We start from the raw sequence: 60,948 nt of genomic DNA on the forward strand, positions 1-60,948 counted from the left end.
CTCCCGAGTTCTTAGCTCAATGCACGCTCTTCTACGCATTTGCAATTAAGGTATTGTGTATTCTTCATCTCTAGCACCCGAAGTCAGGATCAAACGTGGGTCTCTGGTGCTGTGACGTAGCAATTTTTAGACTCTAGAGACACAGCATGGAAACAGGCCCTTCAGCCCACCGAGTCCACACCGACCAGTGATCACCCTGTACACTAACACTATCCTACACACGAGGGACAATTTCCAATTTTTACCAAAGCTAATTAATCTACAAACCTGCAAGTCTTTGGAGTGTGGGAGAAAACCGGAGCACCTGGAGGAAGCCCACATTGTCACAGGGAGGTAGACACAAAATGCTGGAGTAACAGCGGCTCAGGTAGCATCTCTGGAGAGAAGGAATGGGTGATGTTTCGGCTCGAGACTCTTCTTCAGACTGATGTCAGGGGAGGGGGCGGGACAAAGATAGAATGTAGTCGGAGACAGTAAGGCTAGTGGGAGAACTGGGAAGGGAGAGGGGATGGAGAGAGAGGGAAAGCAAGGGCTGTCTGAAGTTAGAGAAGTCAATGATCATACCGCTGGGGTATAAACTACCCAAGCGAAGTATGAGGTGCTGTTCCTCCAATTTGTGCTGGGCCTCACTCTGACAATGGGGGAGGCCCAGGACTGAAAGGTCAGATTGGGAATGGGAGGGGGAGTTAAAGTGCTGAGCAACCATGAGATCAGGTAGGTTAAGACGGACTGAGCGGAGGTGTTCAGTGAAACGATCGCCGAGCCTACGCTTGGTCTCGCCGATGTAGAGAAGTTGACACCTGGAACAGCGGATACAGTAGATGAGGTTGGAGGAGGTGCAAGTGAACCTCTGCCTCACCTGGAAAAACTATTTAGGTCCTTGGATGGAGTCGAGGGGGGAGGTAAAGGGACAGGTGTCACATCCCCTGCGGTTGCATGGGACAGTACCTGGGGAGGGGGTGGTTTGGGTGGGAAGGGACAAGTTGATCAGGGAGTTTCAGAGGGAACGGTCTCTGCTGAAAGCAGAAAGGGGTGGAGATAGGAAGATGTGGCCCGCAGTGGGATCCCGTTGGACGTGGCGGAAATTTTGGAGGATTATATGCTGTATGCGATGGCTGATGGGGTGGAAGGTAAAGACAAGGGGGACTCTGTCCTTGTTAGGAAAGGGGGGAGCGGGAGCAAGAGCGGAGCAGCGGGATATCAAGGAGACCCTCGTGAGAGCCTCATCTATAATGGAAGAGGGGAACTCCCGTTTCCTAAAGAATGAGGATATCTCCGATGCCCTAGTATGGAACACCTCATCCTGGGCGCAGATACGGTGTAGACAGAGGAATTGGGAGTTGGGGATAGAGTCTTTACAGGAAGCAGGATGGGAAGAAGTGTAGTCAAGATAGCTATGGGAGTCAGTAGGTTTGCAGTAGACGTCAGTCAATAATTTCCTGTGATGGAGACGGTGAGATCTAGAAATGGTAGGGAGATGTCGGAGATGGTCCCAAGTGAATTTGAGTGCAGGATGGAAATTAGTGGTGAAGTTGATGAAGTCAGTGAGATCTTCATGGGTGCAGGAGGTAGCACCAATGCAGTCGTCAATGTAGCAGAGGTAGAGTTCAGGGGTAGGACCAGTGGATACTTGGAACAGGGATTGTTCGACGTGCCCTACAAAGAGGCAGGCATAGCTGGTGCCCATGCGAATGTCCATAGCTACGCCTTGGATTTGGAGGAAGTGGGAGGAGTCGAAGGAGAAGTTGTTGAGGGTAAGGACCAGTTCTGCCAGGCGGAGGAGAGTATTGGTAGATGGAACTTTGCTGGTTCTGTGGCTGAGGAAGAAACAGAGGGTTTTAAGACCCTCCTGGTGGGGGATGGAGGTGTAGAGTGACTGGACATCCATAGTAAAGATGAGGGAGTGGGGGGCCTGGAAAATGGAAGTCATTGAGGAGACGAATGGCATGCGAGGTGTCTTGGACATAGGTAGGGAGGGATTGGACTAGGGGATAGGATGGAGTCGAGGTATGTGGAAATTAATTCGGTGAGACATGAACAGGCAGAAACATGGGTCTGCCAGGACAGTTGTTTGTGGATTTTGGGGAGAAGATAAAAACGGGCCGTGCGGGTTGTGGGATATCGAGGAGACCCTAGTGAGAGCCGCGGGGTGTCAAGGAGACCCTAGTGAGAGCCTGGGAGATATAGACATGGAGAACGTACAAACTCCATACAGCCAGCACCCACAGTCAGGATCGAACCTGGGTTTCTGGCGCTGTGAGGTAGCAACTCTACCGCTACACCACTGTATTGCCCACAACTGGCTCTAACACATATTACAGAAAACATATTTCCTTTACTCTACAGGGTGAACAAAACTTTCAAAATAAACAGAATCACATGGAAATGAAGATGCTGGTTTACAAAAAAAGACACAAAGCACTGGAGTTACTCATATTCATAGGAGCAGAATTAGGCCATTCGGCCCATCCAGACTACGCCATTCAATAGACAATAGACAATAGACAATAGGTGCAGGAGTAGGCCATTCAGCCCTTCGAGCCAGCACCGCCATTCAATGCGATCATGGCTGATCACTCTCAATCAGTACCCCGTTCCTGCCTTCTCCCCATACCCCCTCACTCCGCTATCCTTAAGAGCTCTATCCAGCTCTCTCTTGAAAGCATCCAACAAACTGGCCTCCACTGCCTTCTGAGGCAGAGAATTCCACACCTTCACCACTCTCTGACTGAAAAAGTTCTTCCTCATCTCCGTTCTAAATGGCCTACCCCTTATTCTTAAACTGTGGCCCCTTGTTCTGGACTCCCCCAACATTGGGAACATGTTTCCTGCCTCTAACGTGTCCAATCCCCTAATTATCTTATATGTTTCAATAAGATCCCCCCTCATCCTTCTAAATTCCAGTGTATACAAGCCCAATCGCTCCAGCCTTTCAACATACGACAGTCCCGCCATTCCGAGAATTAACCTAGTGAACCTACGCTGCACGCCCTCCATAGCAATTATGGCTGGTCTATCTTTCCCTGTCAATCCCATTCTCCTGCCTCCTCCCTGTCACCCCTGACATCCAGAGGGTCAGGCAGTACCTCTGGAGTACAAAAAAAGATGCAAGGTGCGAGAGTAACTAATAGGAAGAAAGGCCCTGACCTGAAACATCACATTTCCATGTTCTCCAGAGATGCTGCTGAACATGATGCCAAGACCATCACTTATCTAAAAAGGACACAAAGTGCTGGAGTATCTCGGCAGGTACGGCAGGATCTCTGGAGAACATGGATAGGTGACGATTTTGGGTCGGGACCCTTCTTCAGTTTTTGAGGCAAGGATTTCTTCCCAAAGGGAACTTTGCAGGCCGAGGTGACGAAGAAGATCTCGACATCATGGCGGAGCCCGAACTCATTGAGATGTGGGAATAGGTTTTTGGACTCCTTCCCATTGTGTCCTTTTTTGTAAACCAGCATCTGCAGTTCCTTGATTCTCCAAAAACGTATCTACCTGCATAGAACCCTTATCCCTCCATTCCCTGCATATCCATGTGCCTATACAAAACTCTTTACAATGCCGCTAACGTATCTGCTTCAACCACTGACCCCGACAGTGCATTCCAGGCACTCACCACCCTCCGTTTAAAAAAAATTGCCCTGCACATCTCCGTTAAACTTTACCCCTCTCACCTTAAAGCTCTGCCCTCTAGTATTTGAATTCTACATCCTGGGAAGAAGATTCTGACTGTCCACCCTATCTATACCTCATTAATTTCTACAGATACATCTCTCAGGTCTCCCTGCAACCTCCGGCGTTCTACAGAAAGCTGTAAATTGTAGCTCAGTGCTGCGTGAGAATGAAATGAGGTAATGACACACCAGGTGATGAATGGGTTCTGGATGATCCCATAAATCCGAGACTAACAAATGGCAGATCATTACTGCACTTTCAACCTAATGTCCATCATCTTATAATTAGAAAGAAAAACACTTTGTGTCAATTAATGAAAATTAATAACAAGCACCAAAACCATGATATTAGAAACTAATAAAGCCATATTAACGGTGAAAAATATTACGAAAGAGCGACTCCTTAATTTCTACAGATAAATCATTAATTTTAACACAAAAACATATTAACGTACAAATGTTGATACTTCATCAAAGTTTGCTATTAGAACTGTCTAACTTTACTTACTGTATGTCATTATATTTCTCTTTTTCACAATATTACATTGCTAATTCCTACCAATATGTTCACTTGCCTGTATTTTTAACCTTATTTTAGTCGTACTGTTTTAATATAATGCATAAGATATAATTTTGAAGCTTTTTTTGATTGATTGATTGAAAGATACAGCATGGAAACAAGCCCATCGGCCCAGCGAGTCCATGCTGACCATCGATCACATGTTCACATTAGTTCTATGTTATCACACTTTCTCACCTACTCCCTACCAACCAGGGAAAATTTACAGAGGGCCAGTTAACTGACAAACCCGAACATCTTTGGGATGTTGGAGGAAACCAGAATACCCGGAGGAAACCCATGCTGTCACAGGGAGAACATGCAAACTCCACACATAGACAGCACCGAGGTCAGGATCAAACCCGGGTCTCTGGTGTTGTGAGGCAGCAGCTCTACCCACTGCACCACTGTGCCGCCCAGTTACCCCACAACTTTACCCCAGTGCATTATTTAAATAGATTTGCCAACTTTGGTGAAAATGGTAAAGGTAAATATTAAATGTAATTAATATAATTTTTTAATGAATGTATATTTTCATGTGATTTTCAATAAATGTATTAATTTTTTACTTTATAATTTAAAAAAAGAAATATTTAAAAAAAATTATTTAAATCAATTTCAACTGTAACTTTATAGATATTGCGCAGAAACAGGCCCTTCAGCCCATCGGGTCCACGCTGACCAGCGATCACCTCGTACATTAGCACTATCCTGCACACTAGGGACAATTTACAGAAGCCAATTAACCTACAAATCCACACGTTTTTGGGATGTGGGAGGAAACCAGAGCACCCAAGGAAACCCACACGGTCACAGGGAGAATGTGCAAATTCCACACACAAACAGCACCCGAGGTAAGGATCGAACCCGGGTCTCTGGCACTATGAGGCAGCAGCTTTACCCGCTGCACCACTGTGCCGCCCTAATTGTGGTTACATGACTCTTATTCATCAGAGACCATAAGCCCCTATGGGTTGCACTGTACTCTTTCGGGAGGTAAGGTGTTGCCTCTCACAGTTACGTTCTGCTTTGCTGAAGCAGTGCAGAAACAAAGTGGTTGGTGTGGATGAGAGGAGACATGAAGATAGAGACATTCCCATAAACACAACAGTACTCACGGGCAACTGTCGAATCTCATTTTCCTCGATAGTTAACGCAGGAACAACCATGAAGTCGTGGAAAGCACAAGTAAAGTGAGATGGAGTTAATTTACTCCTCTCTCTGACGGGGCTTCTTTGAGACCATCTCACACTGTGATTACACTCAGTCTGGAGAAGGGTCCAGAACCCAAAACGTCACCTATCCATGTTCTACAGAGAAGCTGCTTGACCCGCTGATTTACTCCAGCACATTGTGTATTTTTCGATAAACCGGCGCCTGCAGTTCCTTGTGTGAACGTTACATTGATTGCACATCTCGATAAAAACCCGGTGCTGCTCTGCATCTGAGCAAAAGTATGTTGGCCATGTGGCATTGTGGGTTTTTTCGTAAACCAATAATTCCACCAACACGCAAAATCAGTAAGTCCCTCAGCAACAATGTTTCTGATGAAAATTTAACAAGCTTATATTGTTACAGGTTTCATAGCTTAATCAAATGACGGCGGTATTAAGAAAGTAAGTGGAATTAAAATAGAGTTTAACTATTATCTTCCTGAATGACAAAGCAGTCCTGAAAGATCATTACAATTATTTTCACTTCCATTTCCCTTGTTCTATGTCCTCAAAATATAACTCATTAACTTTTACTTTGAGATTCAGAGACCATTTTTAGGTCTTGACTGGTGACCTATTGGCCTTTTTACTATATATGTTCTATCTGTTTTAATTTGTATTAACATAGAACATTGAAAAGGAATGGGGTCTTCAGCCAACAATGTCTGTGCCAAACATGATGCAAAGATAAATTCATCTCATTTGTCTGCATGTGATCCATATCCCTCCATTCACTGCATATCCATGTGCCTGTCCAAAAGGCTCTTAAACGCCACTATCATATATGCCTCCACCACCACCCATGACAGCATGTTCCAGGCATCCACCACCCTCTGTGTAAAAAAACATACCCGGCACATCTCCTCTAAACTTTGCCCATCTTGCTTTAACACATTGCCCTCTAATCTTTGACGAGGAGAATAAGGGTTGTTGGTTGACGTTCCTGTGCTGTATTGTTCTATATTCCGAACAGGTGAATCATCTCCATGGGTCTGCAGTAATTCCTGTTCTACTCACAAACTCTGGAAAACAAAAGAAAGCAAAAAGAAAGATGAAGTGGCAATATAACAGCCTTGATTCCCAACAAATCAGGCTTCTCATAGTTCAGTTTTTGCTGAAACGGTGTTTCAAAAATATTTGCGATTCTGTCACTAGTTTTCTATCTCTTCAACTCCAATAATGAAGTATGTTTATCTTCATGGCAAAATCCACTGCATCTTTAAACTGTGCCATTTGTGTTGGGGTACCTGGAATCCTGTTGTTTGCCTTGTGAGCAACACTCTTCTCATACGAGGAAGGGACAATAGATGTGGCATCATATTCAGCATGGACATTGTGGGCCGATGGACCTGTTCCTGTGTTTACTCTGTTCTATGATCTGTATGTATGTGAATGAAGATGATGTATTTGGTCGACAGGTCCACCCATTTCGATGAGACTGTCTTGCCAAAAGATAAATTACACTGCGTAAGTATTGGGAAAGTAGCAAATTGCTGGATGCAGAGGTAGTTCTGCAAGTCCAAAGAAAGTGATAAATGTTTAGTTTAGTTTTGTTTGGAGATACAGTGTGGTACAGGCCCCTCGGCCCACCGAGGTACTCACACCATGGGGTCACAGAGAGAACGTACAAACTGCACACCCGAAGTCAGGATTGAACCTGGGTCTCTGGCACTGTGATATAGCAGCTCTACCAGCTGCACCACTGTGCCACCATGCCATGTCTTGCGTATGAGAGGAGAGATGTATCAGTAAGTGAGAGGGAGAAGGGGGTTATGAATGGCTTACAGGACACAATGTGGCTGATTCAACAAACCTGGCTGTTACAAAGCTGTTTTCTGCGCTGTTTCCCGGATAAGGTCACATGGCACCTGCTGCTAAACCTCCTTGGTAACCACACTTCCTGAGCGAAACCAACAGGTGTCTTCTACCCTTTGCTGGGGAAATATATGTGCCTCGTGACACCGACTTTTTTGAGCAACAATTAAGGAGAAGGATGCTTCGTCCCTGGTGCTGATCTTGCTCTTTGTGAAGAAGTGTGTGGAAAGGAACTGCGATTGCTGCTATATCCTAAAGATAGACACAAAGTGCTGGAGTAATTCAGCAGGTCAGGCAGCATCTCTGGAGAAAATGTATCTCTGCAGAATCTCTGTCAGGCAGAATGTCTGGAGACCCCTCTCTGAAGAAGGGTCTCGACCCGAAACGTCACCCATCCTTTTTCTCCAGAGATGCTGCCTCTTGAATGTCGCTCTGATCCCAATCACTGGCGGACAGGTCAGGAGAGGCCAGTCCCCAGCATCATTCGTAACAATGAGGTCCAATTAGCTGATATAGATTTGGCCTCCTGAATCTTGTGAGCCTACTCCATATAAAACCCAAGCATTTGAGCTGGAGGGGAGAAGGGAGAGGATAAGAGAAGAAGCAAGGGAGAAAGAGAAAAAGAGAAAGAGAAAAAGAAAAAGAAAAAAAGAGGAAGAATAAGAAAGTAAGGAGAGAGATGAAGGTAGACAAGGTAGGGAGTCTTCCTGCTAGCTATGTTCCCTGTCACAGGTTTAAGGAAAACTGAGCCACTGGGACAAACCTGAGAGCACCGGTGCCATTGCGTGGTCAAGATTGAGCTGCCGGGAAGAAGTCCTGGACAGCTAGAGTCTCTCCTGATGCTAACACTGAGTGATCGGGGCAAGACTGAAATGCCAGTGCCTCTTGCTGCCCATGGACAATGATGGACTGTGCCCACACACTGGCAAAGGCTGAACGGCCTGGATAATCCAGAGATTGTCAGCACTGCCTTTTCAGCTTCAAGCTGAGCCGCCAGGATAGCCCTGAGACCACCACTGCCACCACTCGAGGCAAGGGTGAACTGTAGGGAGAAGCCTGAGATCACCACGCCTCCATGCGGTCTTAAACTTTCTTACCACTGTAAATAAAATATATCATGTGAGTTCAACCTAACTGCGAGTGTTGGTGTGCTCACAGCCAAACCCGGCATCGTCCCCAACACCACAATATTTCCTATACATGTACCTGTCCAAATGTCTTTTAAATATTGTTAAAGCACCTGCCTCAACTACCTCCTCTGGCAACTCATTCCATATAGCCACATTCCTCTGAGTGAAGAGGTTGTGCTTCAGAGTCATATGAAATCTTTCCCCTTTCACTTCTATTTAAACTGAAGGGCAGAGTTTTAAGGCAATCCTTGACTACGTCTGGTTCCATTCAGCCACATCGTTTGAGATAAGGAGTTAGACAACTGAACATAAATGTGATCAAAATGCAACATCTGGAATAATCGACTGAGCTTGATTAGTAGGACTGGGTGTTACAATCCCCAAGGTTTGCACTACAATTGACTGGTGTTGTTCTTGGGGGTGACCACTAGATGATGTTGCTATCATTCAGACACATCTTCAGTTGTGTACCTCAACGTCACTGGGTGTTTCGGCCTTTTATCACAAGACACTCTCAGTCGAGGCAGGCCCACCGCAGGGTGATCGGACCTGGGTGTGTGCCTTATGGTTAGCCTCTTGATGGTCACGTGGCAGCCCAGACAGCATCTCTTCTTTTCAGCCACAGCCAGTGACTGCTCCGTTTGGCTGCATTGGCAAGTTCTTTGATTGCCCTCCTTTGGGCCTGCCCACTGACTCCTACTTCCCTCAGGAGCCTTGCGGTGGAACTGGCTACAAAGCCCCTGCACCCCACCTCCACTGGACGCACCCTTACACTCCAACCTCACTCCTCTGCCTCGACTGCAAGGTTGGAATATCTCAGCCTTTTCCTTTCATATGCCTCGTCCACAGCCTCCTCCCAGGGGACTGTCAGCTCAATGATGAAAACACGCCGACAGGAGTTGGACCAGAGGACGAGGTCTGGTTGCAGGTTGGTAGCTGCGATTTCAACTGGGTAGGAAAGTCTCTGGCCTAGGTCAACCCGCATTTCCCAGTCCCTGGCTGCGTTCAGTGAGCATGAGTTGAGAGGCGAGGGGTTAGTCCTCCGTTTCTCTCCTTCCCGGATGAAGAATGGTATTTGCGGGAATGTTATCTGGGCATCCAGATTGTGGCTGAACACACAGGTAGCAAGGAGAGAAAAAATATATTGAAATGGCCACCACAGTTTCCACGACACAATATAATCCATGAGGAAAACAACACACCATACAATAGTCCCAGTAGTACCATTCCACCTGTCAGTAAACAACAACTGGAGATAAATTTCCTCAGCACATTCACTTGCAGTAAGTAATATGTTTTTCAGGTTTTGCAAATTTAAAAACAACATTTATTTTGCTTTCTGCTGTCAACTGTGGCTTGGTTAGCAGGCATGCTGTGTCTGCAGTGAAAATTAGGAATTGCTGCCTCATAGAGCTAGAGACACGAGTTCAATCCTGACTATGGATGCTGTCTGCATGGAGGTTGTAAATTCTCTCTGTTATCCGTGAATTTTCTCCAGGAGCTGCAGTTTCCTCCCACACTCCAAAGACTTACAGGTTTGTAGATTAATTGGCTTCTCTAAATTGTCCCCCAAAGGCCGTAACGTGTTGGTCCAGCAAAATGGCTCTGGAGCCAAGGGTGCTAGAAAATCGGTGGTGGACCTGCAGAGGATCTTTTTCTGGGACTTGCACGCAAAGCGTCGCCACGCTCCAGCGTCATCTTGTAGAGCCTATTTGTGGAGATCAGAATTCCACGTGAATTTGTGCCAGAAACTCCTCCCAATCCCAAGCATCGCTCCCGGGACAAAGCTGTCCTCTTGCCGTTGTCCTGGCAACCATTACCTTACATTTTTCCATTCTTTGAAACATCGTCAGCAACGGCAATTGTATCAGGATGATTTGTACAGCCCAGCCCGTGAATTCATCAATTTCCCCCACGTAAAATTGACAGCAACACAAAAGAGCCCTGTACATTTACTGTTTGGCTGGAATCCCCAAAGTGCAGCCATTATTGATAGGCTGCATGGTGCCATATGGGCCTCATCTCCTTTAGGGACGGAGAGAGTGTGTACTTTGTGCATATGCAGCTGGTTGTGACTACGGGTGCAGAATCATACATGTTAATGTCTGGTCTCTGGAAAACTAAATCACTGCAACTGCAGCTTACCATTTTAGGTTGAGGTCCCTTCGACGAAATGCCTTACCTCGTGTTGCTGCCTCAAAAAGACAGCCAGCATCATCAGAGACCCACACCACCCTGGACACATTCTTATTTCACTCCTGCCAATAGGAAGAAGTACAGCAGGCTGAAAACATCCAGGTTCAGGAGCAGCTTCTTCCCAACAACCGTCAGGCTATTAAACATGACAACTTCCAAAAAGGCTCCAAAGTATGTAGACTTGGGAACATTACTTTTACATAATTTTAATCGATTTATTTGTCTGTTTGTTTTATATATATTATATATATTATATATATATATATTTTTTTGTTTTACCAAGTACTATGTTTACATATTTGTTGTGCTGCTGCGTGAGAATTTAATTGTTCTGTTTCAGGATATATGACAATAAAACACCCTTGGCTTATGAGCCAACAGCACGAGCATTCTTTACATTAATTTTGCTCCATTCCATTTTATGTTAGTGTCAATGCACACTGAGCACACAAGAGGGGCCAAAAATTATTCATCCGACTCACCTCTACCCCAAAGTCCTTTGAAATAATGTTTGAGTTGCCTTTTGGCCTCTGAGATGTCCTGCTCTTTGGTACATGGAGGGGAAGGGGAAGAACGTTTTGGTGTACTGCTAAGAAGGTATTCCTCAATATTTAGCAAGACAAAATAAAAACACAAAATGCTGGAAATACTCAGCAGGTCAGGCAGCATCTGCGGAAGAAAAACCATAGTTAACATTTTAGGTTGAGGTCTCTTCGACAAAATGTAGGGTCTTTGATTTGAACCACTAGCTCTGAATCAGTAGGAGCAGGGCCGTCTTAACGCATGGGCCTGATGGGCACTTGCCCGGGGCCCCACGAGCATAGGGGCCCCATGCTGATCTGTGTATGTTAAGTGACTTGCAATAAATAAATACTACTTTAAAAATGTAGGTTCAATAAATGCTTTTTTCGCAACATTTTCGGTCCCTAAGTGCTTCTCACAGCGATCTGTTTCGCAACAATTAGCTCCCTAAGTGCTTTGCTTTTCCATCCCTAAGTGCTTCTCACAGCGATCTGTAAGTGCTTTTCGCAACAATGTAGCACCCTAAGTCCATCGCTAAGTGCTTTTCGGTAAGTGCTTTTCGCCGGCACGACAGGGGGGGGCTGGTAGGGAAAGGGGGGTGGGGGAGAGTAACGGTAGGGGCCCCAGTACACTGCTTTGCCCGGGGGCCCATAATGCTGTAAAAACGGCCCTGAGTAGGAGAGTCCAGTACCAAGGGCACAGCTTCAGAATAAAAGTACGTATGTTCAGAGTGTAGATGAGGAGAGATTTCTTCAGTCAGAGGGTCTTGAATCTGTGGAATTCATTGCTGAGGAGGCCAAATCATCAGGTATTTTTAAAATGGAGATTGAGAGGTTCGTGATTAGAAAGGGTGTCAAAGTTACGGGGAGAAGGCAGGATAATGGGGTTGAGAGGGAAAAATATATTAGCCATGATTAAGTAAAGGAGGGTTCCGACCCAAAACGTCACCCATTATTTTTCTCCAAATGAATGACAAAACATTGCAATATTTTAAATGAATAATAAATAAAGAATGATAGGTGTTATACAATACCAGCGTTGTATTTCAGTGAGATCCACCAACTCCTCCTCCACTTTATTCCTTTCATACCTTAAATTTCCAGACGGACATTTGTTCTGTGCCTGTGAACTAGAAGAGAGAGAAGTCATGAAAATCTCACCTGCATTGAAACTAGCTCATACTCAGATTATTTTTCATTTGCCAGTAAATTGAGAGAACTGGTAATGTTGAACGAAGAACACGACCCAATTCAATTTACAGTGCTATATGAGCAACTGTTCATATCAAAACACAGACACAACAAGAATGTTAGCCCTCACAGCTTAGAAATATTGATCTGTAAGTATTGATATCATGTGACATTCCATTACCAGTTCTTCAAGTCAAAAATTCTCTTCAAGGATCCATGGAGACCTGGTCAATAATCTTTTGCGATCAGTATCTCAGCAACTCAGAGGCAGGTTTGCCATCATGCGGAGATTTCAGAAAACATTCGTCGTGTGAGAAATTGGAGATCTCAATTTTTTCACTTCTTCTCTGAAGTTCAGAGACAGTATCAAACTCCTTCATATTCATTTACTCATCAGCCGATCATCTGCACATATGCTGCTTGCTTGATCTGTCAGGGTGATTTATACTCTGATCAATGCCAAGTTGATTCAAGAGTCTTCATACAGTATGTGGACGGTGCAAACATTTGGAATTTCTGGTAATTTAGCAGCTCTCTGTGTTTTGTGTATATTAATGGCTGAGTTTGTTTAGTTTTTAGACAAAGAATTGTACATGGCCAGAAGGGAAGTCACCACTCTTGCTGACTCCAGGCAAAAGAACGGGAAAAACTATTTTGGATGCTGGACACAATTCACGCTATAATATACCAGAATATTAACAACAATGGACGTGTTTTCACAGTTTACATCTTCGGCACGGATATTGTCATCCACCCCCCACACACCTGTATTCCCCCGACCCTCTCACCCCATTCCTTTCACCTTCTCCACCCCGCCCCACAACCCAATTACCATCCACGCCCAGTGTAAAATGTAATGTTATTTGTCACAGCAGCACAGTAGCGCAGCGGTAGAGTTGCAGCCTCACAGCGCCAGTAACGCGGGTTAGATCCTGACTATGGGTGCTGTCTGTATGGAATTTGTACGTTCACCTGTGACCGCGTGGGTTTTCTCCAGGTGCTCCGGTTTCCTCCCACACTCCAAAGATATTCAGGTTTGTAGATTAATTGGCTTATGTAAAATTGTAAATTGTCCCGAGTGTTTAGGATAGTGTGAGTGTACGGGGTGATCGCTGGGTGGCGTGGATTTGATGGGCCAACGGGCTTTTTTTTCATGCTTTTTCTCTAAAGTCTAAAGTAAATTTGTAAAAATCTAGTAACCATGTTTTACTGTTTCTAAACATGCAGCTAATTACATAATTCAAACAAGTTCAAAATGTCAGTACAGCTTTCTCGCAGGTTAAAATACTAATTTGTTGGGTGGAAACAAACATTGATCTTCACTCCACACCTTCTAAACATCAGAGAGTTGTGGATGTAGCCCAGTCCGTCACACAGCCCAGAATACCCACATTTACACTTCACGCTGCCCCGGAAAAGCAGCCAACATAAACTAAATCTGTAGGAAGGAACTGCAAATGCTCGTTTGCACTGAAGATAGACGTAAAATGCTGGAGTAATTCAGCGGGTCAGGCAGCATCTTTGGAGAAAAGCCTGACCTGCTGAATTATTCCAGCATTTTGTGTCTACAATCAAAATCTTGTCCCACCCCAGTCATTTCTTCTCCACACTCCTATCCAGCAGAAGATACAGGACTCAAGAACAGTTTCTTCCCGTCGAGGAATAGATCAGGTAGATGCACCGAGTTTCTTGCCCATAGTAGGTGAATCGAGGAACGGAGGACATAGGTTTAAGTTGAAGGGGAAAAGATTTAATAGGAATCTGAGTAGTAACGTTTTCACACAAAGGGTGGTGGATGTATGGAACAAGCTGCCAAAGGAGGTAGTTGAAGCAGAGACTATCCCAAAATTTAAGTTAGACAGGATAAGACATGTTTGGAGGGATATGGACCAAATGCTAGCAGGTAGGACTAATGTATCTGGGACATGTTGGTCAGTGTGGGGAGGTTGGGCCGAAGGGCCAGTTTCCACACTGTATCACTCTATGATTCTGTTAGCCGGCTTCTGATTAGTCCTTCCTTAATCTAGTCCTTCTATAAGCTAGGTTACTGGCCGATTCACCTCTACCCCATTGCGGACACTTTGTCTAGGAACATTTTTTATTGTTTATTAAGGTGTTTACAGAGTAGTATGTTTACATATCTGTTGTGCTGCTGCAAGTAAGAATTTCAGTTCCGTTTCGGGACAAATGACAATAAAAACTCTTGACTCTTGGGGTACTACAATTCTGAGAACTATATTCTGCATTCTGTATCTTCCCCTTTGCTTGTGCTTGAGTTTTGACTTGATTGTGTTTATGTACAGTACTACAAAACAAAGGCTTTTTGCTGTACTTCGGTACACATGATAATAATAAACTCAAACCGAACCATCTATCCAAACTTTTTGCTCTACTTTCCTGAAGCTAAAAGCAAGTGACTGCAGCACCACCTAGAGAGTAAATGCCAATTTACAAGCTGGTAACAATCAGCACCAGGAACCGCTTTCCTGACCCGCTGAGTTCCTCCAGCATGGTGATAAGACTCATACAGCACGGAAACAGCTCCTTTGGCCCAACTTGTCCATGCTGACCAAGATTCCCCATCTACAGTAGTCCCACCTGCCTGTATTTGGTCTCCATAACCTAGCCCCATCCAACCTGACCGACCTCCTCCACAGGCACACTCCCACCTGCACCCTCCGCTCTGCTGCTGCCAATCTCCTATCCCCCCACATCCGGACCAAACTCAGATCCTGGGGGGACAGGGCTTTCTCCATCGCTGCTCCCACCCTATGGAACTCACTACCCCAAACCGTCAGAGACTCCTCCACACTCACCTCATTCAAAACATCACTGAAGTCTCACCTGTTCAGTACTGCCTTCAACCACTGAAGGTCACCTCACCTTCTGTCTCCTTTCTCTGTTCGTTTACTTATTTATCTATTTATTCACTTCCCTATGTTCTCTAAATTCCTGTAAAGCGTCTTTGAGTATATGAAAAGCGCTATATAAATGTAATGCATTATTATTATTATTATTATATCCCTCTAAACCTTTCCTATCCATGTACTTGTCCAAAAGTCTTTTAAGTGTCTGGAGAACATATCGAGCATGTCACCTATCCATATTCTCCAGAGATGCGGTCTGCCGCTGAATTACCTCAGCACTTTGTGACATTTAAATGTTGATGCAAAGTGCTCTGCCTAACCGCTACTCCAGCACTTTGTGTGTTTTTTCAATAAACTTGCATCTGCAATATGTTGTTTCTGCATTCTGTCTTTTAAATGCTCTTATTGTACCTGCCTCACCTACGTCCTCTGGCAGCTCATTCCTTACACCCACCGTCCTCTGAGTAACAAAGTTGCCTCTTAGGATCAAGTAGATCTTTGAGCAAAGCTGAATAAGAGACCAAAGCCCTGCAATTGAAAGGTGGATACAGGTGAGGAAGGTTTGATTGGGTTTGAGTGACAAAGGCTAGAATTGAAAAGTATGCAAAAGGGTGCCAAATAAGGAGAGAAGAGGAGTGAAATGTAAAGCCAGAGAGAAGGATGTGGGTGGGAGGGGACAGTCGGGGGAGGGAGGGAGGGAGGGAGGGAGAAGGAGGAGGAGGAGGAGGAGGAGGAGGAGGAGAAGAAAAGGGAAATGATGGGAAATGAGGAGGGGAAAGAAGCAGGGTGAGGGATGGAGGTAATGGGAGAAATGGGTGTGCACTCATTAACCAGGTGTAGAATGGTGACAAATTTCTGAAGGCAACCAAAGTTAATTACAGTATTCACAATAAGAAGAAGGGACCCGACCCGAAACATCACCTGCCCACAAGATGCTGCCTGGCCTGCTGAGTTACTCCAGCACCTTGTGTCTGTTTTTGTGCATACCAGCATCTGCAATTTGTTGTATCTCCTTCTTCATTACCCCTGCCAATCGACAGATTCAAAGGGCGAAAACGGATATATACTGTAAATAGTTGCTTGGTGGGTAGTATTTGAAAAGACACCAATTTGAAAGTGCATTAAATTGCCTGGTTCTTGCCCCAAGCTATCTTTTTGTTGATGAACTGAAGAATTATCATAACATTGTGCTGGAGTTATTAGGACATATTCCTGGGAGCAAAACGGATTTTCTATTCAATTTGTATTTCGCCAGAATAAATATCAATGCCAAAACAACTTTCACATCCTAACTGGCAAGGCCTTATCCTGCTATGGCCATGAAATAATCAGTTCTCTGTTAAATTCAACCCAACTGTATTTGGCACTGACATGGTAGCATAGTGTGTTGGTCCTAACACTCAGCGAAAAGCATCTGCAGCCCCTCCAAATGGAACAACATTCACTACCACTGCTCTCTTACTTTCCATCATTTAGCCTAATCATTATGTTACTATATATATATATATTTAGAGATACAGCATGGAAACAGGCCCTTCGACCCACTGAGTCCACACCAACCATCGATCACCCATACACTAGTTTTATCCTCCACATTAGAAACAATTTACAGAATCCAATTACCTACAAGTCTATGGATTGTGGGAGGAAACCGGGGCGGCATGGTGGTGCAACAGTGGAGTTGCTGTCTTACAGCGCCAGAGACCCGGGTTTGATGCTGTCTACGGGTGCTGTCTGTAGGAGGTTTGTACATTCTCATTGTGATCTCGTGCGTTTCCTCCAGGTTTCCTCCCACTTTCCAAAGACCTACTGTACAGGTTTAGAAACATAGAAACATAGAAAATAGGTGCAGGTGTAGACCATTCGGCCCTTCGAGCCAGCATTCAATATGATCATGGCTGATCATCCAAAATCAGTATCCCGTTCCTGCTTTTTCCCCATATCCCTTGAATCCTTTAGCCCGAAGAGCTAAATCTAACTCTCTCTTGAAAACATCCAGTGAATTGGCCTCTACTCCTTCTGTGGCAGAGAATTCCACAGATTTACAACTCTCTGGGTGAAAAAGTTTTTGTACATTTTTCCTTCATCTAGCCTGTCCAATCCTTTAAGTATTTTATATGTTTCCACAAGATCCCCTCTAATCCTTCTAAATTCCAGTGAATACAAACCCAGTCAACCCAATCTTTCATCATATGTCAGTCCCACCATCCCGGGAACTAACCTGGTGAACCTACGCTGCATTCCCTCAATAGCAAGAATGTCCTTCCTCAAATTAGGAGACCAAAACTGCATACTCCAGGTATGGTCTCACCAGGGCCTTGTACAACTGCAGTAGGACCTCCTTGCTCCTATACTCAAATCCTCTTGCTATGAAGGCCAACATGCAATTTGCTTTCTTCACTGCCTGCTGTACCTGCATGCTTACTTTAGACAATAGGTGCAGGAGGAGGCCATTCGGCCCTTCGGGCCAGCACCGCCATTCAATGTGATCATTCTCAATCAGTACCCCGTTCCTGTCTTCTCCCCATACCCCCTGACTCCGCTATCCTTAAGAGCTCTATCTTGCTTTCACTGACTGATGTACATGGATACCTAGGTCTTGTTGCATCACCCCTTCTCCGAATCTGACACCATTCAGATAATAATCTGCCTTCTTGTTCTTGCCACTAAAGTGGGTAACCTCACATTTATCCACATTGTACTGCATCTACCATTCATCTGCCCACTCACCCAACCTATCCAAGTCACCCTGCAGCCTCATAGCATCCTCCTTGCAGCTCACACTGCCACCCGGCTTTGTGTCATCCGCAAACTTGGTGATGTCACCTTTAATTCCTTCGTCTAAATTGTTAATATATATTGTAAATAACTGGGGTCCCAGCACTGAGCCTTGCTGCATCCCACTAGTCACTGCCTGCCATTCTGAAAAGGACCCATTAATTCCTACTCTTTGCTTATTGTCTGCCAACCAGTTCTCTATCCATGTCAATACCCTACCCCAAATTCTCATGTGTTCTAATTTTGCACAATAATCTCTTGTATGGGACCTTGTCAAAGGCTTTTTGAAAGTCCAGATACACCACATCCACTGGCTCTCCCTTATCCATTCTACATGTTACATCTTCAAAAAATTCCAGAAGATTAGTCAAGCATGATTTCCCCTTCATAAATCCATGCTGACTTTGACCGATCCTGTTACTGCTTTCCCAATGCGCTGCTATTACATCTTTAATAATCGACTCAAGCATCTTCCCCACTACCGATGTAAGGCTAACTGGTCTATAATTTCTTTCTCCTTCCTTTCTTTAAAAGTGGGGTTACATCAGCTTGTAAGTTTGTAGGATAATTGGCTTTGGTAAGGACCGAAGGGGCTGTTTCCACATTGTATCTCTAGAGTCTAAAGTCGCCCAGAGAAACCCCATGCAGTCACAGAGAGAACGTACAAACTCCGTACAGACAGCACCCGTAGTCAGGATCGAACTCGGGTCTCTGGGGCTGTGAGGCAGCAACTCAACCACTACGCCACTGTGCCGCCCATGGTATTTTGGGTTTTAATTGGGTCCATAAGGTTCCTCTTCAGCAGTTTTACCAAATGGTGAACTGTTCTTGCATTTACACACTCTTCAAAATCTCAAAATTTATTTCTTCAGTAATTTCACAAAAGCAAAACCCAATTATAAACTTGCCTTTCTGTCTCATAATCATCAATGAACACAGTGGTATAAAGTTTGTAGAAACGGAAATGTAGATGATGGTTTGGAAAAAAGTACACAAAATGCTGTGGGTCAGGCAATGTCTCTGGAAAACATGGATAAAGTTTGTAATACTTGGAAGATGGGTTTAATACGGATGGGTGCACACTGGTCAATGTGGACACGGTGGGCCAAATGGCCGATTCCTACACTAGTTCTATCCTACACACTAGGGACAATTTACAGAAGCCAATTAAACCACAAACCTATACGTCTTTGAAATGTGGGAGGAAACCGGAGCACCTGAACAAAACCCACGCGGTCACAGGAAGGACATACAAATTCCGTACAGACAGCACCCGAGGTCAGGATCGAACCCAGGTCCCTGGCGTTGTGAGGCAGCAACTCTACCGCTGCGCCACTGTGCCGCCCTGAAACGTCCATTCCCTGCATGCCTAACCAAAAGCCTTTGAAAAATGGAACCATCATATCTACCTCCACCACCACCCCTGGCAGCGCATTCCAGGTCTCATAAATGCCACTCTGGCAATGGAGCCAAGACATTTTAAAGGCACGGACAAGTGCAAAGATAGGAAAGGTTTACAGGGATATGGGCCAAAAGCAGGAAGGTGGGAACCAGCGCAGATCGGGCATCCGGGTCAGCATGGGCAGGATGGGCTGAAGGGCCTGTTTGCCAGCTGTATGACTGACTATGACTTTGCACTCCAGCAGCAAGTCCATGGACAACCAAAGGCGTTGGCTGACGTGTCTGGTTCCCCTGGTGACAGACAGGCCGAGGCCCCGCCTCCCTCCATCAGCTGAGAGGCGGCCCGGCCCGGCCCGGCCCTGGGAAGAGGAGGCGGCGCCGCTGCCGCTCCCTCTCCCTCTCCCTCTCGACATGGGGCTCGACGAGGTGATGCAGACGGTGGGGCCGCGGCAGCTTTACCTGCTGTGCTTGCTGACCGTCTTGCAGGTGAGAGAGAGAGACAGAGAGAGAGAGAGAGAAGGAGAGATAATGAGAGGGGGGAGGGGAAGAGAATGAGGGGAGGGGAGGGGAGAGAATTGAGGGAGAAGGAAGGAGAGGGAGAAGGAAGGAGAGAGGGAGGTGGGAGAGAGAGAAGGAAGGAGAGAGAGGGGAGGGGAGAGAAGGGGGGAAGAGAAGGGGGGGAGAGAAGGGGGGGGGGGAGAGAGAAGGGGGGGGGAGGGGAGGGAGGGAGAGAGAGGAGGGAGGGAGAGAGGGAGGGAGAGAGAAGGGGGGGGGGGGGAGGGAAGGAGAGAGGGAGAGAGAGAAAGAAAAAGGAAGGAGAGAGGAAGGGAGGGAGTAATGGGGGAGCATTAAGGCCAGTGTGTGTGACTCAGTCACTTCTCCAGGCAATGAAGGTTCCTGACCGGGAGCACAGGGGTGGAGAGACCTACCATTCCAATCTTTTAATAGTTTGTGTCAGATTAACACATGGGACAAATCACTCTTGCAAGTTTAACTTTTAATACCCCCCCCCCCCCCCCCCCCCCCCAATACTACTGGTGTGTCAGTGCTGGTGGAATTTAATAATGGATGCAGATAGACTTTTGGAAGAACTGCCAAAATTTAATCGTGTGTCTGCCAGCTAAAATGAACCACTGTTTGATTCTAATCTAAGTTTGCATTTCGTCCCATATATTTGTTTACAAGTGAAACACTGCTTTATTCTAATTTCATCCTACAGTTTGCACCTTAATCACACGTGTGAATAGTTAATTTATATACCCATTATATACCCATTTAACAGTTAACGATTAATTTAACAGTTTGTATCATGTTTGCATTCCATGTATTTCCTTAAAACGAGAAACAATTTTATTCCAATCATAGTTTGCATACTATATTACATACATAATACCTTAATTTCATATATTTCTTTAAAACGAGACACTATTTTACTCTAATTGAATAGTTTACATTCTATATATACACATATTTCATTCTATATATTACCTTAAAATGAGACATTATTTCATTTTAGTTTAATAGTTTGCATCCTGTGTACATGAGAATATTTATTTCCAAATATCTGCTTAAAATGAGACACTATTTTATTTTAATCTAATAGTTTGTTCCGTATACACATAATATTTCATTCCATATTTTTCCTTAAAATGAGACTTCTTTAATCTAATCTAATTCTAATCACTTGTTTTATAAACAAGTGAAAATATTTCATTTCATACCCATGTTATATTTGCTTAAAAATGAGACTGCTTTATTCTAATCAAGAGTTAAGAATGTTTAATTGTCATTTCTACTAACAATGGGACAATGAAATTCTTATAAAGAAAACCTAACAGCTTGCATCTAGTATACATACACAATTGAATCCTTCATTACGTATGATATTTGCGAAAAATGTTAAATGAGATGTTAAATGCATTATCCAAATCTAATAGTTGCTTCATATCTGCATATGAAAATATTTAATTCCTTATTAAAAAAAGACTGCTAGAGTAACTCAACGGGTCAGGCAGTATCTCTGGAGAACATGGACAGGCAACGTCTCAAGTCGGCACTGATGGGGGGGGGTGGGGTGGGTGGGTGGGTGGGGGGGGTGAGGGGGAGGGGGGAGGGGGGAGAGAAAGCTGCTGTCCAAAGAAGGGTCCCAACCCATGATGTTGCCTGTGATAGCTTTCTCTTCTCTTCCCCTCCACCCCTACAAGGGTCCCAACCCAAAAAGTCAATGTTCTCCGGAGATGTTGCCTGATCAACTGTTACTCCAGCACTCTGTTTTTTTTTTTGTAAACCGGCATCTGCAGTTTCTTGTTTCTACATTTCATTCCTTGTATTTGCTTAAAATTGAGATTACTTTATTTTCATCTAACAGTTTTATATATATGTATATGTGTGTGTGCATATTGTATATGTGTATATATAATATACACACATTGTCTGAAGAGGGGGCTCGACCCGAGACGTCATCCATTCCTTCGCTCCAGAGATGCTTCCTGTCCCGCTGAGTTACTCCAGCATTTTGTGCCTATCTTCGGTTTAAACCAGCTTCTGCAGTTCCTTCCTATTACACATTGTATATGTATGTGTGTATATTGATATATGTATATGTATGTATATATTTGTGTACTCACTATACATGAATACAATCATACTGTCCACAGTGCACAGATAAAGAATAAAGGGAACAACATTTAGTGCAAGATATACCATTGAAGTCCAATAAAGTCCGATTAAGGATAGTTCAAAGAAACCATGAGGTGATGGGAGGAATGTATGCATATGTACTTGTGTGTGTTGGATTAGAATTAATATTTAATTCTTTACCCATGATGTGTTTGCATTGAAACATAACCCCTGAAAACGAGTGTGTTTAGTCAACAGGTGATTGAGCAGGCACATGGGAAGATTATCTCCATTTAGCCAAGGCATTGCAAGGGAAGAGGAAGGAGGTATTGTTAGAACAGTGTGTAACTAACTGGACCATAGCGTTATGCAGAGTTCTGGTCACCGCATTCTGGAAAATAAATGATTGCAGAGACAGTTGCCAAGACTTGAAAATTATACCAATGAGGATAGGTAGGATCAATAACTTGGGATGATTGATGGAAGGATTCGAGAGGAGGAATAATGTTTTATCCGTGAGGTGATGGAGATTTCAAACACTTCCTTTGGAATTGCAGTGAGACAGAAAACCCCATCACTGTAGGCGGGTGTGCAGGTGAGGAAACAAAAGTGCAAGGACTTTTGCACTAGATTGGAAGACTGAATTAATCCTTGACAATTTTCACATCAAACAGTGGTGTGATTTTTGCTGTGCTGATCTCTCGGTTAATTTGTTGAATGTGTGTTTGACATGGGTGACTGACACTGGCTAAGCTCATTCACTTGTATCTTTCTCTAGGTCTTTGTGGCTTCTCATGCTGTTTTCATGACCATAGTTGGAGCTGCATCTCCTTTCCACTGGGACTTTGGAAACCTTCCATCTGATCAAAGCCAGGATAACACCACAGCCAACGAGAGTCAGCAGTTTCGGCACTGGCTTAGAGTGACAAATAAGAGTGAAATTCACAGACATGTTCATTTTGATCCAGGTTTCTCATCTGTTATTACAGAGGTAGGCGATAGTTCTGGCGAACAGCACATTTTTGGACTTCCCCTAACTTCACAATTTGCAACTCTGTAATCCATTTTGTCTCGCATCTTGTGTGTGTTAATTTCTGGCTTTTGTCCAACCATCTGCCTATCAAACCTCCCCTCCCCCTCACCTGTGTTCACCTAAGACCTGCCACATTTTGTCCTGCCCCTACACTCTTCAAGCTTTCTTTCCCCACCCACCTCTGCAACTAGTCTGAAGAAGGGTCCTGATCCAAGGCATCACTTATCCTTCTTCAGTCTGAAGAAGGGTCTCGACCCGAAACGTCACCCATTCCTTCTCTCCCGAGATGCTGCCTGACCAGCTGAGTTACTTCAGCACTTCCTGTCCTTTTGTGTATTTTGGGTGAGGCAGCATAGTGCCACGGCGACAGAGTTGCTACTTTACAGGGACAGAGACTGGTTTGATCCTGATTACGGGTGCTGCCTATACGGAATTCGTACGTTCTCCCCATGACTGCTTCTGTTTTCTCCGGTTTCCTCCCATGTTCCAAAAACACACGGGTTCATAGGTTAATTGGCTTCTGTAAATTGTCCCCAATGTGTAGGGTAGAACTAATGTACAGGTGATCGATGGTTGCCGTTGGACTCGAAGGATCTGTTTCAAAGCTGTATCTCTAAACTATACATTTAAAAAACCTTGATAGAGGTAAATGAGTTGTGTCGAGAGTAGATGAGGAATTGGGATAACAGAGAACTAGTGTGAATAAAAAGATAGAAAACAGGAGTAGGTGGGAGCCAGCACTGCCATTTAATATGATCATGGCTGATCATTCAGAAACAGTACCCTGTTCCTGCTTTCTCCCAATATTCCTTGATTCCGTTAGCCCTAAGAGCTATATCTCTCTCATGAATACATCTAGTGAATTGGCCTCCACTGCTTCTGTGGCAGTGAATTCCACAGATTCACAACTCTCTGGCTGAAAAAGTTTATTCCTCATCTCAGTACTAAATGGCCTACCCCTTATTCTTAAACTGTGACCCCTGGATCTGGACTCTCCCAACATGGGGAACATTTTTCCTGCATCTAGCCTGTCCAATCCCAAGAATTTTACAGTATATGTTTCTATATGATCCCGTCTCATCCTTCTAAATTCCAGTGAATATAAGTCCAGTTGATCCATTCTTTCATCGTATGTCAGTCCCGCCATCCCGGGAATTAACTTGGTGAACCTACACTGCACTTCCTCAATAGCAAGAATGTCCTTCCTTAAATTAGGTGACCAAAACTGCACATAATACTCCAGGTGCGTTCTCACCAGGGCCCTGTACAACTGCAGTAGGACCTCCTTATTCCTATACTCAAATCCTCTCGCTATGAAGGCCAACATGCCATTAGCTTTCTTCACCGCCTACAGTACCTGCTTGTTTACTTTCAGTGACTGATGTACAAGGACACCTAGGTCTCGTTGTACCTCCCCTTTTCCTAATATGAAACCATTCAGATAATAATCTGCCGCCTTGTTCTTTTCACCAAAGTAGATAGCCTCACATTTATCCACATTATATGCATCTGCCCACTCACCCAACCTATCCAAGTCACCTTGCAGCCTCATAGCATCCTCCTCGCAGCTCACACTGCCACCCAGCTTTGTGTCACCCGCAAAATGGGAAATGTCTAAATCGTTAATATATATTGTAAATAAAGAGTCCCAGCACTGAACCTTGCTGCACCCCACTAGTCACTGCCCGCCATTCTGAAAGCGACCCGTTAATTCCTACTCTTTGCTTCCTGTCTACCAACCAGTTCTCTATCCATGTCAATACCCTACCCCCAATACCATGTGCTCTAATTTTGCACACTAATCTCTTGTGTGGAACCTTGTCAAAGACATTTTGAAAGTCCAGATACACCACATCCACTGTCTCTCCTTTACCCATTCTACTTGTTACATCCTCAAATAAATTCCAGAAGATTATTCAAGCATGATTTCCCCTTCATAAATCCATGCTGACTTTGACCGATCCTGTCACTGCTTTCCAAATGCGCTGCTATTACATGAGTGATCATTAGTCAGCGTGGACTCATTGGGCCGAAGGGTCTCTTTCCCTGCTGTATCTCAAAACTAAACCAGCTTCTACAGTTCTATGTTTCTACACTTTTGTATTTATTGACTACATACGGTGAATATGAGGGATAAACTGTTTTGGTGTCTGGTTTCTAATTGTACTGAAATGAGGCATGACACAGTCTCTTAAAACAAAATGGTATTTTGTCTTCCTGCCAAAAATAATTGCTACTATTGTGAACTTTAAAATTAAGTGTTTACTTACTTGGAATTAATTGCACTGTAATTTGAACTGCATCTCACTGCTACATTTGTTTAATTTGACAGTGGTTCCTCATTGGTGATGCCTCCTACAAAATCAACATGGCCAGTTCCATGTATTTCTTTGGCGTCTTGATCGGTGTTATCACTTTTGGACAAGTTTCGGATCGATTTGGGAGAAAGAAAGTTTATTTGACAGGTATGGTGGTAAACTTTGCAGGTGACATGTTTACAAACATCTTGGTCAGCATGGGAAGTTGGGCCAAAGGGCCTGTTTCCAGGAAGTATGATTCTATCAACAGAAATGCTTCCAAAGAATATTCAGAATTCAAAAAAGCGTTTGGGCAGGTACGTGGGTGGGAAACGGTTTTTAGGGATATGGGCCTAACGTGGGCAGGTGTGACTAGTATAGAGGGGGCATCTTGGCCAGCACAAGAAAGTTGGGCCGAAGGGCCTGTTTCCGTGCAGTATGACTGATTTTATGACGATTTGTTCAAAGAAGTCTAATTAGTTAACCAATTTTCCCTAGCTCTGTAGCTAATAGTTTTCTCCATAGCTAATAATTGTTGTGCTTCCAAATGAATTGTAAATGTAATGTATTTTCTCCCAGGTCTTGCTCTGGATATATTGTTTGGCATTGTGAGTGGAATTGCTCCGACATACCAGATTTTTTTGGCATCGCGTTTCTTTGTTGGTGTCAACAATGGAGGAATGTCGTTGGTGTCCTTCGTTCTGCTCCAGGAGTATGTGCCTGTTTCTTACTGGGCAATAACTGGTAAGATACCAACGCAACTTTTAAAAAAGTGATGGAAAAGAGAGGCACATGAACGCTGTACTGATAATTCACTTCTGTTTTTCTACCAATGTTCTTGTGGAACAGGAGTGGTTTAGCAGTACTCTATGCTTCCCGTTGTTAATTAAGTTGCCCTGACTGTTACGATTTAGATTACGAAAATAAAATTGGTCTAGAGAACCTATCTATGAAGATCCTTCCTCTTTCAAGCCTTCTTCATAAAACAGGGTAATGCCAAAATAAATAGCAGGGAAACAATTTGCTGTGCTCCAGTAACCTGTTCCTTTATCTTCCCTGAGGTGCAGACACACTGTTACAAGGTATCTCTTGCCCCTGGGTTTTCAGATTTCAGAATGGTCATCCCATAAACTATGGCGTAATCCCATTCTTCCACCTACCTCATTGGGGATGTAGGACTTTTTAGACTTTAGAGATACAGCGTGGAAACAGGCCTTTTGACCCACAGAGTCCGCGTCGACCAACAATCAGCCCGTACACTAGCACTATCCTACACACTAGGGGCGTTTTATAATTTTTTTACAAAAGCCAATTAACCTTCAAACCTGTACATCTTTGGGGTGTGGGAAGAAATTGGAGCACCCGGAGAAAATCCACGTGGTCATGAGAAGAACAGGCAAACTGTACTGACAGTTCCCGTAGTCAGGGTCGACCTCTGGCTCTGTAAGGCAGCAACTCTATTGCTGCGCCACCGTGCCGCCCTAAACTACAATCAGTCTGAAAAAGGTCCTGACCCAAAACATCATCTATCCATGTCCTCCAGAGATGTTGCCTGACCCGCTGAGTTACTCCAGCAGTGGTTTGTAAATTTCCCCGGTGTGGGACGAATAAAGGGATATTTTAGATTTAGAGATAGAGCGCAGAAATAGGCCCTTCGGCCCACCGGGTCCGCGCCGCCCAGCGATCCCCGCACATTAACACTATCCTACACCCACTAGGGACAATTTTTACATTTGCCCAGCCAATTAACCTACATACCTGTACGTCTTTGGAGTGGGAGGAAACCGAAGATCTCGGAGAAAACCCACGGGGAGAACGTACAAACTCCGTACAGACGGCGCCCATAGTCAGGATCGAACCTGAGTCTCTGGCGCTGTATAAATATATATATTTTTTTGTGAACAACTACATCTTTCCCTTATTTCAATCATTTGGGTTATGTTGGGACCGGGAATTGGATTGAAGAGTGCCTGTTCTCCGTGTTCCCCTGAAATATATCAGAAAATTATCTTTTGGGATTTTGTTTTGTGTTCCCGTTATTTTCGTTGTTACAGGGCCTGCATTAAATATAGAGGGAGTACCGAAGGGAGTAATTTGCATTCGTGAAACGTTGTATGACTTGAGATTATCAGATTTATAAAATCTTTTATAGCCAATGAAAGTCCAGTGCTATCATGCTCTGACATTTACCCAATATAGTGTTCAGTCTGGAGTAAGGCAAAGTGCAACTCTGGTTGATTTTAACATTATCTCATGCCTTCTCCTTACCCACCCTGTGACGGGCGGCACAGTGTTGCAGCGATTGAGTTGCTGCCTTACAGCGCCAGAGATCGGGTTTGATCCTGACTACGGGCTGTACGGAGTTTGTATGTTCTCCTCGTGAGTACGTTGTTTTTCCCCAGGTGCTCTGGTTTCCTCCCACACTCCAAAGGTTGTAGGTTACAGGTTTATAGGTTAATTAGCTTTGGTAAAAATTGTAAAGTGTCCCTAGCGTGTAGTGTGTGCTAGTGTAATGGGAATCGTTGGTCTGTGCGGAATCGGTGGGCTGAAGGGCCAGTTTCTACACTGTATCTTTAAACTAAACTAAAGCCTGTCATGTTGTGTCTCTTCTATTTAATATCTGAAACTAATGTGCCTAGAGTCTAAAGAACAACTGTCATTTACACTCAAGTTTGAATGAGAATGTTTAAATGATGCATTTAGAGCATTTGGGAATGTTTCAAATACAGCGTGGAAGCAGGACATTCGGCCCATCAAGTCCGTGCTGACTAGCGATCACCCCACACACTAGTTCTATCCTACACTCGGAGACCACTTGGCCTACAATCCCACACATATTTGGAATATGGGATGAAACTGGAGCACCCTGAGGAAACCCACAGAGATGCACTCTGTACAGACTGGACCCATAGTCATGATTGAACCCGGGTCTCTGGCGCCGCCGTAAGGCAGCAACTCTACCACTGCACCACTAAGCTGCCTTTGGTTTTTATATGAAATCCATTGTACAGAATTTAGGGGAGAAAATAGAAGTATTATCGTTGGAAAAGTTGCTCATAATTCTAGTACTTGCTGCCGTTTAAGAAATGTTAACTATAATTTTAACATGATTAAACTTGAAATGAATGTAGAATTTATAAATAACATATTTCCTCCTTTAGGTTCATTACAGAGCCTCTCGTTCGCTGTGGGGATATCTCTATATGCATTGGTTGGATACTTTATTCGATCCTGGCGGGTACTGGCTATTGTGGTCAATATTGAAGGAGTAATCATTCTGCTGCCATCTTTGTGAGTATGCTAGCTGGCATGGAGTCATACAGCACGGACACAGGCCCTTTGGCCCACTTGTCCATACTGACCACGATGCCCCGTCTAAGCTAGTCCCATTTTCACTAATGTGGCAGAAATATCCAACAAAAGCATAGTAATTAAATTGATTCACTGAAAGGCACAGCATGGAAACAGGCCCATCAGGCCACCAAGTCCACACCCACCACCAATCACCCATTCATACTAGTTCTATGTTATCCCATTTTTGCATCCACTCCCTACACACTAGGGGCGATATAACAGAGGCCAATTAACCTACAAACCCGCACATCTTTGGAATGTGGGAGGAAACCAGAATACCCGGAGGAAACCCACGTGGTCACAGGGAGAACGTGCAAACTCCGCAGGTCAGGATCAAATCCAGAGACACAACCTTCCTCCTTTGGTACGTGGATACGACAGGTTTAGAGGGATATGGACCAAACGCGGGCAGGTGGGACTAGTGTAACTTGGAAATCTTGGCTGGTGTGGGAAAGTTGGGCCGAAGGGCCTGTTTCCACACTGTATGACTCTATGAACAAATAAGTTCCTCTTCTTTTCTTTATATTTTCATGTAACATGTGCCACAGTGACACAGCAGGTAGAGCTGCTGCCTCACATCCCAGGGACCCGGGTTTGATCCTGACCTCGGGTGTTGATGCTTAATAAAGTAAAGTCCAGTTTTAGCACCATTCAGTAAAGTTTCCTTGGCTTCAGTGTGTCTGAATCTGTTAATTTTAAACACTTCCACCATGTTCCTCTTTGTTCTTGTCAATAGAAATGGGTAGTCCATCTTTTTTCCCCTTGGATTTGTGCATGGAAACAGGTCCTTCGGCCCACCGAGTCTACGCTAATCATCGATCACCCGTTCATACTAGTCTATCTTATGCCACTTTCTCATGTGATTCTTTGTATTTTGCTCCTGTTTTTCGAAGGATGAGGAGGGATCTTATTGAAATCTACCGGATAATGAAAGGCCTGGATAGAGTTGATGTGGAGAGGACATTTCCACTAGTGGGAGAGTCTAAGACTGAGGGCACAGCCTCAGAATAAAAGGTCGTACCTTTAGAAAATTGATGAGGAGGAATTTCTTTAGCCAGAGGGCGATGAATCGGTGGAATTCATTTCCAGAGACGACTGTGTCATTGGGTATTTTTATGGTGAAGATTGATAGGTTCTTGATTATTAAGGGTGTCAAAGGTTGCAGGGAGAAGGCAGGAGAATGGGGTTGAGAGGGAAATATAGATTTGCCGTGATCAAATGGCAGAGCAGACTTGATGGGCTGAATGGCCTAATTCTGTTTTTATGTGAACAGAGGGACCCAGCAGGAGGATGGGGGAAGTGCCAAGAATAAGGAGGGACCAACATGACTCTAATGGGAACTTTTCTAACTTTGTCAGTGCCAAAAACTTGGAGACGCTTTGTGTATGTAGGTACATGTGACAATAAAGTATCATTGAATGTCTAATGGTTATCTTGCCTGTTGATAAGTGTTTCCAACAGGGAGCAGCATGCTTGCATTTTCCAGCAACTAAACAGTTATATTTTTACAAAGATGTTGTATTTGTGATGGTAGATGTATCCCGGAATCTCCCCGATGGCTGTATGCTCAGGGACGATGGAGCGAAGCCGAGCAAATCCTTGAAAGCTTTGCTAAAAAGAATGGCCAGCAGAAGTCTATGGTGAGCCTCAAGCCAACGACTGCCCAAAACATTGGGGAAAAGGCTAATGTTCTTGATCTCTTCCGGCATCGAATTCTCTTGGAACGGACCCTGGTGTTAATGTTTGTGTGGTATGTCCTAAAATCTATTGCAGTATACTGCTTTGCTCCTTCAAATAGTCCCAATGTGCTTTCAAAGAAAGGCATTCACATATTATCAAGACAGACACAAAAACCTGGAGTTCTTTGATTATCGTTGCTTTCTGCATATCTTCCATTCATTTGTCCTAAGTACCATCTATATCTCTCGTTCCCCTTTCCCCTGACTCTCAGTCTGAAGAAGGGTCATCCCAAAACATCACCTATTCCTTTTCTCCAGAGATGCTGCATGACCTGCTGAGTTACTCCAGCTTTTTGTGTCTGTCACAGATTATCAAGACTGAGTTTAAATTCGGTTTGGATCTAGCTCGCTGTAATCCCATATTTTTCACTGTACTTTTCAGTGGCATTCAAAGATGACTGTAGTTTTATGATTAAGGGTGAACTCTTGTCGGTTTTTATCTTTGGCTTGAGATTTAACCCAATTCTCAATTTTTTCAGGTGGATAAATATAAAATTGCAAAAAATGAACTGAACATCCATTTTTCCCACAATCTGATACGATACAATAGAACTTTATCCTGCTCCCCCTTGCCGTTTCTCCCCCCCTCCCCCCCCCCATTACATTACACTTCCATCCCTTCCTCCAGCTTTACATTTCACTCTTCTCTTATCGGACACCCTTTTGTCTCCTTTTCATCTCTAGCCTTTGTCACTGTCTCCACCCATCTGACAATCAAACACCCCCATCATCTGTATCCACCTATCACTTTGTCCCATACCCACCACTTTTCCAGCTTTCTCCCCTCTACTGCAATCAGTCTGAAGAAGGATCCCGATGCAAAATGGCGACACAAGGCACCGCAGTTGCTGGTTTACAAAAAAGAGATACGGTGCTGATGCAACTCAGCGGGTGAGGCAGCATCTATGGCGAACGTGTCTAAAGAAGGGTCTTGTACCAAAACGTCACCTATCCATGTTCTCCAGAGATGCTACCTGACCCACTGAGTTACTCCAGCACTCTGAAACGTCACCTATCCATGTTCTCCAGAGATGCTGCCTGACCCACTGAGTTACTCCAGCACTTTGTTTTTTTAAATCAATTGAATCGTTCCTTCATTTGAATCATTTGGGTTATGTTGGGACTATGAATTGGATTAAAGATAGCCTCTTCTCTGTATTTCCCTAAAATTTGTCAGAAAATTAACTTTTGGGATTTTGTTTTGGATTCCCATTATTTTCATTGTAACAGTGACTGGATTAAATAGATCACAGAAACTAGTAATTTGTAGAACTTATTCTATGACCTAACAATTATAAAATCTTTTATAGCCTATGAAAGATGCCATTTAACACTTAATTTTTCTTTCATTTCATTATCACAAGGCTTGATACTGAAAAATAATTTTATATTCCATAAAATGTCATTCCCTTTATCAGTTTGTTTATTGTCACATTTATTGAAAAGAGCTACAGTGAAAAACTTTTTTTTAATGTGCTATCCAGTCAGCAGAAAGACTATACATGATTACAATCAAGTTGTCCACAGTGTACAGATATAGGGTAAAGGGAATAACGATTAGTGCAAAATAAAGTCCAGGTAATAATGTTTAGAGCAAGATTAAGTCCAGTAAAGTCCGATTAAAGATAGTCCGAGAGTCTCCAAGAGGTGGATGATAGGTCAGGGCCGCTCACTAGTTGGTGATAGGATTGTTCAGTTGCCTGATAGCAGCTGGGAAGAAAACATTGAACCTTCTGAATTAATATGAACTGGGGTTAGAAGGAGCGAATTGCACTCTTTTTTTCCCTCTCCAAAACAATTCTCCTGCTTTTTTTGTACATCTTTATAATGGTCCTCTAAAATGCCTACATGCTTCCTGTCATTTATATCTATCATCAAAACAAGTACCACAGTGAAAGATTAAAAAGAAATGTTGGGGGATCTCAGCAGGTCACATCTCCCAGCCTCAGTGACAAAAATAGCCTGACACACTGAGTTCCTCCAGCAGTTTTTGTTTTGTATTTTTTGCTTCAGATTCTAGCATCTGTAGTCTCTTGTATCTACAGAGGCAGATCAATCAGATCAGCATTCCCCATGCCAGATCTTTAAACAAGTGAAGGAAATTGTCCCACTTCCATGTAAGCCCTCTTGGCCTTGCACTTTTTTCACGTGTATCCAACTCACTTGTGGAAAAGTTGATTAGATGGTCCTTTCGTAAATGCAGCCCTTTGTAAATTGCACTTAGAAATCCAGCTATTTTGATTAGTTCAAGTTTCCTGTTATGAAATAGCGGGAGAATCAACTGGATCATTTTCCACGATGTATAGTGAGCAAATTGTATTGATAAAAGACACCTGCTATAAACAGTGGTGACTGTACAGGTTCCATATTTTGGACAAGAGCAGCTGCCAAGCAGTTGGGATGCACATCCCAGGGGGGTTACGTTCTTTATCTTCCGAATCTATGATCAGTGTAACCGATAACAGAAATTTTATAAACATTTACTGCTTTATAAACATTAAAGGGGCGGCACAGTGGCACAGCGGTAGAATGGCTGCCTTACAGCGCCAGTGACTCTGGTTCAATCCTGACTACAGGTGCTATCTGTACAGAGTTTGAACGTTCTCCCCATGACTGCGTGGGTTTTTGCCAGGTGCTATATGTTAATCTTATCAGACTTTTACTCTATTAGATTGTTAATGCTTAATTTCATATAAATTATTGTATAGTACACAAGTGTCATAGTCATACAGAAAGGAAACAGGCCCATCTTGTCCATGCCATGCCTTATCTGCGCTCGTCTCCCCTGCCTGCATTTGGCCCATATATCTCTCTAAACCTTTTCTATCCATGTACCTGACCAAATGTTCTTTCAATGTTGCTATTGTACCTGCCTCAACTACCTCCTTTTGCAGCTTGTTTCATATTACCCACCACCCTGTGCGAGAAAAAGCTGCCACTTAGGTCCCTATTAAATCTTTTTCCCTTTCACCTTAATCCCATGTCCTCTGGTTCTTGATTCCCCAGTATGGATGGGGCATCTTGGTCAGCATGGGCAAGCTGGGCCGAAGGACCTGTTTCCATGCTGAATGACTATGACTATTCGTGACATGATGAAAGTAACTTAAAGCAAATAGTTTGAGCTGCAGTAGTAAAACTGGGGCAGAGACTTTTTAATAATTTTTGATCTTTTGTTCTCTATGAGGTTAATATGCAGTCTTGTCTACTATGGATTGACTCTAAGTGCAGGGGACCTGGGTGGCGATCGATATCTAAACATAGCGCTCTCTGGATTGGCGGAGTTGCCTTCATATCCTATCTGTCTCTTTCTGTTGAGTCGTACCTGGTAAGCTGATTTTAAATCTCATGTTCCAAAAATATTTCTCTTACTATTTAAAGTTTGCCTTATTTTCCGAAATAATTGTATATAAAATTATGAGGGGCATAGATAAGGTAGACAGAACATTTTTCTGAGGATGGCAATGTCCAACATTTAAGGGCGGCACAGTGGCGCAGTGGTAGAGATGCTGCCTTACAGCGCCAGAGATCCTGGTTCGACCCTGACTACGAGTGCTGTCTGTATGGAGTTTGTATGTTCTTTGACCGCATGGGATTTCTACAGGTAGAGATGCAGTGCTTCATCCCACATTCCAAAGAAGTACAGGTTCGTAGGTTAATTGGCTTCGGTAAAATTGTCCCTAGTGTGTAGGATAGTGCTAGTGTATGGTTTGATCGCTGGTCGGCGCAGACTCGGTAGGGCAAAGGGCCTGATTCCGCACTGTATCTCCTAAAGTTAAAAAAAGTCTAAAAAAGCACTAGAGGGCCTGGAATGTGCTGCCAGGGGTGGTGATATCGGCAATTACAATAGTGACATTTAAGACGCTTTTGGATCTGCACATGGAAGTGCAGGGAACAGGTGGATATGGGTCATGTACATGCAAATGAGAGGTTTTAACGGCATCATGTTCGGCATAAACGTGGGCTGAAGTGCCCATTCCTGTGCTATGCAGATCAATGTTTTATTTTCCTGATTTAGATTGGCATTAGCTGATTTACTTTTCCAGTCAAAATGATTTTTATTTGTGCTATGATATGGCATTATAAAAATGAGTGGTCCTGAAGTCATTTTTATAAACTCATCAAATCATCTCATAGCATTTGCTGTTAGTGACATGATCTGATTTCATGACACAGTCCTATTAAATAATAATTCTTGTAAATTGAAAGAAGGATTCTTTTTGTTTTGCTGTTGCCACTAGCTAGATATTTTTTTACTTTAACTGGTCCGTTGGAGTAATAGTGACACTTTTGATTAATTGAATTGATTGAAAGATGCAGAGGAGAAACAGGCTTTTCAGCCCATCGAGTCCGCATGAACCAGCGATCACCCATTCACACTGGTTCTATGTTGTTCCCACTTTCTCATGCACTCCTTACACACTAGAGGGCAATTTACAGAGGGACAAACCCGCAAGTCTTTGGGGTGTGGGAGGAAACTGGAGCATCGGGAAGAAACCCACGTGGTCACAGAGAGAATGTGAAAACTAACGCAGACAGCGCTCAAGGTCAGGATTGAACCCGGGTATCTGGAGCTGTGAGGCTGCATCTCCACCAGCCGCACCACTCATCAGGGGAGATGAGAACAGATTTGTGTAAATCCATCAGCAAAGAGGCATCAGTTAGTTGATTTAGAGAGTTTACTGTGGAGGGTACAGAGGAGGTTTACGAGAATGATCCCAGCAATGAGTGGGTTAACGTATGATGTGCGTTTGATGGCACTGGGCCTATACAAACTGGAGTTGAGAAGGATGAGGAAAGATCTCATTGAAATTTACCGAATAGTAAAAGGCCTGGATAGACTGGATGTGGAGAGAATGTTTCCACCATAGAAACATAGAAAATAGGTGCAGGAGTAGGCCATTCGGCCCTTCGAGCCTGCACCGCCATTCAATATGATCATGGCTGCACCGAGCCTGCACCGCCATTCAATATGACCAGTGGGAGAATCTAGGACCAGAGGGCATAGACTCAGAGCAAAAGGACGTACCTTTAGAAAGGAGATGAGGAAAAATGTCTTTAGTCAGAGGGTGGTGAATCTGTGGAATTCATTGCCACAGACGGCTGTGGAAGCCAAGTCAATGGATATCTATAAGGCTGAAATTGACAGGTTCTTGATTAGTAAGAGTGTCAGGGGTTATGGGGAGAAGACTGGAGAATGGGGTTGAGAGTGAAAGATAGATCAGCCATGATTGAATGCCGGAGAATACTTGATGGGCTGAATGGCCTAATTCTGCTCCTAGAACTTATGAACTTATATTCAAAACATGGCGTGGAGCTGGGCATTGGTGGTATTTGAACTGCTGTTTCTTGTGCCTTGTTGTTCCATTAGGTCAGGTCGCAGGCGAACACTTGCAGGGTTTCTGCTTGTGGGAGGGGCAGCTTGTCTTATCATCATTTTGCTTCCAGAGACTAAAGGTAAGATAACAATTATTCAGACAAATTGCATGTTTATCATGTGATTGAAGGTCACAGCACTATACGTGCGCAATTAAACCTCCTTTTTGTTATTTGTTTATTTCTGTACCTCTGGGTAATTGATACCTGTATTAGAAGATTATTCTTTTCTATGCTGGCTCTGTCTGAAAACAGTCCCAACCCGAATTGTCACCTATCCAGGAAGGAACTGCAGATGCTGTTTTATACCAAAGATAGTCACAAAGTGCTGGATTAACTCAAGAGGGTCAGGCAGCATCTCCGGAGAAAAAGGATGGGTAATGTTTCGGATCTGAAGAAGGGTTTTTTTCCGGAGATGCTGCCTGACTGAGTTACTCCAGCGTCCAGCATTGTGTGTGTCCTTCATTACTATGTTAATATGGCTCGGATGTTTCATGCATGTAAATCATTGAAACTGCTATACTAATAGTTAATATTTCATGCTCAGTTTATTACTAAATCTATTTGAATAAATTTTGAATGACTTTTGACAGTCAGGGGTTCATAGAAGTACATTGTTGAGGTTAGTGTTGTGCTGTGTTCAAGAGCCTGATGGTTTACTTTAGACATTAGAGATACAATGCAGAAACAGGCTCTTCAGCCAACTGAGTCCCCACTGACCATCCATCACCCGTTCAAACTGTCTGAAGAAGGGTCTCGACCCGAAACATCACCCATTCCTTCTCTCCAGAGATGCTGCCTGTCCCGCTGAGTTACTTCAGCTTTTTGTGTCTATCTTTCATTCAAACTAGTTCTATGTTACCCCACTTTCTCATCCACTCCTGCACGCTAGGGGCAATTTAGAGGGCCAATTAACCTACAAACCTGCATGTCAGGGATGTGGGAGGAAATTGGAGCACTCGGAGGAAACCCACAAGGTCACAGGGAGAATGTGCAAACTCCACACACACACACACGCTGTGAGGCAGTGGCTCTACCAGCTATGCTACCGGTCTATCAATAAACATAACTAAACTAAACCATCATGAAACTGAACTAAAATGCAATCTCTACGCTTTTTCATTCTACATTCCAAATAGCCACTGCTCCTTCAGAGGAGAATTAATGACATTGACATTTTTATGCTTCTGAGTCTGTTAAGTGCAGAAACATCTGAACTAATATTAAAACTATAGTAAGCATGATATCCATTTGAAATCTTGGCACCAAAGCTTTTGATGTTTATTTTAATTGTGGCCACAATCTGAATTCTCCCCTATTTCAGAATACTTAACACTTCATGGAGAGACGATGGTATCTTGGTTTAAATGGCTTGCATTTCACATGAACTTTATTTATTTTTGTTGCTATTGTACATTCAACTTGGGCAAGATGATCCAAAGGACCTGTATCCATGCTGTAAGTGTGTCTGTGTAACTTATTTTTGAAACTTTGAGTGCATTTTCTTGGTTGTGACCAGCTTTAAGATTTATTTTCAGAGAAAAACCTTTCCTTTTGTGTATTTGTTTTCCAGCCTTCGATATTTGCTATTAAATTTGCAATATTATTGCTATTATTTTAAGAATTTAATGCAAAACCTTCATATAACTGAATCTATATACACTCTTTTTCAGGCACTGGGTTCATGTCCTTTGTAATTAGCCAAACTCCCTGTATTCTGGGTAAACTGTCTATAAGTGCTGCATTTAATGTAGTCTACATCTATTCCTCTGAGCTCTTTCCCACCTCAGTCAGGTAAGTTTGTGGTCAGTGAAATTTGGAGAGTGACTGTAATCATCCATTTCTGATATTCCATTTGCAATCCCAGTTTTTAAAAAATGTATTTGTTTCAATTTATTCTTTTCACATTAATGATGCCAGCAAGATTTATTTCCCCAGGCAAAGGGCGGCACAGTGGTGCAGTGGTAGAGTTGTAGTCTTACAACGCCAGAGACCCGGGTTTGATCCTGACTACGGACACTGTCTGTGCGGAGTTTGCATGTTGTCCCTGTGAGCACGTGGGTTTTCCCTAGATACTCCAGTTTCCACCCACATTCCAAAGGCGTGCAGGTTTATAGGTTAATTGGCACATCTTTGGGATGCGGGAGGAAACCGGGGCACCCGGAGGAAACCCACATGGTCCTGGAGAACGTGCAAACTCGACACAAATAGCATCTGAGGTCGGGATCGAATTTGGGTCTCTGGCGCCGTGAGGCAGTAGCATTACCCACTAGTTTGAATTTATATTTCTTTACACCGATGTTTGAATATTTTTATCTACTGATGTAACTTGGAACCAATTCTTACGTTCTATTACATTTGAGTTCATAAGTTATAGGTGCAGAAGCGGGCAATTTGGCCCATCAAGTCTACTCTGCCATTCAATCATGACTGATCAATCTCCCTTTCAACCCCATTCTCCTGCCTTCACCCCATAACTTCTGACACCCATATTAATCAAGAATCTATCAATCTCCGCTTTAAAAATATCCATTGACTGAGCCTCCACACCCTTCTGTGGCAATTAATTCCACAGATTCACCACCCTCTGAATAAAGAAATTTCTCCTCATCTTTCTAAAGGTGCATCCTTTTATTCTGAGGCTATGGCCTCTGGTCCTAGACTCTCCCATGAGTAGAAACATCCACTCTATCCAGGCCTTTCATTATTCGGTAAGTTTCAATGAGGTCCCACCCGCATCCTTCTAAACTTCAGTGCGTACAGGTCCAGTGATGTCAAATGCTCATCATAATCATTCCTGGGAGGTCTCTGTGGCCTTAGAACATCACTCTAAATCCCTATTTGTTTTTTAGCAACTCTGTCAGGATTCACGATGTAAAAGTAGAATCGGACCAAATCTTAATTATAAACTATTTTGAGGTATTTGTTGACTGATGGTACATCAGCATTTTTTCAGATTTTCAATGGTGTGAAATTCTGCACTGAGCCATTCTTGCATGAGTTTGTGAATTTGTATGTCAAAGTTTCAACTAATTTTATTTTTTGCTGCTTTCCTATAGGAATGTTGGAATGGGAATCTGTTCTATGTCTTCCAGAATTGGTGGGATCATTGCACCCTTTGTCCCATCGCTGGTGAGTCTGCAGTCTTTTCTTTTCTGTTGCAGACCCCATTAGATCCTTCCCCTTCCAAGCTGGCTACTTGATTCAGTTTGTCTTCCAGTCCTACTACAGTAAATCTAAGTTGGTAATGAGCATTTTGTTAATGAAATCTTAGAAGTATGTTTGGATGTTCATTGATCTCAAAGGTTATAAATTAAAGGTGAGTTTTAGGACGGATTTTATTTATGGAAAGGAACCAGATGCTGGTTTAAACTGGAGTAACTCAGCAGGTCATGGGGCATCTCTGGAGAAAAAGGATGGGTGAAGTTTCGGGTCGGATCTGAAGGAGGGTTCGAACTCAAAATGTCACCCATCCTCCTCCAGAGATGCTGTCTGACCTATTCCAGCGCTTTGTGTCTATATCAGATTTTATTTGTTATTTACCATTCTGTGCAGCACAGTAATGTCTCAAGAAGGATCTGTAACGTCACTTATTCATGTTTTCCAGAGATGCTGCCTGACCTGCTGAATTTCTCAAGCGCTTTGTATTCTTTTGAGCTTTAATTATTATATTGATATAACATAAAGACCAGCATATTACTGGGAGTTCAGGAAATCGTGGTATGCAAGGTTCAATTTAGTAGATATTAGAGGACATTGAAGTATGAAACACAGTCCTTGTCAAAATATCAATGAATCTTTATCTCAGTTCTTCAAAACATTGAGGATAGGGCAGGAAAATGTTGAAGCTCAGCTGTAACTTGGAAACGTGGCCAAATTGCCTACTCCTTCCCCACCTTGTTCCCAAAAGAATGTATTCAAACATTGTGAAACATTTTTAATTCTAAAATTAACACTTACTCCTTGGGTACATCCCGAACTTTATTTCATTTTCTCTGCAATTGCTTACATGGGATTTTCTGTTGTTTCTTTAACCTGTTTTTGCTCATGAGCTGCTTTCAGCCTCGATTATCAGCTGCCCGCTGTTGATCTGTGTTGAACACCTGTAGAAAATGCCATATTGAATGTCAAATTGAGGCCTGTGATCTGGAACACATTAACCTTTGTGGTTATGTGTGGGAAGGAACTGCAGATGCTGGTTTAAACTGAAGATTGACACAAAAAGCTGGAGTAACTCAGCTGGACAGGCAGCATCTCTGGAGAGAAGGTATGGATGGCTTTTCAGACGTTTAGTCTGAAGAAGGGTCTCGACCCGAAATGTGACCCATTCCTTCTCTCCAGAGATGCTGCCGTCCCACTGAGTTACTCCAGCATTTTGTGTCTATCAACCTTTGTGGTTAGCTTTCCCAAGATTAATGTTGAATTCCATTCCTTTGGAACCGATAAATTCCAAACCAATAGATTTATTTTTGCTTCAATTCATGAAAAAATGTACCCAAAGTAACTTGCTCATTTACTATAGCCACCTGATTTGTCTTTGTTTTTCTATTGTCGATGAGTAGTTTTGTGTTTTTTTTGCATTAAAACACCAGTAAGGGTCATATTTGTATAATTACAGTTAAACACATAGTTTGATTGTAATTACACATCTCAGCCTTGGTTATCTGGTTTGGTTTAGTTTATTATTGTCAGGTACAGTGAAAATCTTTTTGATGTGTGCTATCCATGATCACAATCAAGCCGTCCACAGTGTGCAAATACAGGATAAAGGGAATAATGCTTCCTGGTAGTCAAAGAATTGACAAATCTGAGAGGTGATTAAGAAGAGCATTGTTAGTGTCAGAAATGTTGCTGTTGAAATAAAGGTTTAAAAGAGTGGAGCGATTGTAATGTATGGTAGCAGACAACACTTCTGGGGTCAGCAGGCAGAGAGTCACCTGGCTTCAGCGCCATCTTGCATGGAAGTCTATCTATTATTAGAGATCGTTAGCCCCCTGATTGGAAGTAAATATTGATCCTGCATTATCTTTCTTAAGATGTCACATTGCTGTGAATACAAATGCAATAAGGATTGCTAACATACGGCTCTAAAATGGTCTGAGCAATATTCCGGTATTGCCAATTTCTGGCATATTCTTGAGATGGTGATTCGGAATACTGTTGCAGGTTTAACTGAAACAAAATATTCAGTGTTGCTGTGTTAGTCTGCCAGCTAAGTTAATTTGCTTGTTGAAAATCAAAGCAACAATCAGTGCACTAATTAGCTTCTCTCCTGCATTCGTGTACAGCAGGAGTGTACTCAATTGAGATGAAAGGGAAATGTTGACAGGTGATTGTCACTACTGATATTCCTCTGCTCTTGATAACTGGCACGCACCCAAGGAAGGCATTTGGAAAGCACTGGGTGTTCATGCAAATTTATTATATTAGCAGTACCTTTGTTTCCCATCTCAAAATAAAGCACAGCCTTTAACGGAGCTTAAACTTAGGGTCAGAGTCCCCTTAGTCCTCATCTTTCACCTCATTGGCCGTCGCATACAGAACACAATCCTCCAACATTTTCGCCACCTCCAACAGGATCCCACCACTAGCCATCTCCACCCCTTTCCGCTCTCTGCAGGGACCGTTCCCTCCGTAGCTCCCTGGTTAACTCGTCCCTTCCCAATCAAACCACCCCCTCCCCAATAAAGCAGGAGATGCAACTCCTGTTCCTATACCTCCCCTCAACTCCGTCCATGAACCCCAGGAGGCTATTCAGGTGAGGCAGAGGTTCACTTGCACCTCCTCCAACCTCATCCACTCTATCCTCTGTACCGGGTGTGGACTATATATCGGCGAGACCAAGCCCAGGCTCGGCGATCATTTCGCTAACACCTCCACTCAGTCCGCCTACCTGATGTACCTGATCTCCCGGTTGCTAAACACTTTAACTCCCCCTCCCATTCCCACACTGATCTTTCTGTCCTGGGCCTCCTCCATTGTCAGAGTGAAGCCCAGCACAAATTGGAGGAACAACACCTCATATTTCGCTTGGGCAGCTTACACTCCAGCGGTATGAATATTGACTTCTTTAACTTCAAGTAACCCTTGCACTCCATCCGTCCCCCATTCCCAGTTCTCCGCCCAGTCTGACTGAACTCGATTACATTTTATCTCTGTTTGATTTGTTTGCATTGTTCTCCGAGCGAACAATGACCTATTCTACATCTGCCTTGATCTCCATCCCCTTTATCTCGTTTTCATATTTTATCTCTGTTTCTCCCTCTCCCCTGACTCAGTCTGAAGAAGGGTCTCGACCCGAAACATCACCCATTCCTGCTATCCAGAGATGCTGCCTGTCCCGCTGAAATACGCCGGCATTTTGTGTCTAATTTCATCTAAGTTTAGCTTAGAAACACAGCATAGAAACAGGCCATTCGGCCCACCAAGTCCGCACCGGCCATCGATCACGCGTTCACCCCATTTCTGTTATCCCACTTTCTCGTCCACTCCCTACACACTAGAGACAATTTACATAGACCAGTTAACCTACAAATTTGCACATCTTTGGGATGTGGGAGGAAACCATAGCACCTGGAGGAAACCCAAGCGGTTACAGGGAGAACATGCAAACTCCGCACGGACAGCACCCGAGGTCAGGATCAAACTCTGATCACCGGCGCTATGAGGCAGCAACTCTACCCGCTGTACCACTGTGCCACCCAAGTCAATTTTGCTATAAAGGTTTATAGATATTTTGACAGGCAAAATGTCTGGTAGTTCCTGCGTTAGATTAAACGTGACACTTTTGCATCACATTCCACTAGTTACATCTTTTTGTGTAATTTTATTTCCCCTGCTTTAACTTCTATAGAGTATATGGCAGTGACTTGAGAATTGTCTTTGGCAGGTCACCAGTTATGCACTGGGTCATCTCTGACAGTACTTGGACATGTTTTAGTGTAATTAGAAACCTTTTACAACATTGTTTACATGAAAGAGCAGACTTCAATTGGCCAATAAAAGGATTTCTCAGTATTTTCCATCTTAGAAGTCCTACAGCATGAAACAGACCCTTCAGCCCAAATCGTCCATGCTGTCCAAGATGCTTCATCTAGGCTAGTCCCAATTGCTGGCATTTGGCCAGTATCCCTCAAATCTTTTGTATCCTTGTACCTGTCCAAATGTATTTAAAATGCTGTTATAGCAGTTGTCTCTGGCAGAGAAAGACATTGAAGTTTGTAACCTCTGGCAGCTCATTCCATGAACCCACCATCCTCTGAGTGAAAAGGTTGCCCCTCGGGTTCCTAATAAATCTTCCCCTCTCGCCTTACACCTATGTCCTCTGGTTCTTGATTTCCCTACTTTGTATTCATCCTATATATTCCCTTCATGATTTTTATATACCTTTGTAAGATCACCCTTCAACCTTCTGTGCTCCAAGGAGTAAAGTTCTAGCCTGCCCAACTTCTCCCTGTAGTTCAGGCCCTTGAGTCCTCGTGAACCGTCTCTGCATTCTTTGCAACTTAATAATATCCTTCCCACAGCAGGATAACCAAAATCGAACACGATCCCCAAGTGCGGCCTCACCAACATCTTGTACAACTGTAACATCAAAATAGTGAATGACACTATTGTATAGTGGATTATTATTTTTTTATTGTCTTTGATTGTCAGTAACCAAAGATCAAACTGAGGGGGAAAATGTGACTACTACGAGTTTGTGCTTTAATGTCATAGTTGAACATGAAGCTGAATGCTCTTCTATTTAGTGTATAAATCCATCAAATGATTTTGAGCATGGGATTATTGATATCTAGAAATAATTAATTCAACTCTGAAGGCAGGAAAATACACATTACGTTCCATTATCAACCTTTAGACTTCAGAGATACAGCGCAGAACAGGCCCTATGGCCCTTGAGTCCGCGCCGACCAACAATCGCACTGTACACTAGCACTGTCTGCACGCTAGGTACAATTTTTACAATTTACCAAAGCAAATTAACTTTGAGTGTAGGAGGAAACCAGAGCACCCGGAAAAAACCCAAGTGGTCATTGGGAGAACATACAGACAGCACCCGTAGTCAGGATCAAACCCAGGTCTTTGGCGCTGTAAGGCAGCAACTCTACTCTAGTTTACAAAAGAAGGCACAAAGTTCTGGAGTAAGTCAAGGCAGCGTCTGGAGAACATGGATTGGTGATGTTTCGGGTCGAGACCCTTCTTCGGACTGGACACGGATCCTGTCCTGAAACATCACCTAATCCATGTTTTCCAGGGATGCTGCCTGACCTTCTGAGTTACTCCAGCATTTGCATCATCTTCTGGTTTATATAGGACAGGGATTTCCACCCACCCTGCTTCTCTCATTTTATTTGCATGTTTCTCTTTTGACCTAGCTGCTATAATTTCTTCCTGATACTATGCATTCCATGAGTTTGTCAACTCTGGTGCAATAAGATATCAGTGTCAATTTATTAATAACATTTAAGAAAACTTTTTTTTTGCCTGAAACATGACCATTTTCACTTGGGTTGGGCAAGTATAGAAATGTACTAAACAAAACAATGGATTTGTGTCAAGTGGCTGGTTATGAGATTTTTCTGTAAATTGAGATATTTAAAATTCTGTGAGTTACAGTTTGCCTGTGGAAGTTGAGCTTTTTGTTAAACCCTTAATTTATTGTATTAAAAAAAATAGACCAATTTTCAAAAGTTAATTAAACATAAGCATCTTAATATACTTAAGATGCACAGAATGAACTTAATTTAATGGCCTGGCATTATGATTTTAATACTTTCATTGAATATATGTAGGACAGCTGTATAATTTTAGGTGTTTTATTTTCTGGAAAGGACACAAGTGACTCGGTGAGTCAGGCAGCATCTCTGGAGAACATGGATGGGTGACTTTTTGGGTCGGGGCCCTTCTTCAATCTTATTTCTGGAATATGTGTTCTTTAATGTGCATGCAATAATATATAACGTCTAATCACTAAACCTTGGGTTTATACTTCCATGTGGCAACGTTGACAAATGTTGACCATCAGTTTTAACTGCATGGAGAATTAGAGTTCTTTAGGTTTTGGAGAGTTTTTTAAAAGGGCATTTCATGCCTTGTGTGTTCTGCATTTAGCAACAGCAAGACATTGCCACGGTATAATAGGATTCTGTTAATTTAGAGATACAGCATGGAATCAGTCCCTTTGGCCCACTGAGTCCACGCCAACCTTCGATCACCCGTTCACACCTGTTCCATGTTATCTCACTTTCACATCCACTCCTTACACATTAGGGTCACTCCGTACACTAGCTCTATCCTACACACTAGAAGCCAATTAACCTACACATCTCTACATTTTTGTAATGTGGGAGAAAAACAGAGCACCCGGAGAAATCCCACGCGGTCACAGGGAGAACCTGCAAAATCCGTACAGACAGCACCTGTAGTCAGGATTGAACCTGGGTCTCTGGCACTGTGAGGCAGCAACTCTTTCGCAGCACCACCATGCCACAACTGTTCCTGAGAACAGTTCGTAATCCCAAACTGTATGCAAGTCAGACATGAGGGGAAGTTGTGTGGAAGAGGAGAGGATCACGGTGATGGGAGCGTTGATGGGAGAGCGAGCAGGAGTAGATAGCCACCCTCCAGCCGGCATCGCTGACTCTGAGTCTGCACTGCTCAATCCAGTTCTCGAGAGTTGCAACTTGGAGTGTTGGGAAGAGAAGGCAGGCGGAAATAGTGTCATAAAGTCATACAGCATGGAAACTGGCCCTTCAGCTCACCTTGCCCATACGGAGCAAGATGCCCCATCTACAGTAGGCCCACCTTTAGTCCATATCCCTCTGAACCTTTGGTCCATATCCCTCTGAACCTGTCCAAATGTCTTTTAAATGCTGTTATAGTACCTGCCTCAACTACCTCCTCTGGCAGCTCATTCCATTTACCCACTACTCTCTGAGTGAAAAAGATACCCCTCGTTTTTCTCCAAACACTTACAGGTTTGGAGGTTAATTGGCTTTGATAAAATTGTACATTGCCCCTAGTGTATGGAGGTGATCGCTGGTCAGCACGTTCAATCAATCAACTCTATTCAACCAAAGTATTGGTTTGAGGGAGCACGGTATCTCCTCAATTATTATGAAATGCCTGGACCTCTTATACTCTGGAACATTTGCTTGTTAGGAGATGCGATTGAGGCCAACTATAACCATCTGTATTTAAAGATTTTGACTGAAGAATGTTTGCTTATGTGCTTTTGGTTCTTGTGTTTGGCTGCCTTATCCAATGCCCAGAGTCATTTATACCTTCAGTTTTGTGTTTATTGGCCTTTCTTCCATTCATTCATTCACAGAAATCCATTCAGGTGTCATTGCATTTTGTGGTGCTTGGAGTTGCCGGTCTGCTGGCAGGGGTCCTGTGCTTACTTCTGCCTGAAACGCTGAATAAACCTGTGCCGGAAAAGATCTCTGACCTCTACAGCATTGCGCATCACAAATGTGATGTAGTGGTTTCACAGGTCAGTGGAGTGGTGTGTTACCAGTGTAATTGAGTGATGGACAGCTCTCGTCTAGACACATTGTGCTGCAGTAACAAAGTGCTGGAGATACATTCTCCTCTGTACACTAATTAATGATGATGGTTGCATACCGTCTCTTCATTACTCAGGACTCATACAACCTGGAAACAGGCCCTTTGGCACGACTTGCCCACACCAACCAACATGTCCCATCTACACTAGCCTCACCTGGCTGCATTTGGCCCATATCCCTCTAAACCTATTAATGTACATGTCCAAATGTCATTTAAACGTTGTGATTGTACCTGCCTCAACTATCTGCTCAGGCAGCTCATTCCATATACCCCCCACCCTCTATGTGTATGTATATATATTTTTAAAGTTGCTTTATTTAAAATAAAGGCCAGATGAATTACAATAAAATACTGCAATAGTGGTCAATCTCAGCCTATTTTTCTTCACTTAACTGCAAATTATATATTTATTTTCAGGCAAATGTCGTAAATCCCACTGAAGAGAGCAGTGAGAGTGAAGAGGATTTTGCTGCCGATGAAGGAACAGCGTTGATCCAGTAACGTGAAGAATATTCTACACTTTAATGAGAGTGCAATACTGTAAGAAGCACTTTACTTTTACAGTTTACTGTTTTTCATGTATACCCTGCTTATTTATTGATAAGTGTAATGCCAGTTGAAACCTTACTGGCATTACAATGTTCAGGATGTTTACAGGATACACGTTCAAACAATAATGTGAACCTTGCAGTGCTGTGATTAATAAGTGAACTTGGCAACGGGGCCTGACTAACTTAATTTGCTAGAAAGGACACAAAGTGCTGGAGTTACTCAGCGGGTCGGGCAGCTTCCCTGCAGAACATGGATAGGTGATGTTTCGGGTCCGGATCCTTCAGACTTGACCCTCTCACCCTGAAACGCCACCTATCCATGTACTCCAGAGATGCTGCCTGACCTGTTGAATTACTCCACCACTTTGTGTCCTTTTTGTGCATTAACCAGCATCTGCAGTTCCTCATTTCCACTCCATAACCTCTGATCATCCTGTACTGGGTGAGGCATTTTTCTTTGTGTTTCTTGGCATCCACCCTCTTTCTCCTGCCTCTCTCGGCTTGGTTGCTTTGGAGGTGTTTATTTCTGAACTAGACGGTACTTGGTCCTACCTCAAATTTTAAGTCTCGAGTTCATAAACAAAACCACCACTCGTGCCGGAGGTACGACTTGTGTGGTAAAAACATCCTTTTCTGACTTTCTGGATTGTATTTATGAAAGCACCACCAGTAGGAAAGAAGCATCTGAGCCACCATGCTGCCCTAAGTTGTAAGTCGCTGTACTTTAAAACAGTGCATTCTATGTGAAATGCCTAATGCCTGTAAAGTGCAATGAAATGCGGTACAAATTTTTAATTATCATCTTATTTTCTGTTTTGGGAAATTCTTCAAGTTGATTGCTAGATAAAAGAAAAACTGTATTTGAAGTATTATATATATTTGCTGGAAATGTATAATGCTGACCTGTATGTTCTTGGCCATTTTACTTACCGAAGGTGTAAATGGGCCTTTTATCTAGGGGAGAGGAACGCTTATTTTGGGAGACTGGTTCTGAAAATGGAATATATTCTCCTTTTGTCGTCTAATACAACCATAAAGAACTTCTCCTTAGGCATGGTGTCATTCTGCAAACTCCCTTGAAGTGAATTTGCAATTATTTTTCTACACTGTATTCAATAACTAATCTTTATCGTTTCTTCTCAGATCATGTTTGTTTGTTGGTATTTTAATGCTGCAGCTTTGTCCATTAAAAAAAAAATTGGGTTAAGATCACACAAACTAGTTTCATGAAATGAGCGACATTAATAGAGAGAATATTTCTGTTAACCAGATCCCATTGATGTAAGGAAACATTTTCTGAACTATCTGAAGTGCACATTTGATTTTTATAAGCTGAAAATATGTTAAAGGTTGAAATTAGAATCAAGGACCAAACACTTTTTAAGAGTTCAATTATACTAGCAAAGTAAATTATTTCTTTGAGGCAATATCTCCCAAGTGTAACTTCCAAGAGAGTTTTTTTTTAAATGTCCACTTCTTCTTGAAAATAGTTATACTTTTGCCTGGACCAATAATATATTATTTTCTTGTAGGTACAAAATTAGTTTAAATGGAACACAATGTTAATAGTGGCCAGAAAGCAAATGCTCTACAATTGCATCTTCAGTGGCCAGTACCAACATTGAAAATATATAATAGACGTGAAGATGTATGCTGCAAAGCATTGCAATTGCAATTATAACAAAATGGAAAAAGTTCTTGCCAAATTTAATCATTCTTCCCTTGAGAGAAAGATTAAAGACTTGCCAACTTTTCACCAAGTGGTTATTAAATCCTGGTAACCCTTGAAGAATTGTGGTTCAAAAGTGTTTGAAAACAAATGTACATCACTCCTTTTTAAGTTTTGTCAAATCTTTCCCAAATGGCTATCTGTCATGGAAGTTGCTACTGCATTGGGACCAGTGAGCTAAAGTGCTTTAATTTGTAGTAATGCTCATTCCCTGTCTATACCAAAGAAATTCATCCTTACCAATGTTTGGACACATCTACATGGTCGACTTAACTCTGCCTCTGCCAGTCTTGTCAATTAAGAAGAGTTTTATTCTGTTTTCAGCTTGCAAAGTCTTGGTTCAGAATCCGAGTTTTGGAAGTATTTGCTAAAATGGTAATGGATCAATTCCTATGACAAAAAGCAAGCTGACTTCTTAATACAAGTACCAAACTATCTCCTCGTGTATTCCCTTTTGTATACATTACATTGAATACATTCCTTGTTTGTATTATGTGTACTAATCACATTTTGGAATAAATTGTTCGTATATTTTGGAGTTAGAACTAGTTTTGGGGCTAGTTCTAATTTCAATTCCAATGCTTTAATTCTAATTCCAACACTTTGTACAATTTATGTATGTATGTTTTCTTACTGATCCAGATTTCTTGGAAATAAACTATATTGTACACTATATTAATCCAGTTGATTACTTTGAATATGCCATGTGATTAAAATTCATGGGAGGCTTAGCTGAAAAAATGCCACACATTTTGCGGAAATTGATTTTGTAGTAACCAAAGACCTTGTGCGCATGATAAAAATCTGAATGTAGTTGGGTACCCTGACCCTGCTTGCATTTTAGATAACGATCGGTAAATCCTCTTGCCCACGGTTGTTTAGTTGAGTTTAGTTAATTGCCACGTGTATCGAGGTACAGTGAAAACCATTTGTTGCATGCCAACAAAATTAACCAGTCAGCGGAAAGACAATGCATCGAACCATCCACAGTGTACGGTTACAAGATAAAGGGAATAACGTGAATAACATTTAGTGTAAGGTAAAGTCTGATCAAAGATAGTCCGAGGGCCTCCAATGAGATGGATAGTAGCTCAGGACCGCTCTCTAGTTGTTGGTTGGATGGTGCAGTTGCCCGATAACTGCTGGGAAGAAACTGTCCCTGAATCTAGAGATGTGCGTTTTCATACCTCTTGCCTGATGGGAGAGGGGAGGAGGGAGTGGCTAGGGTGCGAATCATCCTTGATTGTGCTGGTGAGGTGTAGATGAAGAGGGGAGAATAGGGAGTGACGGTGGTGTGAGTCGTCTTTGATTATGCTGGTGGTCTTGCTGAGTGTGTTTGATGTTTATCGCAGTACTGTTTACATTTGGTCATCGCTTGTGATAAATTATGGCAAAATTCTATTTTAGTCCATCACTCATTATTTCAAGTGTGGTTGACTGGACGAGCAGCTGCTTTTGCAATTCTTTCTGGATGCCAGTCATTCACAATTAAAGGATTCCATCTGTCAAAATTTGCAGACAGCCAATTAGTCTTTTGGCACCTGAACTACAATTTTTTTTTAAAATTAGCAAACAAGACGCCACACCTTTTGGACATCGAATTGTCCGTCCTTAGGTAACCTCTACAAAACGCATCCTCCCCTTCCCTCCACCAACATTCCCTCCTACACAATTTGCACCTCGTTAATTCTCCAGCTTCACAATTCACAACACTATAATCCTTGTGTCTCACATCTCGTGCATGTTCATCTCAGGCCTTTGTCCAACATCTGCCTATCAACCCTCCCCCCCGCCTGTGTTCACCTATGACCTGCCAAGCTTTGTCTTGCCTCTCCACTCTTCTAGTTTTCTTTCACCACCCACTCCTGAAATCACTCTGTAGAAGGATCCTGACCCAAAAAGTCACCCATCTCTAAACTAACTAAGTCAAGAGTGTTCAATTGTCATATGTACAGAAAAACAATGAGATTCTTACGTGCAGCAGCATAAAAACATTAAAATATTTCCCAAGTTTGCAGCTGTTCTATTGTACTCCTGGTGAGGTTGTAGTGGAAGAGTGTTGCAAAATGTTTTATGTCTGAAATTCCAAAGCAATTGAACTCCAACGAGAAGGTATGCAGTGTCTTGGATTCATCGGTTGGGCTTTTCAAGTTGGTGACCAGACGTTACTGTGGTACCACAATCCCAGGTTTGAGATAGGTTTTAAATCAATCTGATCTGACTGGATATTCAACTTTGGAGGTGAAAGATATTGTCTCAATATTCTGCTCATTCGCTGTACCATTGCCAACTGACTGAAGGTTTCAATCTATTCTTTTGCTACTCTAGTTAGAATTTGAAAAGTGATGTGGAATTCGTTGCCACAGAAGGCTGTGGAGGCCAAGTCAATGGATGTTTTTAAGGCAGAGTTAGATAGATTCTTGATTAGTACAGGTGTCGGAGGTTATAGGGAGAAGGCAGGAGAATGGGGTTAGGAGGGAGAGATAGATCAGCCATGATTGAATGGCGGAGTAGTCTTGATGGGTCGAATGGCCCAATTCTACTCCTGTTCCTTATGACTGCAAATAGTGTGCTTTGATTAAAACATACAGCATGGAAACAGCCTCTTCGGCTCACCGAGTCCACGCCAATCATCGATCACCCGTTCACACGAGTTCTATGCTAACCCACTTTCCCATCCATTTCCTACACATTAGGGGTCATTTACAGAGGTCAATTAACCTTCCATTATGCACATCTTTGGGATGTGGGGGGGACCGGAGCACCCAGAGGAATCCCACGCGGTCACAAGGAGAACGAACATACTCCACGCATGGACAGCACCCACGGTCAGGATCGAACCCAAGAGTCTGGCACTGTAAGGCAGCGGTTCTACCTGCTGCACCACTCTGCCTGATGCCATTTCATTTACGCCGTTAATCTTTCAAAGCACAGTACCTTGGTAGAATTATAGCTGGCCTAGAAATAATTCTCTAAATAGGAGCATTGTACCTGCACTCCAGTGTTAACGCATGCTTACTCGTATTGCTCTAGACAATAATCCGGTCCCCAGTGAAAGTGCACGTGCATTTTGAGTGCAATGTTTGGTTTTGTAACTACATTGTTAATTTTAATTAATGCTGCCATCCACAGTGTTGGCTGACACATTCATCCACTAATTGATATCAGGTCAATACTGCTGCCTGGGATTAAATGAGTCATGCAAGATCCTTGCACGCATCGTGTTGACCTTGAGAAATTTCCCTTTCCATTGCATCTTCAGGGAATGATAACCCTTGTAATATATTTAGGTTATTATTATCACATGTACTGAGGCAGAGAGATAAACGTTGTTTTGCCTGCGATCAGATCAGAATACTATACATAAATACAGTCAAGCCAAACTCAACTCAATAGATAGAGCAAAGGGAAAGATGCAGAATAAAGTTTTTGATTAAAGTTTATTATTGTCACAGGTACCGTGAAAGGCTTTGCTTTGCATGCCATCGAAACAGATCACATAATACCATGCATAAATACAATCAAGCAAACTCGTGCAATAGATAGAGCAAAAAGAGCAAGATACAGAGAACCAAATGTAGATTTAGGTTTGAGTTTATTATTGTCGCATGTCCTGAGGTACAGTGAAAGGCTTTGTTGTGCATGTTATCCACAGATCAGGTAATACTATACTTAAGCACAATCAAACCAAACTTAAGTACAATAGGTAGAGCAAAGGGGAAGATACAGAGTGCAGAATATAGTTCTCAGCAGTGTAGCGCACCAGTTCCACAAAGAAAGTTCAATGTCCGTAATGGAGTAGAGGTGAATCGGACAGCGTCCTAGCTTATGGAAGGACCGTTCTGAAGCCTGATAACAGAGGGAAGGAAGCTCTTCCTGAGTATGATGGTGTGCATTTTCAAGCTTCTGTACCTCCTGCCAGATGGGAGCGGGGAGAAGGTATCTCTAAACTAAACTAAGGAATGACCAGGGTGGGACAAGTCTTGGATTATGTTGACTGCTTTTCCAAGGCAGCATGAAGTGTGGATGGACTCAAAGATGGGGAGTCTGGAGTGTGTCTTGGAGAGCCTGAAACAGTGTTATCTGTCACACCTTGGACACCTGGAAGATCTGTGATCATTGCAAGTATGTGTCTGCTCAAGGAAAGTGCAGGTCTCATTACCAATAACCATATATAACCATATAACAACTACAGCACGGAAACAGGCCCATTCGGCCCTTCCAGTCCACGCCGACCACTCTCCCTGACCTAGTCTCATCTACCTGCACTCAGACCATAACCCTCTAATCCCCTCTTATCCATATACCTATCCAATTTACTCTTAAATAATAAAATCGAGCCAGCCTCCACCACTTCCACCGGAAGCCCATTCCATACAGCCACCACCCTCTGAGTAAAGAAGTTACCCCTCATGTTACCCGTAAACTTTTGTCCCTCAATTCTGAAGCTATGTCCCCTTGTTGGAATCTTCCCCACTCTCAAAGGGAAAAGCCTACCCACGATAGAGCAACCACCTCCTCAATGCAGTGAACTCTGTCAACAACACAAAATGATCACTGCTGCCTAGAAATGTTTTACAAAGAGGGGCATTGACTACAAGACTCAGGAAGTCATGATGCAGCTTTATAGGACTTTGGTTGGACCACATTTGGAGTACAGGCCCACCAAACATTTGCCGGCAACTGGTGGTCGAGCATCTCCTTTAATCCAGACAAAATTACGAGACCGCACTTAAAAGAAGAAAACAGATCAGCCATGATCGAATAGCAGAGCAGACTAGAAGGGCCGAATGGCTTAATTCTGCTCCTATGTCTTATGGTCTTACATAAACTTAATTCTGAGAGCATCACCCAATGTATGGGCCACCCTGATAGAGTGGATGTGGAGAGGATGTTTCCAGTAGTGGAAGAGTCTAGGACCAGAAGCCATAGCCTCAGAATGAAACAACGTACCTTTAGAGTGGAGATGAGGAGGAATTTCTTTAGCCAGACGGTGGTGAATCTGTGGAATTCATTGCCACAGACGGTGGTGGCGGCCAAGTCACTGGGTATTTTTAAAGCAGAGATTGACAGGTTCTTGATTAGTACGGGTGTCAAAGGTTATGGGGAGAAGGCAGGAGAATGGGGTTGAGAGAGAAAGATAGATCACTCATGATTGAATAGTGGAGCAGACTCGAAGGGCCGAGTGGCCTGATTCTGCTTTTATGCCTTTTGAACCGTACCTAATTGTTCCAACGAAGCATCTTTTCCTCATTTAAAATTTACTTGCCATTTGGTTGTACTGATTTATATTTAATTTATTTGTTGGCATGAGTCTGCAGGTGCTGGAATCCTGAGCAAAACACAAAGTGCTGGAGGAACTCAGCGGGTCAGGTAGCATCTGTGGAGGGAAATGGACAGATGGCGTTTCAGGCTGGGTTGATTTTTGTTTATAACTTTTGTTCACTGTTTTCACTCACACCGGTTTGCCTGTGCCATTAGTATATCCAGCAGACAGCTTATTTGTTTATAACCATTGACTCACTTCTGACTCGGTATTGCTAGCTGCAATTCTGTGCTGGGTGGCACAGTGGAGCAGCAGTAGAGTTGCTCCAGCAAAGACCTGGGTTTAATACTGGCCTTGGGTGCTGTTTGTGTGGAGTTTGTAGGTTCACCACGTGACCACATGGGTTTTCTCCGGGTGCTCCGGTTTACACCCACATTCCAAAGACGTGCAGCTTTGTAGGTTAATTGGCCTCTGTAAATTGTCCCGAGTGTAGGATAGAACTAGTGTACGGGGTGATCAATGGTCGGCGCGGACTCGGTGGGCCAAAGGGCATGTTTCCATGTTGTATCTCTAAACTAAACTAAGCTGCAACATATGCCACGCTTACACTGATGTATTGATCACTGAGTTTGCCATGTCTGCAGGGAAGAAACTTATGGATTTGTAAGTGTCACAATATATTAATAGACGTGCCCAATACCATAAGATGCCAAATAATTAAAGGCTCTCGGATACCATTTTCTCCTCTGTTGATCTTTTAAAGGTTTAGGTTTATAATTGTCACGTGTACTGAGGTACAGTGAAAAGCTTTGCTTTGCCTGCTATCCAATCAGATCTAATACACCATATGTAAATACAATCAATCCAAACTCAAATACAATAGGTAAAGGGGAAGATACAGAGTGCAGAATATAGTTCTCAGCATTGTAACGCATCAGTTCCAGAGACAAAGTCCAATGCCCGCAATGGGTTAGAGGTGAATTGGACAGTACCCTGGCTTAAGGAAGGACCATTGAGAAGCCTAATAACAGAGGGGAAGAAGCTGTTCCTGAGCCTGGAGGTGCACGCTTTCAAGCTTCTGTACTTTCTGACGGATGGGAGCAGGGAGAAGAAGGAATGACCGGAGCGGGATAAGTCTTTGATCATGTTGGTTGCTTTCCCGAGGCACGCAAATTGTAGATGGAGTCATTGGTGGGGAGACAGGTCTGTGTGATGCACTGGGCTACATCAACTACTCTCTGCAATTTATTGCAGTCTTGGGCAGAGCTGTTCCCAAACCAAGCTGTGATGCAACCCGACAGTATGTTTATTTATGGCGCATGTGTGGAAACATAATTAGGGGGGAAAGGGCAAAGAAAATCTTTAATTGCCCTGATGCTTGAGAGTGATATGGATTGGTTTGATCCAGTTTTCACTCTTAACCAAAAAAACCCCAATTATTTTCATCTTTTTGGTCAAATAACAACACAGTATATATGGTCCTGGTGATGTTAAACACTGGGTACGGTGTACTGGCATCTGATAATGTTAAATGCCATTACTTATACGGCAAAGTAACGTGAATCTTTATTGATTGTGCTTAGCTAATGGATAACATAAGCTAATGAATTAGAACATTTATTTGTTTTGACTTTATGTCCAGATATTATTATTTTACGTTAAAGTGTACCAGCACCTATTTGTTTTATTTAAAAAAGCACTGAGCATCTGTAACTCATATGAGTATATGTGGTGTCAGAAGTTAACTCCTGTCCTGTGTGAATGAACAACCGAGCGAACCTCACATGCTGTTTTAGTTTAGTTTAGTTTTAAAAATACAGCGTGGAAACAGGCCCTTCACATCCACACCGATCAGCAGTCACTTTACACGAATTGTATCCTACACACTAGGGACAAATATACAGAAGCCAGTTAACCTACAAACCTGCACGTCTTTGGGATGTGGGAAGAAACTGGAGCTCCCGGACAAAACCCAAGCGATCACTGGAAGAACGTACAAACTCCACACAGATAGCACCCATGGACAGGATCAAACCCGGATCTGCTGCTGTAAGGCAGTAACTCTACCGCTGCGCCACTGCCGCCCTTTAAGCAATGCACTACAATGCTGTGAACTATTTTCTGCAATCTGTATCTTCCCGTTTGCTTTATCTATTGTATTTAAGTTTGATGTGCTTGTACAGTATATTGTATAGTATGTCTGATTTGTTTAGATAACATGCAAAACAAAGCTTTTCACTGTACCTCAATACACATGACAATAATAAACCTAAACCTAAACCACACAATAACAAAATGAATAGGAAAGGTTTACAGGGATATGGGCTAAACGTGGACAAATGGGACTCCTATCGATAGACATCTTGGTCGGCATTGACAAGCTAGACTGAAGGACCTGTTTCAGTGCTGTATGAGTCTATGACTCAGCTAATGTACTTTCAGTAGTAAAAGCAATGAAAAGAAGTAAAAGAACCCAATAGTACTTCTAATCAATTTGCGTCACTTAATGGCTTAAATTCTGAATCATCTCCACTGACTGGAGCTGCTATCAATTATGTTATAGTATTCTAGAGTAACGGGGAGCAAGAGTGATGTTGTGTTTTGTTTTGATGTTATATATCATCTGGTCTGCACCTGGTCTGCAACGATGTTTAGATTGGTGACACCTGTTAAATTGACGTCCACATGAATGGCCGGACCCAGGGTTTCGCAGCAGAACATTGCCCAGAGCATCACACTCCCTCCACCGGCTTGTCGTCTTCCCACAGTCGGTTCGGTCAGGACGGGATAGCCTTCGTTGCCCTCGCGCATCGATGTGCCTTGGGCACCCAACACCCTGTCGCCGGTTTGTGGTTTGTCCATCCTCGGACCACTGTCGGTAGGTACTCGCCTCTGCTGACCGGGAGCACCCCACAAGCCTTGCCGTTTCAGAGATGCTCTGACCCAGTCATCTGGCCATAACTATTTGGCCCTTGTCAAAGTTGCTCAGGTCTTTACTCCTGCCCATTTCTCCTGCATCCAACACATCAACTTCAAGAACTGACTGTTCACTTGCTGCCTAATATATCCCACCCCTTGACAGGTGCCATTGTAACAAGATAACCAATGTTTAGTTTAGTTTAGAGATACAGTGCGGAAACTGGCCCTTCGGCCCACCGGGTCCGCACCGACCAGCGATCCCTGCATATTAACACTATCCTACACACACTAGGGACAATTTTTACATTTACCATGCCAATTAACCTACGTACCTGTATGTCTTTGGAGTGTGGGAGGAAACTGAAGATCTTGGAGAAAACCCACGCAGGTCATGGGGAGAACGTACAAACTCCGTACAGACAGCCCCTGTAGTCGGGATCGAACCCAGGTCTCCGGGCACTGCATTCACTGTAAGGCAGCAACTCTACCACTGCGCCACCGTGCTGCCTTCACTTCACCTGTCAGTGGTCATAATGTTTTGGCTTATCGGTGTATATAGCTAATACATACACATATATATAGATAATACATACACACAGATGTGTTTTCTGTATCGTAAACTGATCTATATATATATATATATATATATATATAATGTATATAAATATATATAAATGACACTAAATAGGCCACAAACAGGGCTCCAAACCTATGGGCAGGGTGCTGTAGGGCCATGCTGCCTCCAAAATCAAATGTTCAATGTACTATTATTAGTAGTAAAACAGGCATTGAACGTGGCAATCTGCCAGTAGTGCTCCTTATCGATTTGTACCACTTAATGGCTGAAAGATTTCAATTTTGAATAATCTCCAGTGACTGGAGCTTCGATCAATTATGTTCCAGTATTCTAGAGTAATGGGAAGTAAGAGTGGTGTTATGGTTTGTTTAGGCCATATGTACAGGTACAGTGAAAAAGTTTGTTCTACTTGATATCTAGACCGATTAGATATAACATAGGGACAAGGAACTACAGATGTTGGGTAACAAAAAAAGACACAAAGTGGTGGAGTATCTTAGCGGGTCGGGCAGTATCTCTGGAGAACCTGGATAGAAGGGTCCCGATACAAAATGTCACCCATCCATGTCCTCCAGAGATGCTGCCCAACCCTCTGAGTTACTCCAGCACTTTGTGTCTTTTTTTAAATATACCAAACATAGCTACAATCAGTTCAAACTCAAGTACAATAGGTAGAGCAAAGGGGAAGGTACAGAGTGCAAAATATAGTTCTCAGCATCGTAGCATCCAGAGACAAAGTCCAATATTCGCCATGGTATGGCTGTGAATCGGATAGTACACTACTTAAATTGAGGACAGTTCAGAAGCCTGATAACAGAGGGGAAGAAGTTGTTCCTGAGTTACTTACCATAGATAATTTTTCTCTGAGGGTGGCAAGGATGAGGGTGGATCATTTTTCTCTAATGAGGGTGGCATCTCCTTAAAGGAGATGTGTGCAGCAAGTATTGTACAGAGAGGGTGGTAGGTGCCTGGAACGCACTGCCATGGGCGGTGGTGGAGGCAGATATAATAGTGGCGTTTAAGAGGCTTTTAGATAGACACCATGGATATGCAGGGATAGGAGGGATATGGGTTATATACAGGCAGAGGAGATTAATTTAACTTGCATCATGTTCGACATAGACAGTGTGGGTCAAAGGGCTTGTTGCTGTGCTGAACTGTTCTATGTTCAGACTTGTGCCTAATTGGTAATGAATAAAACCTCTTCTAATATGTAACCACAGCAAACAAATAAGGCTGAACACCTTTATGCCCATACAGTGTATGTTTAACTATGCCTACAGTAAATAAACTTTGTGAACAGTGGCAGAGTGTACAGAAATACTCTGCCAGTATGCCGGGGCAGCACAGTGGCGCAGCGGTAGGGATGCTGCTTTACAGCGCCAAAGATCCGGGTTCGATCCTGACTACGGATGCTGTCTGTATGGAGTTTCTATGTTTTCCCTGTAATTGCAAGGGTTTTTCTCTGGGTGCTCCGATATCTTCCCACACTCCAAAGACGTGCAGTTTGTAGGTTAATTGGTTTTAGTAAAATTGTAATTTGTCCCTATTGTGCAGGGTAGTGTTGCAAAGTGATCGCTGACCAGCGCAGACTCAATGGGCCGAAAGGCCTGTTTCCGCGCTATATCTCTAAAGACTAAATCAAGTTATCTACTTTATCTGGTCAATATTCAAGGGTAGAACAGATGCTGTTTTCTTTTGCCTCAATAGAACTATTTGCTAATAGATTTTTTTAAATACAGAGTGGTTGGTGCCTGGAACATTGGAGGTTGAGGGGAGATCTGACAGATGTATATCAAATTATGAAAGGCATAGATAGGGTGGGCAGTCAGAATCCTTTTTCTCTGGGTGGAAATGTCAAGGACTAGCGAGCATAGCTTTAAGACGAGAGGGGCAAAGTTTAAAGTTGTGCGGGGGTTGCTTTTTTTTACACAGAGAGTAGTGTGTGCCTGGAACAAGCCAGTGGTGGTGGTGGTGGAGGCAGATACGATAGTGGTGTTTAACTGGCTTTTGAATAGGCACATGGATATGCAGGAACTGGCAGGATATGGATCACGTGAAGGCAGACGAGAATAGTTTATTGGCACGACATAGTGTTCAGCACAGACATAGTGGCTGAAGTGCCTGTGCCGTGCTGTACAGCTGTTAATTCTATGAACAGCTGCGGTCATTCTGGTGAAGGTACAGCTGGTGGGGTGTCCACAGTTTAGATCCAGTGACATGCTTCCAAATTACTGTTTCTCTCCAGAATGCTGTTTATCACTTACAATTAGCTGCAACAGCTTGGTGTAGGTTATCTGTTTTTTTTACTCTCTGAATGTGCCTCAGGAGAATTGAAGGGTGCAAAAGAAATTTAAGTGGATGACTATCCGTGACCAAGTGGTGCTCTCTACCAGGTGTGTTCCTTGCTAGGAATGTACACTTTAGAGTTGGTTTAAATATAGTTTTGACAAAAGTTGTTTTGAATTGCCAAATTGATGAAAACCTTTGAATTTGCCACCTACAGCAATAAATTTGCCTGGGCAAGACATTGCGAACAAGAGATTGATGCGGATAGGAATTTCTCAATCCAAATTTTACTTTAGACTATAGACTTTAGAGATACAGTGCGGAATCAGGCCCTTCAGCCCACCTAGTCTGTGTCGATCAGCAATCATCCTGTACACTAGCACTATCCTACACACTAGGGACAATTTTTTACAACTTACCAAAGCCAATTAACCCTCAAACGTGCACGCCTTTGGAGTGTGGGAGGAAACCAGAGCACCCGGAGAAAACTCACATGGTCACAGAGAGAACGTACAAACTCCGTACAGACACCACCCATGGGATCAAACTCGGGTATCTGGCTCTGTGAGGCAGCAACTCTATCGTTGCGCCACTGTGTAAATAAATCACAGTGCAATGAACGCCTTAACACGTCCAATGCTAACAGCACACGACAGTTGTTTCCCAAGCAAAACACATGTGCTGGAAGAACTCAGTGGGTCAGGAAGCATCTGTGGAGGGAATAGACGGGCGACGTTTCAGGTTGGGACTTCTTCTTCAGACTGAAATGTCATCTGTCCATTTCCCTGCACACAGATGCTGCCTGAACAGCTGAGCATTTATATTAATTTTTAAGTCAGTTATTAAGTTCACTCCAGCACTTTGTGTTTTGCTCAAGATTCCAGCATCTGCAGTTCCTTGCTTGTGATCCCAGTCTCAGAGTGCTTGTCCACAAATATTCCCCAGTGGTGTTTGATTCTCTTTAGCTTAATTAATTTAAAGTAAACACGTGTTTACTGAGCTGATAAAGGATATTGATCCAACTGTTCTTGTGACTTAGCCCATTCGTGATGGAATAGTTTATGCTTTAAAACTTTATCAAATCTAAGTAATGCACGATGAATGTTTTTTAAATTACCCAGTTATATACACAGATGCGTAAGATTGTGGTTTACTTTCTTTTCACTTCAATAGTTTTAGACTTTCAGGTAGAGATAACTAAACTATCCACAAGGATTTAAACAAACAACAAAACCTAGCCAGCAAGATATGGTGGGATATGGTCCAGTAGCCTCTGAGAAACGA

At 43.1% G+C, this 60,948-nt stretch overlaps 1 protein-coding gene and 1 long non-coding RNA gene across 3 annotated transcripts; one reads left to right on the plus strand and one right to left on the minus strand.

Moving 5' to 3' along the window:
- Positions 1-5,741: 5,741 nt before the first annotated feature.
- Positions 5,742-11,250, minus strand: LOC144598808 (uncharacterized). Its single transcript, XR_013547901.1, has 3 exons — positions 11,071-11,250; positions 10,575-10,650; positions 5,742-6,469 (listed from the first exon to the last, which is right to left on the minus strand). It is a non-coding gene; the product is annotated as an uncharacterized LOC144598808 (long non-coding RNA).
- An 8,434-nt stretch (positions 11,251-19,684) lies between these two features.
- On the plus strand, positions 19,685-49,246 carry LOC144598806 (solute carrier family 22 member 15-like). 2 transcript variants are annotated; one of them, XM_078409253.1, is made up of 13 exons: positions 19,685-19,832; positions 22,744-22,956; positions 25,331-25,463; positions 25,875-26,039; positions 28,457-28,586; positions 30,184-30,399; positions 33,573-33,713; positions 35,757-35,842; positions 37,435-37,555; positions 38,821-38,893; positions 46,095-46,259; positions 46,751-46,873; positions 48,938-49,246. In XM_078409253.1, exons 1-12 carry the CDS (start codon positions 19,758-19,760, stop codon positions 46,832-46,834), a joined length of 1,602 nt encoding a protein of 533 aa, XP_078265379.1. In that variant the 5' UTR covers positions 19,685-19,757; the 3' UTR covers positions 46,835-46,873; positions 48,938-49,246. The 2 variants fall into 2 exon arrangements, with proteins under 2 accessions (XP_078265379.1, XP_078265378.1); XM_078409252.1 differs by having other exon boundaries at positions 46,751-49,246.
- Positions 49,247-60,948: the final 11,702 nt, after the last annotated feature.

Source organism: Rhinoraja longicauda, chromosome 12, assembly GCF_053455715.1.
Source record: "Rhinoraja longicauda isolate Sanriku21f chromosome 12, sRhiLon1.1, whole genome shotgun sequence".
NCBI lineage: Eukaryota > Metazoa > Chordata > Chondrichthyes > Rajiformes > Arhynchobatidae > Rhinoraja > Rhinoraja longicauda.

What these genes read in the sequence shown, in the direction of transcription:
- LOC144598806 (XM_078409252.1), top strand. Translation starts at nt 19,758, where the DNA reads ATGGGGCTCGACGAGGTGATGCAGACGGTGGGGCCGCGGCAGCTTTAC. An exon ending in CACCCTTTGTCCCATCGCTG is followed by an intron (nt 38,894 to 46,094) that starts GTGAGTCTGCAG and finishes ATTCATTCACAG; the next exon opens with AAATCCATTCAGGTGTCATT. An exon ending in GTGATGTAGTGGTTTCACAG is followed by an intron (nt 46,260 to 46,750) that starts GTCAGTGGAGTG and finishes ATTTATTTTCAG; the next exon opens with GCAAATGTCGTAAATCCCAC.